Source organism: Sebastes umbrosus, chromosome 1 (genome assembly GCF_015220745.1).
Source record: "Sebastes umbrosus isolate fSebUmb1 chromosome 1, fSebUmb1.pri, whole genome shotgun sequence".
Taxonomy (NCBI): domain Eukaryota; kingdom Metazoa; phylum Chordata; class Actinopteri; order Perciformes; family Sebastidae; genus Sebastes; species Sebastes umbrosus.
The window spans coordinates 3,372,973-3,445,061 of NC_051269.1; the positions used below are offsets into that span (position 1 = coordinate 3,372,973).

The 72,089-nt window shown below is 40.2% G+C and overlaps 1 protein-coding gene, 2 long non-coding RNA genes and 2 other non-coding genes across 6 annotated transcripts; 3 read left to right on the forward strand and 2 right to left on the reverse strand.

The window, feature by feature from the left end:
• Nucleotides 1-8,866: 8,866 nt before the first annotated feature.
• Nucleotides 8,867-9,023, reverse strand: LOC119498677. The gene has a single exon (XR_005209162.1). It is a non-coding gene; the product is annotated as a U1 spliceosomal RNA (small nuclear RNA).
• A 47-nt stretch (nucleotides 9,024-9,070) lies between these two features.
• On the forward strand, nucleotides 9,071-10,255 carry LOC119485625. 2 transcript variants are annotated; one of them, XR_005206317.1, is made up of 2 exons: nucleotides 9,071-9,112; nucleotides 10,067-10,255. It is a non-coding gene; the product is annotated as an uncharacterized LOC119485625 (long non-coding RNA). The 2 variants fall into 2 exon arrangements; XR_005206316.1 differs by having other exon boundaries at nucleotides 9,078-9,135.
• A 28,351-nt stretch (nucleotides 10,256-38,606) lies between these two features.
• LOC119481773 (P2X purinoceptor 7-like) lies at nucleotides 38,607-39,908 on the forward strand. The gene is made up of 3 exons (XM_037759027.1): nucleotides 38,607-38,621; nucleotides 39,072-39,293; nucleotides 39,398-39,908. Exons 1-3 carry the CDS (start codon nucleotides 38,607-38,609, stop codon nucleotides 39,899-39,901), a joined length of 741 nt encoding a protein of 246 aa, XP_037614955.1. The 3' UTR covers nucleotides 39,902-39,908.
• Nucleotides 39,909-40,907: 999 nt separating this feature from the next.
• On the reverse strand, nucleotides 40,908-41,565 carry LOC119485620. The gene is made up of 3 exons (XR_005206314.1): nucleotides 41,389-41,565; nucleotides 41,177-41,281; nucleotides 40,908-41,053 (listed from the first exon to the last, which is right to left on the reverse strand). It is a non-coding gene; the product is annotated as an uncharacterized LOC119485620 (long non-coding RNA).
• A 29,422-nt stretch (nucleotides 41,566-70,987) lies between these two features.
• On the forward strand, nucleotides 70,988-71,106 carry LOC119499137. The gene has a single exon (XR_005209320.1). It is a non-coding gene; the product is annotated as a 5S ribosomal RNA (ribosomal RNA).
• The last annotated feature ends 983 nt before the right edge of the window (nucleotides 71,107-72,089 follow it).

A 72,089-nucleotide genomic window follows, 5' to 3' on the forward strand; every position in this document is an offset into this window, starting at 1 on the left:
CCGCCTCATATTCCGCCCACTACACGCCCACTATCAACCATAAATGGTCAATGCAAAGCACCTCATGAATGTTTCTGCATATAAATGAACCTGCTGATCAATGGGATCTTTACGGTGAATCATGGCAACTGCTGAGAGAAAGAGCAAAAAGAGAAACTTCTGCAACACCGAGATCGAGGTGCTTGTGGGTGAGGTGGAAGTTAGGAAAAACCTATTGTTTGGTAGCCACAGCAGTGGTGTTACTAATAAAAAAAAAGTTAATTGAGTGGCAACATGTTACGGCTGCGGTGAACTCAGTCGGCACAATGGAGAGGACAGTCCCTGAGGTAAAGAAGAAGTGGTCCGATCTAAAGGTGGAGGCGAATAAGAATATCGTGACCAACCGTCAGAGCGTGTCTGCTACCGGTGGGGGCAAGGCCACACCTGTACTTACGCTGCTGGAAGCCCGAATGGCCTCCATACTAGGGGAACCAAGTGTGTCGGGCATAGTATCGGAGAAGGAGGGAGACACAGATATGACCACAGATGAACCAGGTAAAACACGGTTAAATCTTTTATTAAAGTGTTTTGAAAACAATTTTAAACATAAGAAAAACCACAGTGGGCTAATGTGTGGTGTGTTTTAGTCCTCTTAGAGTCGGGAGCGGATGGTGAGGAGGAGGTTCCCGGCGAGGGGGCTGCAGCCGCCGAACGTCCAGCTGTTGCCAGCACCAGTGCGTCCCGCGCACATGGCACGGCTGGAAGTGGCCGCGTCCTGACAGATGCTGTCCTAAAAACACAGAGGGATACGATCAGTGTGATCAATGCAGTTTCTGAGGAGCTCAGAGAAAGAGAGTCGTACTTTCTAATATTGCATCGTTATTAAAACAGCCTTTTGAAAAGTGAACCTTACTTGTTGTCTTTCCTACTAACGCCGCATGACATTCTCACGGGTCCTTACTCCCTGTTGAAACACCTCTTGTCGGGGAGGGGGCTGTGGGTCAGGGACCTCATGCTGGGGAGGTGGGAGGCCCGGGGGAGAGGAAGGCCAACTCTCTGACATATTGTGTAACACAGCACAGCCCTGATAATATGGCAGACTTTTTTCGGGAGGTATAAAAGTCTGCCACCTGAGGCATCCAAACACCGCCATCGGCATTTGAGGAGGCCGATGGCACGCTCCACAGCTGAACGCACACGAGTGTGGACATCATTGTAGCGCACCTCCTCTGCGCTCTGCGGGTTGGGGAATGGGGTGAGGAGCCATCGCCTGAGGGGGTAGCCACTGTCACCTGCAGGTTATAACAGAGAGTAATTACACAACAGGCTTGAATATTTAGAATTTATACAAGACTGTTTATTAACTTACCAATGAGCCAGCCATCACGCACAGCGCCTGCCTGTAGTCTGTTCCCTACACTGCTGTGCGTCAGGATGAATGAGTCATGGGTTGAGCCAGGCCATCGTGCTACCACATTTGTCAGGACCATGTTGGAGTAACATATACTTGGACATTAATGGAATGTATATGCTTGCGATTAACATGCACATATTCATTATCATATGGTGCCCTTATAGCAATATGAGTGCAGTCAATTGCACCGATTACATTTGGAAAACCGGACATTGCTGCAAATTGCCTTTTAATATTGGCCTGTTCTCCCACAGTTTAAGGAAACCTGATGTATCGAGAAGTCAAATTAATAATGCCACCCAAGACGGCAGGCATTATGGCACTCAGGGATGGCTGTGATATCCCAGACCTAAGGATATGAATTAAGAGAACTGTATTATTACCAAAATGGGCTTTAGGCAGTAAGGTAAACATTATATATTGATAATCATATCAAACACATACCTGTCAGCTAATTCCCGCTGGTAACTTCCAGTTGCCAGAAACCCCAGAGTGGTTAGTATCTGGGTGTGTACCGGGATGGCGCAGTTCCGTCTTGTCGGTTGCACTAATGCTGGACCCAGTTCAGCACATAGATCCAAGAGCATTGCTCTAGGGAATCTAAATGGGCTTATTAGCCAGTAATCATCATGGGCCAGCAAATCAGTAGGGTCCCTGAACACTCGTTCCCTCCTAATCCTCCCATTCAGGTAGTCTTCCAGCAGTGCCAGCGCATCCATCTTGCCACATTACGCACGAGTGTCACCGCAGTATTTATACGTTTTCCAGCAATCAAAATAATTGCTCCACACCTTGCCAAATTGATCGTTTCAATTAGTGGTATCCCCCACTGTGGATATCATTTGTAAAGGGAAGTTTGATATGTGAACACATGTGCGTAGAATCCATACTAAGAATGTACGTGCGCACAAAAGCCGAAAATGGCGTGTGCCAAAAAAAAATCAGACTTATAAACCGTGCGTACGCACACCTGCACGCAATGTTCCCTTTATAAATCACAGTCCACCTGGAAATGTGCCCACGTGGATCCGCCTCATATTCCGCCCACTACACGCCCACTTTCAACCATAAATGGTCGATGCAAAGCACCTCATGAATGTTTCTGCATGTGAATGAGCCTGTTGATCAGTGGATCTTTACGGTGAATCACGGCGACTACCGAGAGGAAGACAGAGAAAAGGAGTTTTTCTGACACAGAGATGGAGGAGCTTGTAGGTGAGGAGGACTCTGAACACTCGTTCCCTCCTGATTCTGTCATTCACGTCACGTAGTCCTCACAGTGACGGTATATCCACCAGCACCATGCAGCATGTTTCGAGTCTCACCGCTGTGTTTATATCTTTACAGCAATAAGACTGATCCATTCACTTAAAGCTGCAGTGCGTAGAAATCCGGAAAACGCAAAATCCTGCATCCCCTCGAGCTGCTCTCTCCTCTCTCTCCTCTCTCCGCTCTCCCCTCTCTGTCCGAAGCCCCTCCCCCCACACGAGAACGGGCATATGCATGCGCTTCATACGTGCTCGCTACATCTGAGGAGGCTACCGCAGCGAGCTACACATTACCTTCTAACGACATCAACAGTTACCATGGTAACATCATCTTCTAACGACATCAACAGTTACCATGGTAACATCATCTTCTAACGACATCAACAGTTACCATGGCTGAGTCACAGGTGAGAAAAATACTTTGTCACAGACCACATTTAGCTACCACGGACAACTTTGAACATATGAACGAACAACAGACAGTATTTATGCTTAGTGTAAAATAACGCTGGAGACCGACGTCAACAAAAGCTAAAGTATTGTAAGACTTTGCTGCATTTGAAGTGTTTCGTTTATAGACCGAATAAAAGCAATTGTTTATTTTCTAGACGAAATGACGAGCTAAACTTTAGAAACAACGTAGTCCAATGTTTTATTCAATCTATAGCATAGCTAACTGGCTAACGTTAGCCAACGGCCAGTTGCTTCTTCAAGTTTCAGTAATGCTATCTTTCTAACTTTACTGTTTTGTAGTCTGTATAGATAACTTTACACATCTGAAAATAAATAAAACCATGACCATGTTATTCATAATGGAAATAGTAATTTTACATTTGTTACATATCTATTACTGACAGAGCACCGTCGAGTCAGATCCTGACTATGTCCTGGAGCAGCCAGCTACGAATGGACGAGCAAGAGGGAGCGGAAGAGGGAGAGCTAGTGGACATGGACGTGGACGTGGCAGAGGGTCTGGCCGGGGGAGAGGACAGAGTCAGCTTGAAGACCCTCTGGCTGAAGATGACTTCAGCAGAGTACAACAACTACAAGCTCGACGGATATCAGATGAACAGGTATCTCAAAATATAACATGTCCATACTTTATGTCCACATTATGATCATTATTGTTTATTCATAAATTAAGTAATACTTTTTCCCTGATCTACTGTCTTTCTAGGCCAGAATTCAGTGTTTGAGCCTGCAGCAGTGTTGGGAGCTTCTGGGGAGATGTCTGTTGAGGGATCCCAGCCTCATATTTGATCTAATGGTCAGCGCTCCTCCACCAGGTCCTCCTGGCCAGGACCCCAATCAACCTGAGTGGTGTGTCTGCATGAGGTGCAGGGAAATGCCCACTGACGTGGAAAGAAAGTGCTGTGGCCAGCCACCACAGAACTGCATTTCCCTGCTACGTCATGTGGACCTCTACATCCTCCATGAGTGTCCTTCGCCTGGCCAGGAGGATCTGGAACGACATTAGGGCTCAGCAGGACGTACCCAATCCCGGAGAGGACAACAGACAGTTCCGGTATGCTGCTTACCAGCAGTTTGTTGTGTGGCAGTATGGAGCCTTGGGGCAGGGTAACAGAACTGTAATTCCAAGCTGTTGTGTGTGGAGGATTAGGGACAGATACTCTGACCCACACCACCAATATGTGGGCTTTATCCCACGCAGGCTCTGAAACAAACCCCCCCCCCCCCCCCCCCCCTCCACCCCACCCTGTGTGATGTGATATTTTTGTAGAGTATTTACATTTGACTTATCGTTATTCTTGCCATTTTTTTTTTTTGTAAAAATAAATCCATTGAAGGATGACCACCTGTTCTGCTGTAGACCTAAACAGTAAAAAACAAGTGTTAGATCTTTCATGTTGTCATTAGTCATTAGTTGATACATATAGTCACAATCAGTGGTGGACAGTAAAAAAATAAAAAGGACTTTGATCAAGTCACTGCATTATTTACAATCATCTGTATTTTAGAGATTTTTCAAAAAGGGACCCACTCTCTGCATGATCTTTTACCAAGATTTACTCACTTTTTTCGAGTAACGCTACTCATACAGGTTACTGTATGAGTAACGTTACTGTATGCGTAACGCTACTCACACAGGTTACTGTATCGAGTACTACTGACTGTGATGTGTCGTTATATAGCGGCAATTCTATGGGAATTACCGTCCGTTATTTCTCTTAGTAAACTTATGGGTCTATAAAGCCCTTTGAGATGACAGACTGTGATTCAAGGATCTAGCTACAGTAGATACATAAACATCAACATGGACTTGAATTAGCCGCAGCAAGCCTCGGGCTACGGTTAGCAGAAGGCTAACGTACTTTCAACCTGGCTACTCATCGCCTGCTTTCACGGTAAAGCTACCTACAAACAAATCAGTACAAAACATTGAGATATTACAGGAAAACAAAGTTAATAGCTTACCTGTCCAGGAGAAGAACGGCTAGCTCAGAGTCCAACGTGAGGCCGATGCTGTCCCGGAGATCTCTCCACCGCTGAAAGGCTTCGCCGATATTGACACGCGTTTTATTCCGCTTATTGTCGGACTCTCTTTTGGACTGTCTTTTTGAAAAGTCTGTCTTTCTTTTTTTGGGTTGTTTTGAGGTGTACGCAGTTGCTGCCAATGCTGGAATAGCAAGCTTTTCAGTAGGTTGTTCCGCCATTGACCGAGGCTTTCACTATCTGCAGAGACCAGACGTGAACGCGCATCTCCTTTTGTGGAACAGCCAATAGGAACGCTCTCTCTGAAATGACCTGTGATTGGTCAAAGTCTGCCGTCACGGGCAAGATTTTCTAAAGCCTGTAAACAGAGCCATGAGGAGGAGCAGAGGTGTAGTCTTCTCTCAGATCACTTGAATTACAATATGCTGAAAGGTTATTATGGAATTTTTGCCAAATTATGCCAAAATATTGTTGCCTACTGCCACTTTAAAATGATCAAGACAATCAGTAATATCCCCCACCTGGATATCATTAGAAAAGGGAAGTTTGACAGGTGAACACTCTTTATTTATTTATTTATTTAAGTTGATATGGCGAACTTGTCCTGCATTATGATTAGGACTGATAATGATAATGACTGATGTATCTTCTGTGGTGATGCAGTTGAAGATGTTTGAAGAGAAACTCCGCCGACACTGTCTTAGTTGTATAACAAATTTATTACAATAAGTTCAGTATTGTAAACAAGTAACAAGTTACTTGGAGAGCCTCCAGCCGAATAATGAGAGAACTCTCCCGAACGTATACAGACAGCTCCTTAAATACCGAGCTTGTTCTGGTCAAACCCTTAGTTTCCTCATATGGTTTTAGGAGAGGGGCAAATAAAAATAGAAACACCTCTCTTTTGCCGCCATATGTCTCTTCAACTCTGACCCGGGCCTCCCAGGACCCTGCTGACTTAGCATTTGGTATATCTTTACCATGACCAGTTGTCTCTTCAACTCTGACCCAGCTCTAAATCAGGAAGGCCCAAACAACAACTAACATTCCAATATACTCTCCTAATACAAACCATCTATATAAATATGCTGCATCTAACAGCAGACACCTCATGACAATATGGAGAGTAACGATTGTGTGAGAGCTGTCACTGGCTTCATTTACACTTTGTTAATTTACACAATCCATACTGGTGAAGATGTGCCGGGTGGAGGTGACTGGAGGAGGCAGAGTGGCGCACCGCGGTGGCGCACTGCAGACAGTCTGATAGTTGCATCGGATAACTGTTTTCATTTTGTCTACTTATACTGTATCTGTCCCTATCTAATAAACCATACATACAGACGTGGACAAAATTGTTGGTACCCTTCCGTTAAAGAAAGAAAAACCCACAATGGTCACTGAAATAACTTGAAACTGACAAAAGTAATAATAAATAAAAATTTACTGAAAATTAAATTATGAAAATCAGACATTGCTTTTGAATTTTGGTTCAACAGAATCATTTTAAAAAGCAAACTAATGAAACTGGCCTGGACAAAAATGATGGTACCCCTAGAAAAGATGGAAAATAATTTGACCATAGGGACATATTAAACTAAGGTGTGTCCTGTAAATAGTATCACCGGTATCTTCAAACAGGTAATCAGTCAATCTGCCTATTTAAAGGGTGAAAAGTAGTCACTGTGCTGTTTGGTATCATGGTGTGTACCACACTGAACATGGACCACAGAAAGCTAAGGAGGGAGTTGTCTCAGGAGATTAGAAAGAAAATTATAGACCTTCATGTTAAAGGTAAAGGCTATAAGACCATCTCCAAGCAGCTTGATGTTCCTGTGACTACAGCTGCACATATTATTCAGAAGTTTAAGGTCCATGGGACTGTAGCCAACCTCCCTGGACGTGGGAAAATTGATGACAAATTGAAGAGACGGATAATACGAATGGTAACCAAAGAGCCTAGAACAACTTCCAAAGAGATTAGAGGTGAACTCCAAGGTCAAGGTACATCAGTGTCAGATCGCACCATCCGTCGCTGTTTGCCTCGGAGAGGAGTACACACAAATGATTTTGTCCCATCCAAAAGACCACACCCACTTCTTGCTGCCATGGGGATCACAGGCAAATGGCATTGCTCAACACACAGCTTCACAGCGTACATCAGACACTGCTGCGCAGCAACACTGCCACTTTTCTGGACATACTGCAAAAGAATCCAAAGGCCTCAAAATGAACATTGCCACAATCACGCTGACTAGGAAGCTGGATATTAGCAGGCTGCGCAGCACATTTAAGTCCATCGCAGCCGAGGACTCCTTTCATTTAAAGGTCTCATATTATGCTCATTTCCAGGTTCATAGATGTATTTTAATGTTGCACTAGAACATGTTTACATGCTGCAATGTTCAAAAAAACCTTTATTCTTCTCATACTGTCAGCCTGAATATGTCTGCTCAGAGGCTCTGTTTGACAGACCCTGATTCAGAGCCTGTCTCCTCCCACTCTGCTCTGATTGGTCAGCGTTTCTGTCAATCAAACATCCTCAACACAGCGTCACTCTCTCCCGCTCCCTCGGAGCAGCTCTGGCTCACAGAGAGAGAGAGAGCTACCTGTAGGTCTGCAGGGGAGAGGGAAGCAGCTAGGAAGAGTTTATAAACCAATTTAAAGTTTATAAACCAGAAACTTCACCCAGCGCACGTTACCGGAGGAATCTGATCAGAAATCGGCGACAAATGAACAACATCTGCGGTCCAGATTCAGGTTTTCCTGACGGTTTCTCTCCAGTAAATAATGCTATTTATATCTCTGTTAGTTAGCTCAGTGTTTACCTTCTGCATCAACTCTGTAAACCGTAAACATAGACTCTGTTTTACGTCTGTCTTTACAGGTCCATCTGTGAGAAATGACCGACAGAATCATCCCAGAGGAGAGCAGATAGCTGAGAGCAGATAGTTCTGTTTACAAGGAGATACAGAGCTAACCCGGTAGCATGTAGCTACATGCTACCGGGTTAGCTACATGCCACTGCTATGAGACGGTGTGTAAACACAGCGAACATCAGGGTGGAAAATAGAAGATGTGAAACAGTAGACAGTTCATTATTTCTGGTAAAAGACACCTGATAAACGTATGGAAGTAATCAGAGTAATGGTGTATTAGTTACTGTAGGAGCTGTCTCTGTGTTACCATGACTACAGACCACCGGAGCTTAGTTTACCGGAGCTTAGCTTACCGGAGCTGAAAGACTTTCTCCTGTACCTGGTCAACATAACTGCAACTGTTGTGTTGCTTGCAGTCACTATTTACTACCTGTACTCTCCTACATGCATGACATCAAATATATATAATATATAAATATCACCTGTTTAAACAGTGTAATTACATAAAGCCTTTGTGAAAGAACATGTTATATTTAGATGATGGGAGTACAGGAGCAGACTTTGCTCATATTTACGAGGTGGACTGAGAGTCAGGCTGTGGGCGGGGTCACCTCGTTGGAGGTTCTCTCTGGTTCCACCAGGAAACCCTTACATGGCTTGCAATTCTCTAATGACGTCAAAAGAGAAGGAAAAGCTGCACAGTGATTTTCCACACCCATTTCCGGACAAACGGAGCAGGAGAAAAAGAGAGAGGATGGTCTTTTATGATACCTCGGTGACCTGTAGACACACTGGGGACAGATATTGATGTTTAAAAGACATGGAAAAGTGCATTTTGCATAACAGGTGACCTTTAACTTGGACATAATGATCATGGGAGAGCGTGAACGCAGTCCCCCACTACCAGAAATTATGAAGTTGAGATTCCCACATTTGGGGAATTCACAGGGTCAGCACAACTGGAGTGCAATGGCTGAGCCTCGCCCTGGGTGAACAACATAATTTTTAAAACAATTTTAAATTTAGTTTTCCATACATTATTTCGAATATTCATACATATCCTTTTACGTATTACAGTGATGTCATCGTCCTTTGATGTGATGTCATCGTCCTTTGATGTGAAGTCATCGTCCTTTGATGTGTTCAAACATTCTGGAACATTAGGCTAGTTTTGGTAGACACTTAAAGCGTTCTGCTACAATACACTCACAGTTGACAATCTCTACTCAGTTGGATATTTGTAACATAGATATTTTTTTTTTCAAAATAAAGCTTCTTTTCAAGAATATGGTTGGTATTAATCTGTATTTTCCATAGGTCATTTCGAATAATCATAAATATCCTTTTATGTATTACAGTGATGTCATCGTCCTTTGATGTGATGTCATCGTCCTTTAATGTTTTCACACATTCTTGAACATTAGGCTAGTTTGGGTAGACACTTGAAGCGTGCTGCTACAATACACTCACAGTTGACAATCTCTACTCAGTTGGATATTTGTAACATACATATTTATTTCTTCAAAATAATGCTTCTTTTCAAGAATATGGTTGGTATCAATCTGTATTTGTTTTTAACTTTAAAAAAAATGATTGTCACAACATACTTGATCATTGTATCTCCCATGCCATGTAAATATGTGTTGGATGCAACTCGCATTGCTCAACACACAGCTTCACAACGTACACCAGACACTGCTGCACAGCAACACTGCCACTTTTCTGGACATTTAAATTTAGTTTTCCATATGTCATTTAGAATATTCATACATATCCTTTTATGTATTACAGTGATGTCATCGTCCTTTGATGTGATGTCATCGTCCTTTGATGTGAAGTCATCGTCCTTTGATGTGTTCAAACATTCTGGAACATTAGGCTAGTTTTGGTAGACACTTGAAGCGTTCTGCTACAATACACTCACAGTTGACAATTTCTACTCAGTTGGATATTTGTAACATACATATTTTTTTCTTCAAAATAAAGCTTCTTTTCAAGAATATGGTTGGTATTAATCTGTATTTTCCATAGATCATTTCGAATAATCATAAATATCCTTTTATGTATTACAGTGATGTCATCGTCCTTTGATGTGATGTCATCGTCCTTTGATGTTTTCACACATCCTGGAACATTAGGCCAGTTTGGATAGACACATTGAAGCGTGCTGCCACAATACACTCACAGTTGACAATCTCTACTCAGTTGGATATTTGTAACATACATATCTTTTTATTCAAAATAATGCTTATTTTCAAGAATAGGGATGGTATTAATCTGTATTTGTTTTTAACTTTAAAAAAAAATGATTGTCATAAAATACTTAATCATTGTATCTCCCATGCCAGGTAAATATGAGTTGGATGCAACTGGCATTGCTCAACACACAGCTTCACAACGTACACCAGACACTGCTGCACAGCAACACTGCCACTTTTCTGGACATTTAAATTTAGTTTTCCATACGTCATTTCGAATATTCATACATATCCTTTTATGTATTACAGTGATGTCATCGTCCTTTGATGTGATGTCATCGTCCTTTGATGTTTTCACACATTCTGGAACATTAGGCTAGTTTGGATTGACACATTGAAGCGTGCTGCCACAATACACTCACAGTTAACAATCTTTACTCAGTTGGATATTTGTAACATACATATTTTTTTCTTCAAAATAATGGTTCTTTTCAAGAATATTGTTGGTATTAATCTGTATTTGTTTATAACTTAAAAAAAAAATGATTGTCATAAAATACTTGATCATTGTATCTCCCATGCCAGGTAAATATGTGTTGGATGCAACTCGCATTGCTCAACACACAGCTTCACAACGTACACCAGACACTGCTGCACAGAAACACTGCCAATTTTCTGGACATTTAAATTTAGTTTTCCATACGTCATTTCGAATATTCATACATATCCTTTTATGTATTACAGTGATGTCATCGTTTTTTGATGTGATGTCATCATCCTTTGATGTTTTCACACATTCTGGAACATTAGGCTAGTTTGGATTGACACATTGAAGCGTGCTGCCACAATACACTCACAGTTAACAATCTCTACTCAGTTGGATATTTGTAACATACATATTTTTTTCTTCAAAATAATGCTTCTTTTCAAGAATATTGTTGGTATTAATCTGTATTTGTTTATAACTTAAAAAAAAAATTATTGTCATAAAATACTTGATCATTGTATCTCCCATGCCAGGTAAATATGAGTTGGATGCAACTCGCATTGCTCAACACACAGCTTCACAACGTACACCAGACACTGCTGCACAGCAACACTGCCAATTTTCTGGACATTTAAATTTCCTTTTCCAAACGTCATTTTGAATATTCATACATATCCTTTTATGTATTACAGTGATGTCATTGTCCTTTGATGTGATGTCATCGTCCTTTTATGTGTTCACACATTCTGGAACATTTGGCTAGTTTGGATAGACACATTGAAGCGTGCTGCCACAATACACTCACAGTTAACAATCTCTACTCAGTTGGATATTTGTAACATACATATTTTTTTCTTCAAAATAATGCTTCTTTTCAAGAATATTGTTGGTATTAATCTGTATTTGTTTATAACTTAAAAAAAAAATGATTGTCATAAAATACTTGATCATTGTATCTCCCATGCCAGGTAAATATGAGTTGGATGCAACTCGCATTGCTCAACACACAGCTTCACAACGTACACCAGACACTGCTGCACAGCAACACTGCCAATTTTCTGGACATTTAAATTTCCTTTTCCAAACGTCATTTTGAATATTCATACATATCCTTTCATGTATTACAGTGATGTCATCGTCCTTTGATGTGATGTCATCGTCCTTTTATGTGTTCACACATTCTGGAACATTTGGCTAGTTTGGATAGACACATTGAAGCGTGCTGCCACAATACACTCACAGTTGACAATCTCTACTCAGTTGGATATTTGTAACATACATATTTTTTCTACAAAATAATACTTCTTTTCAAGAATATGGCTGGTATTATTCTGTATTTGTTTATAACTTTAAAAAAAAATTATTGTCATAAAATACTTGATCATTGTATCTCCCATGCCAGGTAAATATGAGTTGGATGCAACTCGCATTGCTCAACAAACAGCTTCACAACGTACACCAGACTCTGCTGCACAGCAACACTGCCAATTTTCTGGACATTTAAATTTAGTTTTCCATCCGTCATTTCGAATATTCATACATATCCTTTTATGTATTTCGGTGATGTCATCGTCCTTTGATGTGATGTCATCGTCCTTTGATGTTTTCACACATTCTGGAACATTAGGCTAGTTTGGATTGACACATTGAAGCGTGCTGCCACAATACACTCACAGTTGACAAACTCTACTCAGTTGGATATTTGTAACATACATATTTTTTTCTTCAAAATAATGCTTCTTTCAAGAATATGGCTGGTATTAATCTGTATTTGTTTGTTACTTTAAAAAAAAATGATTGTCATAAAATACTTGATCATTGTATCTCCCATGGCATGTAAATATGTGTTGGATGCAACTCGCATTGCTCAACACACAGCTTCACAACGAACACCAGACACTGCTGCACAGCAACACTGACACTTTTCTGGACATTTAAATTTAGTTTTCCATATGTCATTTAGAATATTCATACATATCCTTTAATGTATTAAATTGATGTCATCGTCCTTTGATGTGATGTCATCGACCTTTGATGTGATGTCATCGTCCTTTGATGTTTTCACACATTCTGAAACATTTGGATAGTTTGGGTAGACACTTGAAGCGTGCTGCTACAATACACTCACAGTTGACAATCTCTACTCAGGTGGATATTTGTAACATACATATTTTTTTCTTCAAAATAATGCTTCTTTTCAAGAACATGGTTTGTATTAATCTGTATTTTTTTTTACTTTAAAAAAAAAAAAATGATTTTCATAACATACTTGATCATTGTATCTCCCATGCCAGGTAAATATGAGTTGGATGCAACTCGCATTGCTCAACACACAACTTCACAACGAACACCAGACACTGCTGCACAGCTACACTGCCACTTTTCTGGACATTTAAATTTAGTTTTCCATACGTCATTTAGAATAATCATAAATATCGTTTTATGTATTACAGTGATGTCATCGTCCTTTGATGTGATGTCATCGTCCTTTGATGTTTTCACACATTCTGGAACATTAGGCTAGTTTGGATAGACACTTGAAGCGTGCTGCTACAATACACTCACAGTTGACAGTCTCTACTCAGTTGGATATTTGTAACATACATATTTTTTTCTTCAAAATAATGCTTCTTTTAAGAATATGGTTGGTATTAATCTGTATTTGTTTTTAATTAAAAAAAAAAATTATTGTCATAACATACTTGATCATTGTATCTCCCATGCCAGGTAAATATGAGTTGGATGCAACTTGCATTGCTCAACACACAGCTTCACAACGTAGACCAGACACTGCTGCACAGCAACACTGACACTTTTCTGGACATTTAAATTTAGTTTTCCATATGTCATTTAGAATATTCATACATATCCTTTAATGTATTAAATTGATGTCATCGTCCTTTGATGTGATGTCATCGACCTTTGATGTGATGTCATCGTCCTTTGATGTTTTCACACATTCTGGAACATTAAGCTAGTTTGGGTAGACACTTGAAGCGTGCTGCTACAATACACTCACAGTTGACAATCTCTACTCAGTTGGATATTTGTAACATACATATTTTTTTCTTCAAAATAATGCTTCTTTCAAGAATATGGTTGGTATTAATCTGTATTTGTTTTTAACTTTAAAAAAAAATTATTGTCATAAAATACTTGATCATTTTATCTCCCATGCCATGTAAATATTCAATTCAATTCAATTTATTTTTGTATAGCGTCAAATCACAACAGAAGTTATCTCAAGACGCTTTATATACTGAGCAGGTCTATGACCGTACACCATAGTTTAGAGACCCAACAGTATCCACCAAGCGCACTGTGGCCAGGAAAAACTCCCCGATTACTGGGAAAAAACCTGGAGCAGAACCGGGCGCAGGGCGGGCGGCCATCTGCCGAGACCGGATGGGGGGATAGATAGATAGATAGATAGAGAGAGAGAGAGAGAGAGAGAGAGAGAGAGAGAGAGAGAGAGAGAGAGAGAAGCAGCCAAAATAGTAGCCTAGCAGCTGTAATAGCTAATACAAGTAGGACTGATAACACAAAACCAATAGTGGTGGATGGAAAGAGTGATAATACAACTATCAGAATTTATGTCATTGGGTCGTCCCCAGACGGGCTTTCAAGTGGAGCTTCCAGCTGTCTCAGTCCACCATACATCTGGCTAGCTCGCCAGCACTGTCCAGCATCTCTCCTCAGTACGTCCATGTGTGTTGGTGTGGGACGTCCCTGTGATCGATGGCCATGCGTTGGTTCCCGCAGCATCAGCATGCTTGCTGGGAGTTCTTGATGTCTTTGGCATTGACCGAGAAGTGTTATTCTCCAGGCTGCCACATTGTCACTAAGTGTTGGTAATCCCTCGTTAGCCTTGGTAGTCCCTCGTACAGACGTAGTTAATTGATGATGGTGCCAGTTGGTGTAAAGCAGGCACCGGACATGGTAGCAGATGCAGCCACAATACCGGAGACATCCAGATCCAGGTGAAACCCCGCTCCAAGTGTACCCCTGCTCCAGGTAAAACCTCGCTCCCGGTGTGATCCCGCTCCAGGTATGACCTCGCTCCAGGTGTGACCCCGCTCCACGGTTAGCTGCGAGACAAGGAGGCACAAGGACTCCCGGGGAGGAATGAAGTTAGTAACAACATGGACATGGGACATGAGTATATACAGAAGGAGAGGGGAGCTCAGTGTGTCATAGGAAGTCCCTCGGCAGTCTAGGCCTATAGCAGCTTAAGTATAAGCGTGATCAAAGAGGAAAGTCTTTAGCCTACTCTTAAATGTAGAGACGGTGTCTGCCTCCCGGACTGAAACTGGGAGCTGGTTCCAGAGAAGAGGAGCTTGATAGCTGAAGGCTCTCGCTCCCATTCTACTTTTGGAGACTCTAGGAACCTCAAGTAACCCTGCATTCTGTGAGCGCAGTGCTCTAGTGGGGTAGTAGGGTACTATGAGCTCTTTAAGATATGATGGGGCCTGACCATTTAGCGCTTTGTAGGTGAGGAGGACGATTTTAAAATCTATTCTGGATTTAACAGGCAGCCAGTGTAGAGAAGCTAATACAGGAGTGATATGATCTCTTTTTCTAGTTTTTGTCAGTACACGTGCTGCAGCATTCTGGATCAACTGGAGAGTCTTAAGAGACTTATTGGAGCAGCCTGATAATAAGGAATTGCAGTAATCAAGTCTAGAGGTAACAAATGCATGGACTAATTTTTCTGCATCATTTTGACACAGGATGTGTCTGATCTTTGCAATGTTACGTAGATGAAAGAAGGCTGTCCTTGAGGCTTGTTTTATGTGAGAGTTAAAGGACATTTCCTGATCGAAGATAACTCCCAGATTCCTTACGGTGGTGCTGGAGGCTAGGGCAATGCCATCTAGAGTAACTATATCATTAGATAATTTGTTTCGGAGGTGCTCAGGGCCAAGTGCAATAACTTCAGTTTTGTCTGAGTTTAACATCAGGAAATTGCAGGTCATCCAGGTTTTTATGTCCTTAAGGTATGCTTGAAGTTTAGTTAACTGGTTTGTTTCGTCTGGCTTGATCGATAGATATAATTGGATATCATCTGCATAACAATGAAAGTTTATGGAGTGTTTTCTAATAAGATTGCCTAAGGGAAGCATATATAAGGTAAATAGAATTGGTCCAAGCAAAGAACGCTGTGGAACTCCGTGACTAACTTTGGCGTGCATGGAGAACTCATCGTTAACATGTACAAACTGAGATCGATCTGATAAATAGGACTTAAACCAACTTAGTGCAGTTCCTTTAATGCCAATTAAATGTTCCAGTCTCTGTAATAGGATGTGATGGTCAATGGTGTCGAAAGCAGCACTGAGATCTAGCAAAACAAGTACAGAGACAAGTCCTTTGTCCGATGCCATTAGAAGGTCATTTTTAATTTTCACTAGTGCTGTCTCTGTGCTATGGTGCACTCTAAATCCTGACTGATTATCTTCGAATAAATGATTGTTCTGCAGAAAGTCACACAGCTGACTGGCGACTGCTTTCTCGAGGATTTTGGAGGTAAAGGGAAGGTTAGATATAGGTCTATAGTCGGCTAGGACCTCTGGATCAAGAGTGGTCTTTTTAAGAAGAGGTTTAATTACAGCTACTTTAAAGGACTGTGGTACATAGCCTGTTAGTAAAGACACATTGATCATATCCAGTAAAGAGGTGCTAACTAAGGGTAAAACTTCTTTAAGCAGTCTAGTTGGGATAGGCTCTAGGAGACTGGTAGATGATTTAGATGAAGAGATCAGTGAAGTCAGTTTGTGGAGGTTGATGGGAGAAAAGCAGTCTAAATATATTTCAGGTTGTACAGCTGTTTCTAAGGTTCCTAAGTTGAGGATACATTGGTACCAGTTGACGGTAGGAGGTGATTAATTTTGTCTCTAATAGTTATGATTTTATCATTAAAGAAACTCATGAAGTCACTACTACTGAGGGTTGTAGGAATACATGGCTCAATAGAGCTGTGGCTCTCCGTCAGCCTGGCTACAGTGCTGAATAGAAACCTGGGGTTGTTCTGATTTGTCTCTATTAATGATGAGTAATGGGCTGCTCTGGCATCACAGAGAGCCTTTCTATATGTTTTAAGACTATCTTGCCAGACTAAATGAGATTCTTCCTGTTTGGTGGAACGCCATATCCTTTCCAGTTTCCTCGATGCTTGCTTTAATTTGCGTGTTTGAGGTTATACCATGGAGCTGACTTCCTTTGTTTTATTAACTTCTTTTTTAGAGGGGCAACAGAATCAAGTGTGACTCGCAGTGAGTCTGTAGCACTATCTACAAGATGATCAATTTGGGTAGGGCTAAAGTTAGCATACGAGTCCTCTGTTATATTGAGACATGGTATTGAATTTAATGCTGATGGAATCGCTTCCTTAAATTTAGCTACAACACTATCGGATAGACATCTAGTGTACACACTTCTGTCTGATGGTGTATAGTCTAGTAATAAGAATCCAAAAGTGATTAAATAATGGTCTGATAAAAGAGAGTTCTGTGGAAAAACAATTAAATGTTCAATTTCAACACCATATGACATAACAAGAGTGGGTTTATGCACATTCTGAGAGAAACCAATTGAATCTAATAAAGAGATAAACACAGTACTGAGGCTATCATTATCAACGTCCACATGAATATTAAAATCACCTACTATAATGACTTTATCTGTTTTCAGGACTAAGTTTGATAGAAACTCTGAGAATTCAGATAGAAATTCAGAATATGGGCCTGGAGCGCGGTACACTATAACAAAGAGAACTGTCTGTAGTGTTTTCCAGGTTGGGTGTGAAAGACTAAGAACAAGGCTTTCAAATGAGTTATAATTTAGTTTAGGGTTTATTAATAGGCTTGAGTCAAAGATGGCAGCAACTCCACTTCCTCGGCCGGTGTCTCGAGGAATGTGAATATTAATATGACTCGGGGGAGTGGATTCATTTAGGCTGACATATTTTTCATGACACAGCCAGGTTTCAGTAAGACAAAATAAATCAATGTGATTATCTGATATTAAATCATTTACTAGTAGAGCTTTAGATGACAGAGGTCTGATATTTAAGAGTCCACATTTAATTCTCCTGTTTTGTTGCTTTATTGAAGTGGTGGTGTTAGATTTGATTAGATTATTATGTTTAACTCCTCTTCTGTTTACTTTTGATTTAATTAATTTAGGTGGCCGTGGGGCAGACACAGTCTCAGTTAGGTTTTGGGTTAAGTTATGGGTGGGTAACTGCTCTAATGGAAGCACAGAGAAGTGTGTAAGACTACAGCAATGCTTCCTGGTCTGACCTCTGGTTTGAAGCACTGTTTTAAAAAAGTAAGTATGTTGCAAATATCCAACTGAGTAGAGATTGTCAACTGTGAATGTAATGTAGCAGCACGCTTCAGGTGTCTACCCAAACTAGCCTAATGTTCCAGAATGTGACAACATTAAAGGATGATGACATCACTGTAATACATAAAAGAATATTTATGAACATTCTAAATGACATATGGAAAACTACATTTAAAATTGTTTTTAAAATTCTTCATCCAATAGTAAAGATTTTCTCAGTCCAGTTTTATTAAAATTATATGACAATTTTTCTTTTTTTTAAGTTAAAAACATATACAGATTAATACCAACCAGGGCTGGAATGGGACAAAAAATCAGCCCTGCTATTTTTGCCCTGACTTCCCCCATCACCGGTCATCTGTGCTGTGTGTACCACGTTTTGTTGAAGGCTCTGTTCGACGAAATCCCTTCAAATGTGGTTGTTTTGCATACTTGCCAAACTTGAGACCTCAATAATAGGGAGGATTTCAAAACCAAATTCTCCCCCAGACAAATTTGAGTTTTAGAGACTTTGTTTCCTGAATTCTGGTGACTTTAAAACAATGAAAATAACAAAATAATAAGTATACTGCAACAGCATGTTTATGTTAAACTTCTAATTTTACCTTTAAATCTCAGGAAAGAAAACTGAATAATTCACCCCTCTGGCATAAACTTTGCATGTGAATATCTAGCATAAACTAATATTCATCTGTTATAATAATTTTTTTGCCTCTGCTGTCCCTTTTTTAGGTTTATACATGCTGTACAGGGCCAGAAACAGGTTAAAAAGTAAATTTGACATAAATTGGGAGAAATATGAATTGTGACCCAGGGAGGAAACCGGGAGAGGGCAATGAAAAACTGGAGTGTCCGGGAAAATCGTGAGGCTTGGTTAGTATGCTGTTTAGGCCCATCTGCCAGATACTGGCATATGTCTGGGAGGGAAACAGGATTCAGTTATAAATCTATGATGGTTGTTAATTTATAACTTACCGTGCATTAAATCACAATATCAATGATGCTGAATTCCTTATTAAAACATGTTGTGAACTTCAGATGGGTCTCATACAGTATATCAGTAATACATTAGATCATCATTAATGTTTGTTGAGTCTTATCGGACATCACATTCAGGCTCTGATGGGGGGGCGGGGTTAGGCAGTGCCAGCCCCCACTCTGGCCCCTGCCTGGCAGACAGACAGACACAGGGGGTCTTTCCCATTAGTGCTTTTATACGGCTTGACTCCTCTCCTCGCGCCTTAGTCCCGCCCACGGGAGATGCGAGCGGAGGAGGCGAGGAAAAGACTCGAGGAGAGAGGAAACGAGGAAATATGTTTTTAGAGACATGAGACGTCCTTTCCTCTGAAGCGTCACATGAAGCGACGTCCGTTTCTGATGACAGCAGCAGCTGATCACATCTGGATCAGCTGTCAGTCGGCTCTAACAGCTGTTTATGTCTGAACTGATCTAATACTAATGAAGAAACAGAGTTATCAGAGCAGCAGTGTTTCCTCTCTGTAGTCTGTTACCTGTTGAACAAACACCTGCACATGAATAACAGCTGCAGTCTGTATTTCTACTGTGGACTGAGTCCTGCTTAGAGGACCAGGAACCATCTCTACTGGATCAATACCTTTATATTATTTATTCATTATTAGCGTCTGTATTTATTGATATTCTGACAGTAGAAGTTATGTATTAGGCTGAATGTTTCTGGGAAAAGTGAAATGGTAACTCATATCAAACCCGACGCTCAGGAATTATCAGCCTCATGTGACTGAATGCAAACTGATGTAAAAGGTGTAAAAGACAAACTCTCCTTCTCTCTCTGACTTTAACTGGATACTTAATAAAAGTGAATGGGGGAAATAAAAGATGATCAAAAGAAAACTCTTTCTCATAAATGAAGAAAGTTGTTTGAAGTCTGTTCATTGTCAGGTTTTATAAACCCTCTCAGTGTCAGACTCCTTCAGTGACGGTGTGTGAAGCAGAGATCCAGCAGGTCCTTCTGCTGCTGGAACACTTCACCATCAACATGATCCCTCTGTTGTTCACACCTACAGTTAAAGGGACTATTTGTAACTTTTTAAGCGTATAAATGTAGCGGGTCGCCACACATGCGCGCTCGCATATGCGCGTTCGCGTGTGGCCGCTGCCTTTCCTCCTCTGCCTGCCTGCCTTCACTCAGAGAGCGCGCGCGTTCTCAGCTCGCTCCACCTCTAGACGTGAACGCGTGCACACTCCACACTGCAGAAGAGTTAGTTTAGCTCTGAGAATATCTAGTGAATGTACAGTGGACGTTTTTGCAGAAATAACTGCTGCAGCTCCTCCAGACCAACAGAGGTTTCCCGTGTCTTGTGAAGTGACGGAGCTCCTCAGCTAGTAACGTTATCGTCTCGTTACCGACCGGGTGCCGGTGTCTCCCTGCTCTCTCCGCCCGCAGCCGGAGAGAGCAGGGAGACACGCTGCAGAGCCCCGCTGCTTCAGCCTGCGCTTAGGCAGGAAAAGCCAACACTAAGATCAGATCTAAATCATGTTCGTGGAGAGACTTTCGTCTGGTCAGCTAACATTACTGCCAAGCAGCTGAAATATAGAGTGATATTGTGGTTTTAGCTGACGTGTGTCGCCTCACTGTTTTGAGCGATGCACGTTCAGGTATATTTAGAGCGAGCAAGCGCGGGCCCGACGCTGACTTTCGTTGATTTCACGGCCACAGGTGTCGCTGTTAAGAAGCATTTCTGAAAGTTACAAATAGTCCCTTTAACACTGATTTTAACTAGATGGTGAATCAGAAGACAACTAAACTATAAAACGTTTAATCTGTGATCTGTCTTCACTCCGGTATAAAACTCCAGTGATGTTGAGATGTATCAGATCAGTCTGATCGGCGCAGTTTCCAATCAATAACTGATATCCAATAAGGGGCGTGTCGGTCGGTGATAAACTTCCGTGGAGGAAACACTGAAGGATACACTGGTGTATCCTCGCTCATGGCTCCTCCAGCAAGCCTCCTCGCTCCTCGCTCCTCGATGCGCATTTTATGAATTGGGACGTCCTTCAAGATGGAGGACTGAGATCGATTTCCGGGTCACAGCCGGAGGATCGAGGAGCGAGGAGACGAGGAGGCGAAAAATGATGAAATGAGAAGCACCTACAGAGACACAGAGAGAGAGATGGATAGTAAACAGCAGAGGATCAGAAGAAGCAGAGAGATGCTCTTCTGATGTGAACAGCCAGGCTTCTGCTCGTGCAGAAATTAATAGCGCGGCGCTTCCGTTCACTACTGGAACCCACGAGGCGCAAATCCGCTGGCTCTGCTCCGTTATGCATCATCATTATGAATCTCCCAGAGAAGCTGATATGGAGAGGGCAGAGGAGATCCGGCAGCTTGTGAGAAGCTCCAGTACGCATGAGAAAGTCACGGAAGGCCATAAGGAGTAAAATGAGTAAAATACTACATACCGCTACGAACCGGCCCACTTCTACCTCTGCTCACCTCTCATGACATGTTGAGCCAGACAGTCCATAATGCTTATCTCTACACTTTCTCCCTCATCTCTCTCCCTCTCCTCCTCACTGTGGACAACCGGCACAGAGCGATTGGGCCAGCTCAGTGTCAATTAAGGAAAACATACGTCGGCCCAAAAGGACGTCAGCCCACCGGGGAAATGCCCGGTATGCCAGATGGCCAGTCCAGCCCTGATACCAACCATATTCTTTAAATGAAGCACTGTTTTAAAAAGTAAGTATGTTACAAATATCCAACTGAGTAGAGATTGCGAACTGTGAGTGTATTGTAGCAGCACGTTTCAGGTTTCTACCTAACTAGCCTAATGTTCCAGAATGTGACATCATTAAAGGATGATGACATCACAAAGAATATGTATGAACATTCTAAATGACATATGGAAAATTACTTTTAAAATTGTTTTTAAAATTCTTCATCCAGTAGTAAAGATTTTTTATCATAGTTGGAAATCTGGAACTCAGTCCTGTTTCATTACAATATCATGAGGGTAATTCTTTTTTTTTTTAAGTTAAAAAAATACTGTACACAGTACAGTTGTATGGTATGGGCTTGCATTTTGCAGCGCTTTTCTAGTCTTCCGACCCCTCAAAGCGCTTTACACTACATCTCGCTAAACTGTACTACGAAGCTGGTTATCAACTCAGTAAATCAACCCAGAGTTTCTCAGTCTGGTTATGAACACGTTCACATGAACGAGAAGGTGTTTGCAGCATCTGACCGATCACAGACATGGACAAGACTACTGACAGACAGACAGAGAGACATTTATCAAAGAGTAAACTATATTAGACAAATACCAAGAAATTAAACACATAATCCAGACTAAAAGTAACACAGTTGAAGCTGCCAAATTCAGGAAGGAAAGTTGGTAAAAGAAAAAACTCCGGATGTGTGAATGCGCAAATTAACAGATTTATTAATTTAACGGAATACTTAAAAGTAAAGTATTCTTGTCTTAATATAAATAGCATTTACTACTCTAATAGTTGAATGGAATACATTTCATTTTACCATACAAATGTTGAGTGGTGTCTATGAGTATTTAAACATCCTTTCAGCTGCGTCCCCCCTCTCTAACGGTGTGAAAATGACTTAAGAGCAAGTAAAAATAATAAATATAAAATATAAATCAAAGCGGTTAAACACCCACAGCATAAATCCAGCCGTCCTTCCTGCACTTGTCAGTTTAAATTGTGTTGTTTTTAGTCTGAATATGACTTAAACGTCTTCACATGTGTGTAATATTATCATACAATCACCGCACTGAGCTCTGATTGGTCAGTAGGAGGAGTTTTTATAGGAGTTGATCTCTTATCTGGAACATAGCCTGCTCTGGGGCAGGTTAGCTGTTCAGCATAATTTACCATGGTGATCTACCCCGGTAAGAAGTGAACCAGTTTCGTAATAACTCTAACATAAGTTTGCAATACATAATAGGCTATTTGAATATGCCTGCTGCTGTAATGACATAATATTAATCAATATAAGAACATAAAAACAATGAATAAATAAAACTGAATTTATTAATCTATGACATTGTATTAATTTTCATCACAAACACCTGTTTGGATTCTTCAGACATGCAGCCCAATGCCTCAGAGGAAATAAAATAAATGTAGGGCAAGCCTCAGAACTATTTACATTTACAGCTTCATCTTTAGTTCACTCCGTTTTTTAATGGTGCCAGATAGAGGTGAACTGCTCTGGTGAGACGAGCACGACGCGACAGTTCTGAATTACGAGCTGCGTCAACCGCTCCACGACCAACGGTAGAGAGAGAGAGAGAGAGAGAGGAGAAGTGGCGAGCGGCGGCAGATGGAACCAGAGTGAAATGTGTCATGGCGGTTAACGTTACGTCCTCTAACAGAGTACAGATCCAGCAGAACACCGTGTGATTCACTCAAAAGTTAAAAAAAACGGCCCTTCGAGGCAATCGCTATTGCCTTGTTGAGATATTAAAAAAACAAAACAAAAAACAAAACATATCAGTAGACGGTTAAAAAGCCGGCAACAACTTTGGATGGTGACTAAGTGTTCTGAGGACAAACCCATTCATGTCCGGAATAAATTAGCCTTGACTCTGACCGTGTAACGTTAGCTAACTAGCTAACTAACTAGCTAGCTAACGTTACATGATGACACTTAGCTAGCTAAGGCAGCTAACGCTAAGGCAGCTAACGCTAGCTAGCGGAGCCTTTGTTAGAAAGGCAAACGGGTCTTTGTTCTGCTTCAGTAACGGACATTCTAAATATGCACAAACCAACTACAATTGGCTTTGATTTACACAATGAATTAGCAGTTAGCAAGGATACAACCGTGGTAATGCAGTTACATTCACAGAGCAGGGGCCTCATGTATAAAAGACTGCGCAGCTTTCACACTGGAAGATGGCGTACTCACAAAAGTGGAAAAGTACGTACGCACAGAAATGTTCACATGTATAAAACCGTGCGTACGCCTGTTCCTGCGCACCTTTCCTTTATACATCCCAATTGACGTGAAATTGAGCACAGCTGCACGCGCCACTTGGTCCGCCTTGTCTCCTCCCATTAATAACTATGCAAATGACTATAAACACGCGCCATGCTGTCACCTATTGTCCAAATAACAATGGCAAATCACGCTGGAAAAGGAACAAAAAAGAAGAATTTCACAGAGTGTGAAATTGAAGTGTTTGTTACTGAGGTGGAAGCTAGAAAACATATTTAATTTGATGGTCTTTCATCAGGAACAAGTAACAAACGCAATGTCTCCACAGCAGCTGACCGTGCGCTCCCAAAGGCTCCCGAAGGCTTCCGAAGGCGCACGGTCAGCTGCGCCCGAGCCTCGACTGCTGAGGGGCGCCGGTCTGGCCGCGTCCTCACTAAATATATACTATACGCTGTGCTGGAGTCACAGAGAGAGATTGTCAATACAATGAAGGATATAGATAGATATCTCTATCTATACATAGATAGAGATATCTATCTATATATATCCATATAGATAGATATATATAGATAGATATATCTATATGCAACGAATTAAAAAGAATGAATGACGTTCTTGGTGGGATAAGTCATATATTAAAAGACCTTGTTGAAAAATAAATGTTTGTCTCAACTCACCTCGTTGCTTTACATTCTGTATCTCATCTAAACGGCGCCGTATAGCTGCTGCATTTGGCTCATTGTTAGGTGTGCCAGGGTCCGGTTCATCCATCTGTAGCTCCAGGGACACAGGCTCACCACGGTGGTTTGCCACATTGTGCAGCACGCAATTTTGGTTTTGGCACGGTGGATAAGGCATCAGTCATCTCTGGGAAATTAGTTTAAATGTGTTTTTGTTGTGCGTTTGTGATGTTAAACATTATGCGCAAACTAATTAAGAAATATGTGGGTTTTTTTTTTATCCCACATCATAAATAAAACTCAGTAAGTTGAGTGGAAAAATTATTTTTACACATTGAGCAAGTTTCAGTAGTTTGTAGTTTGACACTGCCAGATGACAGAGTTTGGAGGACGGCCCGTACATTCTCACGACTGGTCTAGAGTTTGCGGCACGGTCCGCACATACTCACGTCACGTTGATTTTTATACATCCCGGCGTGAGCGTGAAACACAGCGTACGCAACATTTTAGTACCTGCACACCGTTTATACATGAGGCCCCTGGTCACCAGGCAAGAAACCTGCAGTTCTATTTAATTTTAACCACAAAAATTCAAACGCAATATTTAAAGGGACTGTTTGTAATTTTTTAAGCGTATAAATGTAGCGGGTCGGGACACATGCGCGCTCGCATATGCGCGTTCGCGTGAAGCCACTGTCTCTCCTCCTCTGCCTGCTTGCCTTCACTTAGACAGCGCGCGCGTTCTCGCTGCAGAGCCCCGCTGCCTCAGCCTGCGCTGATGCAGGAAAAGCCAACACTAGGATCAGATCTAAATCATGTTCATGGAGAGACCTTCGTCTGGTCAGCTAACATTACTGCCAAGCAGCTGAAATATAGAGTGATATTGTGCTTTTAGCTGACGTGTGTCGCCTCACTGTTTTGAGCGATGCTCGTTCAGGTATATTTAGAGCGAGTAAGCGCTAGCCCGACGCTGACTTTCGTTGATTTCACGGCCACAGGTGTCGCTGTTAAGAAGCATTTCTGAAAGTTACAAATAGTCCCTTTAAAAGAGAATATGTACTCACCTCCTCTTTGTCTTTGTGTTACTCAGCGGGAAACTTCCAGAAATGTAACTTGACGTATCACTCCGCTCTATATAGTTATAGTAGTCCGTAGTCAGGTGCGACCCTCCGCCGTTGGAAGTAGTCCACTGTTGTTTTCAGTACCACTATTTTAGCTTTCATTGGCCTTATTCTCTGTGGATAACCGGTTAGCACCACACTTCAATTATTAATTATTTAATTAATTAATTGTTGCCGTTTTATAGTAATAGTCCTGTGTTACTTTCTCACTCGTCTTTCTGTCTTACTCAAAAATGGCGGCAACGTCTCTGTATTTCCTTGGCATCCCCTCACTCCACAGTGGGCTGCCCACAGAAAAACCTCATGGGGGCCCCAAAGGGCAAAACTGCTGCGGACCCCGTACGGGTTAACCCACGGGGGGCCCATATAGGATTAGTGTGGGTTTGCCCCTGCCCATACTGCCCACAGTAAACCCACACTTTCCCACAATGGGCCCGCACGGGCATGTTTGCTGGGGATACCCTGGAGATGTTGAACTCTCTTCGTAGTACAGCCCTCTGGTTTGTCTGCTCCACACATAGAACTAGAAGTAGTAGTGATATTTGTAATAGTATAATTTACTGTGTTGTATTAGCTGCAGTAGAAATAATCCTTGAATTATCTTTTAGAAATATTAACAATGATACCAGTGATACATTTACTGCTGTGTGTGTTGTTATCCACTAGATGTCACTGTGGTTGTCATGGCGACCACCCCCAACATCACGTGGATACCCCTGCACTTCCTCCGACTAATCACAGGGTGGTGATCTTTCTCCATCATGTTTAATGTCAGCGCCAGCAGCAAACACAGAAATCCACCATGTGATCAAGTTTAGTTTGAAATGTGTCACACGGCTGAGTTGGAAGAGCTCATTTATTGGTGTGACACCTCTCTAAGACCCTAAACAGACGTGTGATGTCTCACATGTTTGTCTGCTGACATGTTGTCATTCTTCCAGCAGTTTTTCATGGTGACAATGATCAAACTGTGGCGGTGTTGATTCCCCAGATTTCAGCTGATCAGGAAGAAGAGCCAGTTCTACCCCCCCCATCACCCATATAATAAACACTGTGTCATGTTTTACACATATCCTTCACACAGTTATTCACCTTTAACACCATTTCACACCAATAAAACATGAATTCATCTTCATCACTGTGTCACTGTCCATCAAACATCATGTGACAGCTTCCCTCTCCTGAGCCTCCACCTCACCTAATTTCACACATTTCTAGGAAGAAAAAATATGTATGAAGAGTGAAAATTGTGGGATTGAGAGTTTAAAATATATATATATTTTTTTACAGAAGAATTTAAAGCTCTTCTCCACTCTAGCTTGTGATGTCACCGCTCTAGCCAGCGCAATACACACTAATGTAAAAGTCGGAGAAGGGCACTTTTACTGAGCTCCAAACAAAGTTAAACATTTCAAATAGTTTAAAAGTTGAATAAGAGCCATAATCTATGGAAGATGTGGAACATTTTAAAGTTTGAATGGTGTTTCTAGGTGAAAGTTTGAATGAGTAGTTAATGTTTAAATTCTGAACATGTCTCCTATTCATTTGAATGGGACATTTTTGATGGAATATGTTTAATAATTCTCCAAATATGACAGTTATGAATGAGAAAAGATATAGCACTAATGTCCATAAAGACCTGAATATTTTGATATTTGAATGGTTTCTGAAGATCAAAGTATGCAGAAGTAGTTAGAGTCCAAAAAACGTGCAGAAGTAATAGAAGAAGAAGAAAGATTCAAAGAACAATACTGGAAACATTCAAATACATACATACATATTCAAATACATGAATCACAGGAATATATATATATATATATATATATATATATACTGTATATGGGTGTTTCTGAAACTACAATCACTTTTATACATATATAAAATATAATTTTATAAACTATATGAAAAAAATCAACCTCTATGGATTTTAATTTTAACCATCAGAGTATTAATTAATATAAACAGGTACACACAATTCATATAAGATTTTAATCTGTAACATGTTTATTTTTTTTTATGTTTTTATCACTAAATGTCCCTATTGCAACATTTCAATAATGTTCATTCTATACTTATTGCTTTTTTTAATTTCTATAATATTTTTAAGACATTTAAATTAATTTTCATCAAGCTCTATGCATCATTGTTAATATATATATATATTTAAAACAAAGGGATTTCATGATTTTCTCTACACTCTGAAAAATGTAGACATAGATGTCGGTCTTCATACACAAAAAACATATAAAATATGTTGTTTTTTATATTGTAATTTTAATGTTTAATGTCTTTAAGGACGTGTGGTGGAAATGACATGTTTGCTAATATGTCAGATAAATGTCAGCTAGCGAGGTGTGCTACGTACGTTAGCTTTGACTGTTAGTATCTAATATACACATTTACAGTGATACCCAATTTATGTAATTCAACGCTGTTTAGGGACCCCAGCATGCAGAAATATTCAAACACACCATTTTAGAATAGAATAAACCATCATTTAAACTGCATGTGATTCTCATAAAGTGGGCATGTCTGTAAAGGGGAGACTCGTGGGTACCCATAGAACCGAATTAACATATCTGGAGGTCAGAGGTCAAGCGAACCCTTTGAAAATGGCCATGACAGTTTTTCCTCACCAAAATGTAGCGTAAGTTTGAAGCGTTATTTAACCTCATTCACTACAAGCTAGTCTGACATGGTTGGTACCGATGGATTCATCAGGGTTTATATATTACTATGATACCAGCATCAGACTTTTCTTATGCTTTACTTTTGGACATTTTCCTGACTTCATTTCAGACATTTTCAAGCTTTTTTTCTGACATTTTTGGTGAATTTGCTTTGTCATTTTTCAGACTATTTTCAGACTTTTTCTGAAGATTTTTCAAACCCTTTGTGAACATTTTTTGGACATTTTACAGACAATTTTCAATGTATTTAACGTGATTTGTAAAAGAAATCTTCATATTTTATGCTAACGTTTATAATTCATGGCTTCACATATAAAAACACATGTACAATAAAAACACTGTTGCTGTAGTATTAACTTTAATCATTCCAGAACATTAAGGAGTCAATTACTTTAGTTCAACATCAGAGTTTATTTCAGTATTCAGTATCATTTCTTTTAGTTTACTTCTCTCAGTTTGCTGCACTGTAACAAACAGAACAACTGACTCAATATTGAGCATGTTGTCAATATGCATCAATAATAATTCACTGCAAATAATGACACGACAACATATCTTCTGATTTTAAATGGTTTATATTTCACAGTTCTTTGTGCTGTGAAAATGCTCTCAGGAACAATCTAAAGCTCCTGATTTAGTTCCTGAGTTCAGCTCCTGTAGCTCCTCACTTCTACGACTATTTGATCAAAAAGCATTTAGAGCTGCTGAACCTGAACAATAATCTATTTGCATGACCACGGTCCTCCAACCAGATGGTTTAAGGGACCAAGCGGACATTAACCGTTGATGGAGGGCTCGGTGGAAAAAAGGCTTCCAGACAACAAGAGAAAAAACAAAGAGCTGCAGAGAGGAAGAGGAGTTGATGATTGTGTACAGCAGATATGAATCTGTTCTCAGTGGTTATTAGGACTCATAAAAAAACTGTTGACAGAGAATCAACACTTCCTTTCCTGCAGCAGACGGGCTGTGTGGGTTTCTGCTCTGCAGCCTTTCTAACATTAATAGCACAACAACAGTTACAACCATCCACTCTGGTGAAACAATCATTCCAGGAACTACAGCTTGATTTCAGCGCTCAGTACTCACTGTCTCAGCTTTGGGCCCTGTCTACACCTATACAGATGTTTCTAAAATAGATCCTCTCTGTTTTAAAACAATCTGTCCACATGACCTTCGTTTAACTAAATATCTCCGTCCACACTCGAACGCAAAAATGACCCCAAATGCTCTCCACAAAGTCACCACCAGTGAGATCACAAGTTAAGGGTCAAGGGATTTAGTTAGCACCCTTCTCTCTCCCTTTCCTTCAGCTTCATTACAGTCAGTGTGATAACAGTTATTGTTGGGGGGATTCCTGTCATCACTCTGCTGTCATCAACTGTCTCTTTACATGATAAATGAAGAAAGGAGGCATACTAAACCAATATCTCCCTCACAAACACAAATCATACACTTACACACCTCACGCACAGTACTTGTTTTTTTTTTATATATTTATTGTTATTGTTGTTATTATATATATCATGTTCTAATTGTTTGTCATCACTATTATGTAGTCATATTATTTCTGTATATTAATCTTGTCTCTAGGTGAAGTCTTCAGATAAACCCAGTGGGTTATCTGCCTCTTCCTTTATTGTATATTATTTATTCATTTATTTTCTCTTATGTTTGTGTTGTCTTAATTTGTGCAAAATAAATAAACAATAAACAATAAGGGAGGTCATTCAGGTTTCTGTCCATTTCCCTTCTGAGTGCTCCAAACCTCTCCTTCAATCCCCATTCAGCCTCCACATGTTTAATGTGTTCCTGCTTTGGCCTCCTGTGACTGGAACATGTTTCAAATGTAAAGTAGTAATTAGTCCGAGCAGTGCTAACAAAACATTAAGAAAAGCCGGTAGTCCACCGCTCATTACACAAAGCAACAATGGGCGCCAAATGAGGAGAGGACGCCATCGTGTCCCAAACGCTCCGTTTTACACGTCTACACAGATACGAAGTAACCGGAGTTTTTAAAAATTTAAATTTAAACAATCTGTCAACATGACCTTCATTTTACTAAATATCTCCATCAACACTCGAATGTAACAACGACTCTGAATGCTCTCCACAAAGACGCCACCAGTGAGATCACAAGTTAAGGGTCAAGGGATTTAGGCATGAACACAAGTATGTTTATAACACACAGACACTTTATTGAGAATGTTACACTGAATGAATTTGACAAATCTGACTCAGTATAATGTATTAAAAAGAAACACAAGAGCAGAAAAATACTGTAAACAATCAAATATCTACCAGACAGTTAATGATTCATCTTAATGTTCTATTATTATACAAGTCACAATTAAAAGTGGAAATAAACAGCATCAAAATAACACTACACAGAATTTGTACTGAGGAACTGCAAATATATATATGTGTGTGTGTATGTGTATTTATATTTTTAGGATGACAGTATCTAACCTGAATAAAAAGACTTTACAACGTGCGAGAGGTCCCGGGTTCAAATCCCGGACGAGCCCTCAATTTGTCACAACCTGGCTCTCAAGGCCATGACAAATAGGAAGACACACATGGTAACGATAAAATCAATTAATGTATTTACAAAAGTAAATTATGCAGAACAAAAGGATGAAAAGGTATGGAGTGTGAATATTAGTAGTATCAGTAGTGTAAGGTGTGCATTGAGAATATAAATGGTGTGTGCATGTTGTAAAATGTATAAAACAAGCAAAAGATTAACCAAGGAGAACCTAAGGCCGCCACATGCACAGCGATGGTGTCTGCAGGGAAAGAGAGAGAGAGAATGAGTCATGAGCCTAGGCTTTATAGGCTGGGAACACTGGGCCCAGGTGTTCCCACAAGGCCCTAATGGCAGGTTAACAGGAACCCAACTATATAGGCGACAGCAGGGGTCACCACAACGTCATCATTGATATTTGTGAATAGTGATCAAAGTGATGAATGAGATGAATTGATGAGATTTGATGGTGAGAAAAGGCCAGTCAGTCAGCATGTGTGCAGTTGGTGGACGGTCCCTTGTTTCTGAGGATCATCAGCAGAGAGAGTCCACAGCAGTACACCAGACTCTTCACTATCAGCACTGTGTACAGCACACAGAGCAGCTTCACCTTGCACTGAGACTGGAAGGACACTGACACACACAGACAGACACACAGAGACTTTAAATGATAGCACTGAAATAAAAGGTGAAGTGCTGAAGGAAACATGGTGGTTGAAGGAGAGGCAGCAGGTGATCTTACAGTCAGCTTGCTGCAGAGCTGGCAGGTGTGCTGGCTCTCTCTCTGGAGGACAGGAGGCTGCTGGAGCTGGAACCTCTGAAACACAAAAGGAGTGACATGTTTGGAGTTGCAGTGAGAAATGTCAGTCCTCTGCTCCTCTGCTCTCTTTGACAGCGTCTCCACATGAAGCTGAATCACTGCTGAACACAGTCAGCGAGCCTTCATTACCTTGTTCTGCTGGGGCCTCCACTGTGCCCCCCTCTAGGTGGACGTAGCAGCGGTATTTATACGTGCTGTTCTCTGGCTGACGGATCAGCAAGATGGCGGCGGTGCGTCCCGACTCTCTGAGCTCCAGCTGCTCTCCCTCAGCAGGGGACAGCTCCTCCAGAGGACCGTTGTCCTTTTGTCTTTTCCAGGAGAACTGGACCAGAGGAGGAAACATGGCTGAGGCCAGACACAGCAGGGAGCTCTTCCCCTCCAGGTGGGCTCTGGATGCTGCTGGGTACACGCTCACCACGGGCTTCACTACCGACTCATCTGAAGTTTGACAGCAGCAACGAGCAGCACAGACACACATTGACACAGTCAGCTTACAGCACCGCACTGCATTCAGTGTGATCCTGGAAACTACATGGACTGTGATCACTAAACTACTCAGAGTTCACCGGTGCCTCTCGCATCGCAGCCCATTCCACCACCAACCATTGTGTTCATACACTCACACAGAAACTACAGAGCTTCATGTTTTGACATTAAGCGATGCAGATCACACTCAAGAAAAACTGTATAGCTCAAAATGATGGGGGTGATGCTGCGGGCCACCCAGAAAATACAGCCTATTTAATAGACTATGTACTGATGATGTTGTGGGCTTTTTGTTATATTTTGAAATAATAGTATTAAAATAATATGAGTAAAAAATAGTGAAAGTTATAAATTTGGATTTTGTTTGTCTTCCTCAATCTGGGCTCCCCTCTGGATAAAAGGAGACCCAGCATTCACCTATACCACCTATGCCACGGGCCGGCTCTGATGGGCTATATGGGGACAAAAGAACATTATTTATTTAATAATTCTTTATTTCAATGTACAAACTACATTCACTATAATTTCACAATTATTTCAAATTTGATTTCCTATATTAGGGATAATATACATATAATAAATTACATATTCACATAGAATAGAGTCAAGTGCCATTTTATAGATTACAGTACGTAGATCATAAAACTGTATATATTTTACCACTGTATAGTATAGCAGCAAACCTATAAATACATCAGTAGTGCTTTTAAAATATTTTTTTAACTTTTATACAGAACTACAATGACGTGTTAAGATATGTGAAATGTGAATACAAAATGCTTTTTAAAATAAGATAAAACCTTATTGATCCCCCTGGGGAAATTTAAATATAATATAATAACTTAATACACATATTATAATAAATTACTTATTACTACCACCATATACATCACTGTAATTGTTTAAGAAATAAATCAGTACATCAATAATTTAATTACTTTCGTCAAAACAAATTTAACTGAACTTTATGAAATTTTAATATATATATATATATATTATGAAATTGGCATATAATATAATATAATATAATATAACAGGATTTGATGATATTAAAAGAAAGAATTATGAAATAAATTTTCCTTTCATTTCTCAATAACTTAATAATATATATTATAATAAATTAAACATTTATCTTCTCATAAAACACAATTATGAATTTAACTATTATAATATACAGACCATATAACATATTTACCATCATATTTCTATATTCTAATTTCTAAAGACACAAAAATAGATTAATAGATTTTAACGTTTTTCATAACAATTTTAATTTTTACACAAAACTACAATGATATTTTAGGCTATATCCAATTTTAAACAGTAATATATAATATAATGTAATTTGATATAATATAATACATAGTATTTAACACCATTTACTTTTTGCTAGGAGGTATATTTTGACATTTAAAAATTATTTATTAATTTTCTATACAACATATTTAAAGTTATTCGATTTTCTAGATACATTTCTTGACACATATTAAATAACGTGTAATATCATACACACATATACATATTTGCCTTCACACGAAATAGAGCCAATTGTCATTTTAAAGATTACAATACATAAAACATGTACAATATTTAACACTGTATAGTTTACTCTAATTGCTGAACAAAACTATAAATGCATCAATATTTTTTTTGTTTAACTTTTATACACAGCTACAATGTCGTGTTAAGATATGTGAAATGTGAATACAAACTGCTAATTAAAATACGATAAAAGCTAATAAATCCCCTGGTGAATTTTACATAATATAATATAATATAATATAATATAATATAATAGGAGATGAGAGTATTATTTTGAATAAAGAGGAACCATTTTTTGTTCCTTTCACGTTAACTTAATACACATATTATAATAAATGACATACCACCACATACATCACTGCAATTACTAAAGAAACAAATCAGTACATCAATAGTTTAATTATTACTTTTACTTACTTTTTTCATAACAATATTAACTTAACTTTTTAAATACATTTTTGATTTACTTTCAAGTAAAGTTGAGTGGTAATTTTAAGAATTACAATACAATACATATATATTTATATGTCTTATTATCTAACATCTTATTGATCCCCATGGAGAAATTGACGAGTAACATAATATAATATAAGATAATATTAGTTAATCATATTAACTCTAATAGAGAAAAACTTTTTTCCATTCCTTACCCAAAAACACATGTTATAATTAATTAAACATTTATCTTCACATAAATTACAATTGTAAATTTAACTATTATAATATATATAACATATAAAATATTTGCCATCATATACTTTACTCTAATTACTAAAGAAGCACAAATATAGTTTTTAATGTTTTTCATAACAATTGTAACTTTTATACACGACTATAGTCATATGTTAGATGAAATGTTAAACAATAATATAATATGATATAATATAATATAATATAATATAAAAGGAGACAAGAGTATTATTTTGAATGAAGAGGAACAATTTTTTTTCCCTTTCACGTTAACTTAATACACATATTATAATAAATTACATACCACCACATACATCACTGTAATTACTAAAGAAACAAATCAGTACATTAATAATTTAATTATTACTTTTTACTTATTTTTTTCACAACAATGTTAACTTAACTTTTTAAATACATTTTTTATTTACCTCTAAGTAAAATTGAGTGGTAATTTTAAAAATTACAATACGTATTACATATATATTTATATGTCTTATTATCTAATATCTTATTGATCCCCATGGGGAAATTGACAAGTTATATAATATAATATAACATAATATAATATAATATAATATAATATAATATCAGTTAATCATATTAACTCTAATAGAGAAAAACAATTTTCCATTCCATACCCAAATAAACATATTATAATTAATTAAACATTTACCTTCACATAAATTACAATTGTAAATTTAACTATTATAATATATATATAACATATAAAATATAAAATATTTACCATCATATACTTCACTCTAATTACTAAAGAAGCACAAATGTAGTTTTTAATGTTTTTCATAACAATTGTAACTTTTATACACGACTACAGTCATATGTTAGATGAAATGTTAAAGAGTACTATAATATAATATAATATAATATAATATAATACATAGTATTTACCATCATTTACTTTGTACTACAGGAGGTATATTTTGACATTTAAAGATGATTAATTAATTTTCTATACAACATATTTCAAGTTATACTCTTTTAAAGATACATTTCCTGACATATATTAAATAATGTTTAATATCATATATGATCTAGTTTTATGAAAACAAGAGATGGTGCTGAATTACTGTGAGGATCAAATACTCTATATTTGTAACATTTCCAATATCAAACTTTTTCTCTATAAATCAGTTTAATCTGCTGCAGAAATAAAGAATAACTTGAGTTGTTCAGTGAGATTTAAACATCGTTTCAGCAATTATCAACCTGTTTAATGTAACAACAGCTGCATGGCTGCAAGAATTCTCTACTAATGATGAAAAAACAAACTCATTAAAAGACATTTTCAACTTGTTCAATAAAACAACTGAAGGAAGATGAATGTTTGTTCTTACCTGTTACATAAAGTTTAGTTCCAGAGCCAAAGCTGTTGAGTACCACTAGTCGTCCTCTCACAGTGAAAAAGAGTGATACAAAAACCTGTCTGCTGTTGAGCGTGTCAGCTGAGGTGAACGAGTCCACATGATGAACCAGAATCCTATTTCAGCTCCATGATGTGTTCCTCTAATGTTCATATTAACATGACTGTCTCTTCTTTTATTGTCTTTTTAGACACACTAGCAGAGTGTCTCCGTGGATCGTTGGTTCACACGTTCATGTTCCTCAGAGGATGAATCCTACTGACTTTGGTCAGGTTTTATCCAGCACCATCATCAGGTCACATTTTAAATTGTCCATTACTTTGATTTATGACGTCTGTGCATCAAATGACAGGACGCTTGGTGACACAGCCAGTGTGTGTTGAACTGTAGTCTTGTTTTCATTTGGAGCACAAAGAGTTGGTCTGGAAGGCTTTTATTGTGAAGGAGACACAGGAAGTGTTTGCATTAAGAGCAGATGAGCATTGTGAGGAGGAATGGACTTTATTCCTGCAGCAGGTCAAAGCAGAGGATTTGAATCTTCATCATAATGATGAAGCTTGTTGTTGTCTTCATCATTTTGATCATTTTGTTTTAATGTATGTTTTTAATCAGACGCTGCTTTTCAAAAAGGACTTCTTGATGTTTTGATCCCATTTATTAGTCTGATATCTTTAAATGATTTCATCCTTGTGCCTCTGTGCCACTAGTTTGTCCTCACTTTGTGGAACAACAATAAACCTGCTGGAATATCTGATACAAATATGAATGAATATCAAATCTAATGAATCCCTCAGTTCAGTGTGTGTGTGACTGTGGCTGAGATGGAGGTGAAATATGTGAACCTGGGCTGTGGTTTACTGCTCTCTTCCTGTCACCAACACTTTTGACATCTGTTCATCTGATGGTTTTTGTTCAGGCTGCAGGCATCATTTATCACTGTGGAGAGGTGTCATACAGGAGCAGTAGTAGGAGGCTGAATGATTGAGTTTAACCTTCTGGATCTCCAACTCACAGCCGTTCTGTTTTCTCACAGCTGAGAAATCATCTTTCTGAGGATGATTGTAACCTGAATATATTTCACAATTTCTCCTATTAATATCAAGAATCAATGTGAATGTTTCTGTGTCTCTCTTCTGGTACCAGAGTACATAACTAGTGCCACACTGTTCAGTTCCTCGACAGCTGAAGGAAACATTTCCACCAACTCTCCTGGTCCATGTTAAATCATCTTGAATCAGCTCTGCTGCCATGGCAACCAGCGCTGTAGAGAGACAGACAGGTAGATGAAGGTGAGTGTGACAGTGTTTGTTACAGGTGGACTTTGTTGGCTCCTGATTGGCTGGAAACACTCACCTGAACACAGACAGCACAGAGCAGCAGCTGGGAGGAAAAGCATTGTGTGCAGTGGTGTTTCCTCTGATGAACCTGGGGAGAAGTGGCGCTCTGATGCAGCTGAGGCCAAACAAGGACGAGCTGTGAGATCAGACGAGGGCCACGTGGTTCCTGACGGCTCCTCACACCTCCCATCAGTCCCTGCGGCGGACAGATAACGCTGCTGTCTGACAACTGTAGACATGTTGACTCGTCGTAGAAGGAAAAGCACAGTTTCTACTAACGTACTAAAAATAAAGATTAGAACAGTTACAGGAGTTTATTGTGGAATAGTTTTGAAAAGGAAACATATTTTTTTAGTTTCTTTCTTTCATTTTCAGTGTATAAGAGTAATAAGCTAAAGTCACTCGCCTATAAACCTGCTTTGGTTTGTCTGTATTCTAAAGTACTGACTAATTGTTTTATTTTTATTAGGGCTGTCAATCGATTCAAATATTTAATCGTGATTAATCGCAATTTAATCACAATTTTTTTTTATCTGTTCTAAATGTACCTTTAAGGGAGATTTATCAAGTATTTAATCCTCTTATCAACATGGGAGTGGACAAATATGCTGCTTTATGCAAATGTATGAATATATTTATTATTGGAAATCAATTAACAACACAAAACAATGACAGATATTGTCCAGAAACCCTCACAGTATGGATGTGTAATGTATATGTATATGCAGTATATGTACTTACCTATGTATGATAAAATATATATAAATACATAAATAAATAAATACATATTAACAAATAAATAAACAGATAAATAAATAACTATAATAAATAAAGATTGAAAGGAATAATGAATAAATAAATAAATATAAAAAGATGGAAAATAAAAACTAAATATAAAAAATAAGAATGGAAAATAAAAAAAGATAAATAAATGAAAGAAAATGAAAATGGAATAGATACAAAATAAATAATAGATAGATAGATAGATAAATAAATACATATTAAAAATGGAGATCAATTAACAACACAAAACAATGACAAAAATTGTCCCGAAACCCTCACAGGTACCGCATTTATCATAAAAAATATCGAAAATAAAATGTAATTTTTGATTAAAGCTGCAGTGCGTAGAAATCCGGAAAACGCAAAATCCTGCATCCCCTCGAGCTGCTCTCTCCTCTCTCTCCTCTCTCCGCTCTCCCCTCTCTGTCCGAAGCCCCTCCCCCCACACTAGAACGGGCATATGCACGCGCTTCATACGTGCTCGCTACATCTGAGGAGGCTACTGCAGCGAGCTACACATTACCTTCTAACGACATCAACAGTTACCATGGTAACATCATCTTCTAACGACATCAACAGTTACCATGGCTGAGTCACAGGTGAGAAAAATACTTTGTCACAGACCACATTTAGCTACCACGGACAACTTTGAACATATGAACGAACAACAAACAGTATTTATGCTTAGTTTAAAATAACGCTGGAGACCGACGTCAACAAAAGCTAAAGTATTGTAAGACTTTGCTGCATTTGAAGTGTTTCGTTTATAGACCGAATAAAAGCAATTGTTTATTTTCTAGACGAAATGACGAGCTAAACTTTAGAAACAACGTAGCCCAATGTTTTATTCAATCTATAGCATAGCTAGCTGGCTAACGTTAGCCAACGGCCAGTTGCTTCTTCAAGTTTCAGTAACGCTATCTTTCTAACTTTAGTGTTTTTTAGTCTGTATAGATAACTTTACACATCTGAAAATAAATAAAACCATGACCATGTTATTCATAATGGAAATGGTAATTTTACATCTGTTACATATCTATTACTAACAGAGCACCGTCGAGTCAGATCCTGACTATGTCCTGGAGCAGTCGGCTACGAATGGACGAGGAAGAGGGAGAGGAAGAGGGAGAGGAAGAGGGCGAGCTAGTGGACGTGGACGTGGCAGAGGGTCTGGCCGGGGGAGAGGACAGAGTCAGCTTGAAGACCCTCTGGCTGAAGATGACTTCAGCAGAGTACAACTACTACAAGCTCGACGGATATCAGATGAACAGGTATCTCAAAATATAACATGTCCATACTTTATGTCCACATTATGATCATTATTGTTTATTCATAAATAAAGTAATACTTTTTCCCTGATCTACTGTCTTTCTAGGCCAGAATTCAGAGTTTGAGCCTGCAGCAGTGTCGGGAGCTTCTGGGGAGATGTCTGTTGAGGGATCCCAGCCTCATTTTTGATCTAATGGTCAGCGCTCCTCCACCAGGTCCTCCTGGCCAGGACCCCAATCAACCTGAGTGGTGTGTCTGCATGAGGTGCAGGGAAATGCCCACTGACGTGGAAAGGAAGTGCTGTGGCCAGCCACCACAGAACTGCATTTCCCTGCTACCTCATGTGGACCTTTACATCCTCCATGAGGGTGTCCTTCGCCTGGCCAGGAGGATCTGGAACGACATTAGGGCTCAGCAGGACGTACCCAATCCCGGAGAGGACAACAGACAGTTCCGGTATGCTGCTTACCGGCAGTTTGTCGTGTGGCAGTATGGAGCCTTGGGGCAGGGTAACAGAACAGTAATTCCCAGCTGTTGTGTGTGGAGGATTAGGGACAAATACCCTGACCCCCACCACCAATATGTGGGCTTTATCCCACGCAGGCTCTGAAACAACCCCCCCCCCGCCCCCACCCCCACCCACACCCACACCCAACCCCCCCTGTGTGATGTGATATTTTTGTAGAGTATTTACATTTTACTTATTGTTATTCTTGCCATTGTTTTTGTACAAATAAATCCATTGAAGGATGACCACCTGCTTTTTTTGTTCACGACTGCCAGTGTCAATACCATGCAGTAAAAAAATTCAGCTCACTTGGGTAACACTTTTATTACATTAAAAAATATAGATGACAATCCCAAACATTCATAACACACCACAAAAAAAGTTTAGAAAAAGGTAAATTAAAAAATAAGTGCACCATCTTTCAGTGGGGCTAGGCCTATAGAACATGTCTGACCCCTGGTCAGTATTTTTGAGTGGTGGCCATAGTAGGGGTGTAGGTGGGGTCGACTCAGGTGAGGTGTCGCAGGGGTCACATCTTCTCCTATGGGCGGCTGCTCACTTAGGTAGTCCTTGGCCTTGCGAATGAACAAAGAATAGCGTGTTAGAATTTTGAAATCAGTTGTTTAGTTTTGACTATAACGTCACACATATAGGCCATATATATAGGCTATAATATTTTTTAAAAGGCTGCTGTTATGCATATATAATAACTTATTTAGCATGCAACTCTATGCTGGTCTTTTGTTGGTTGAGAAGATTCTTACTCTGCCTCTCATGCTATAGTACCATATTATTTCAATGACAACATGTCAATACGTCTCTTTTTGTGTGCTGAAAAAAAAAAATAAAAAGGACTTTGATCAAGTCACTGCATGATTTATAATCATCTGTATTTTAGAGATTTTTCAAAAAGGGACCCACTCTCTGCATGATCTTTCCCAAGATTTACTCACTTTTTTCTTCCCTATGTGGGTTTGTAGGGAGTAAGCCAGGAGCTTCCTTTGTTTGAGTTAAATACTTTTGAACATAAACATTACATGTAAAACCCATGCCCAAATACCTAAATCCCAGGTACTTCACTACTTGACCCAGCCAGCGTGCATTTAGCACTATCTCAGTGAGTGCTCTGTGTGCCACAGATCCCTTCTCTATCCATTCCTTGTCCCTGTTGTCCGACAAGGGTCCATGGTGACAGGCGCCAAGAGCCCACTCGTGTTCTCCTGTGACGTGATGGAGTAGGCCAGCCCACATGTCCTAAGAGAACAATAACGCATCAGCAATGATCCGACACATTACGCTGAAATGATGTCTGCAGCTGTGAAATATTTCTGGCTCCACAAGTGTAACAATATAAATAACAGTTCATATAGTACTTACAAAGAAGTCGTCATAGGTTGCCGACATTTTGGCACAAAACCAAAAGTGGTTACACACATCCTTGCTCCAAATGAGTAAAATGGAGCACCCCTTCTGCTGGCTCGCCTGACCACAGAATGAAATGCAAAAACAATCAAAGAAAATTATTGGTGTAAGCAAGTTTTGTGACGAAGTGACAATGAGTTCAAATGAAATACATTCCATAATATTACCTGGTGGATCTTCTTTCCAAGGTTTTTCGATCCGTGCCACATGTCAAGGGTATGGCGAACTCCCCATGACTTATATATGCCCTTGGCTGTATGAACAGTGAACAAAAGACATTTGTAAGTACAGACATCTACACGACTCCTGCACAAGTCAACACACATATTAAAAATGAATAACAAACTAAAAACCTATATACGTACTAAAGAGTGCAGCTATCTGGCTATGAGCATCAGTACATATTTCGCTCAAATTTCCTATTTCCTGACGAAGTGTGTCAAAAGTCCGGATGAAGGCTTCCTTCTCCATGATGACACTGTTCCGCGCCGTTTCACATTTGTCCACTGTCACCATGGAGATGATGTCTTTAGAGTCATTCTCCATCACACTATATGTGCAGTACTGTGCACAGAATCCAGGGCTGTCCATCCGACCATCTCCTTTTAAAACAAAACATAAATAATCATTTCAGAAATTGGAACACACTTTTTTTATGATTCACTCTAGTGGATATGATACTGACCACTTCCGGTTGTACAACAACCGGTATTTGTCAGTATCATATCCACAAATCTATGTCAAAACAGAACTTACCCAGGGCCACGACACTGGCTTTGGGCTTTAGCTGGGAAATAACTAATCCTCGCTTTTCTTCCCAGAACTGTTTTATGGTGTCCACACAGTAGGTGTCCTGTATTTTGAAAAATGTGGACCTTCCCACCATCCCCATGTTCATAAATTTGAACAGTAATGCCACTTTCGCATAATTGTTTCCAGAGAGGAGGATATTGACAGCCAACATGAAGTCCCCTATCAGCATTCCATACTTGAGAGCGGACTGTGAACTCCAACGCCACACAATATGACCAAAGGGACACGTCTAGAAAAAAAAGAAGAGTGACAGAAAGCAAAATGGGTTTTATTGTGCATATCAAAGCTTAGTGCGGTGCTGCATATATTTTGCACTATACAACACATAATATGGGCAAAAAGTACCACACACTCCAAAGTCATGAAGTACATATATTTTCCAAAAATGGCTGTTCCTGGCTGGTGTCAGCTCAATGTACAAGATTCTTCACAGCCTTGCCCAATTCCCACCAAGGCAGTTTGTAACAGTTTGTGATGCAGCAATTACAATTTGCTGCTTACATTGTTAAAATATTTTAAAAAACAACATAATATCAATACTGTAAAATAAATACTCACCCACTCAATGATGGCAGCTGTGGCCCTGGATTTGACTGTCACCTGAAAGGGTCCATGGGCCTGGCACGCTGCATTGGTAACAGGGTCCTTGGCGGTACACATAGGGATGGGCAGCAGAAGGTACTCAGCCAGCAGCTTCAAGTTTAGATGATAGGCAATAGAAGCTGGCTGGCCAATGACCTCGTCTTCTCTCTGGGGCTGGAGCTTTTCTGGCATCTCAGGTGCATCTGTGAGAGTCGGACCGACGTCTGAAGAGTCATGCACAGTGTCAAAACAAAGTATAAATAAGAAATGATGACATTCTAGGCTGAGATTACTAAGAAATGACTGTACAGGTTGTGAATGAGGGTGAAACCTAACTCCATTGCTGGTGGGGTTTAGTGTTGTGGGGGGGAGATGAAGCTTAGCTTGCTTATTGTTGAAAAACAAATAAAATGGGAAAATATGAATCACAAAATGGAATGTAATTTGGAAATCAGGACTCAATAACATATAAAAAATAGTAATAGTAATAGTTTAGTTTGCTAAATAATAATTGCTGTAAGCCCTGTTCACATTATGACTGTAAACACAAATAACTATCCAGGGGGTGGATGTTGCTGGGATGGGGGATGAGGGATGGGCATGGGGTAGTTTGAAGGCTGTTTGTTTTGTGCAAACCACGAAGACTAAAGAAACTGGTTTATAACAATATGAAGGCTAGATTATGTCGGTGGAAAACGCGCTTCCCCCATGGGACAATAAACAATACTGAACGGGGAATTATGAGTAGTGTTACTCATACAGGTATAAGTAGCGTTACTGTATGAGTAACACTACTGTATGAGTAGCGTTACTGTATGAGTAACACTACTCATACAGGTTACTGTATGAGTAACACTACTGTATGAGTAAGGTTACTGTATGAGTAACGTTACCGTATGAGTAACGCTACTCATACAGGTTACTGTATCGAGTACTACTGACTGTGATGTGTCGTTATATAGCGGCAATTCTATGGGAATTACCGTCCGTTATTTCTCTTAGTAAACTTATGGGTCTATAAAGCCCTTTGAGATGACAGACTGTGATTCAAGGATCTAGCTACAGTAGCTACATAAACATAAACATGGACTTGAATTAGCCGCAGCAAGCCTCGGGCTACGGTTAGCAGAAGGCTAACGTACTTTCAACCTGGCTACTCATCGCCTGCTATCACGGTAAAGCTACCTACAAACAAATCAGTACAAAACATTTAGATATTACAGGAAAACGAAGTTAGTAGCTTACCTGTCCAGGAGAAGAACTGCAAGCTCGGAGTCCAACGTGAGGCCGATGCTGTCCCGGAGATCTCTCCACCGCTGAAACGCTTCGCCGATATTGACACGCGTTTTATTCCGCTTATTGTCGGACTCTCTTTTGGACTGTCTTCTTGAAAAGTCTGTCTTTCTTTTTTTGGGTTGTTTTGAGGTGTAGGCAGTTGCTGCAAATGCTGGAATAGCAAGCTTTCCAGTAGGTTGTTCCGCCATTGACCGAGTCTTTCACTATCTGCAGAGACCAGACGTGAACGCGCATCTCCTTTTGTGGAACAGCCAATAGGAACGCTCTCTCTGAAATGCCCTGTGATTGGTCAAAGTCTGCCGTCACGGGCAAGATTTTCTAAAGCCTGTAAACAGAGCCATGAGGAGGTGCAGAGGTGTAGTTTTCTCTCAGATCACTTGAATTACAATATGCTGAAAGGTTATTATGGATTTTTTGCCAAATTATGCCAAAATATTGTTGCCTACTGCCACTTTAATTGTGAATAACTATTTCGATCGATTGACAGCCCTAGTAAAATTAAATATATTTATATTTTTGGACAATCTGAATAATTTAGTCTTGGTATAATCTGAATCTATTAAAGAAGCTATTTTTTTAAATGAATAAAATCTACCATCTCCCCTGTTATTATTATTATTATTATTATTAGTAGTAGTAGTAGTAGTATTATTATTAGTATATAAAGTATAGTTTTCTTCATTCAAAATAAAAAGACAAACACAAGTTTTTTTGTTTTTGCTAATTTAATGTTTTCTGAGTTATTTTTTTTATTTTTGTTCTATAACTCTGAACAGTTTGAAGACAGACAACATCTTGCAGCTTCATCAGCAGACTAACATGTGTGACATCATCCACATGATGCTGATGATGCTGATGATGATCGCCATGAGAACCACAGTGACATCTCGTGGATAAAAACACACATAGCAGCCTAAAACCTTCTGTCTGTTCCTCAAAGAACTTTTATCTTGTGACAGAAGTTTCTGTTTGTATCTCCTTCTGTTCAGTGATCTCATTTGTGTTCAGATTCATGCATTTTATTTTCTCCTTTTTTACCAAAGTTTTCATGCTAACATGTAGTGAAGGAGGTTAAATAACGCTCCAAACTTACACTAAATCTTAGCGAGGAAAAACTGTCATGGCCATTTTCAAAGGGGTCCCTTGACCTCTGACCTCCAGATATGTGAATGTGTGAGGGTTTTGATCCGAAAAAAAAAAAAGTCTGAAAAATGTTCAAAGAAATGTCTGAAAATTGTTGGGAAAATGTCAGAAAAAAAGATAGAAAAATGTTTGAAAAATGTCCCAAAAGAAAGGCACAAGAAAAGTCTGATGCTGGTATCATAGTAAACTATAAAACCTGATGAATCCATCGGTACCAACCGATCAGACTAGCTTGTAGTGAAGGAGGTTAAATAACGCTCCAAACTTACGCTACATTTTGGTGAGGAAAAACTGCCATGTCCATTTTCAAATGGGTCCCTTGACCTCTGACCTCCAGATATGTAAATGGGTTCTATGGGTACCCACGAGTCTCCTCTTTACAGACATGCCCACTTTATGAGAATCACATGCAGTATAAATGATGGTTTATTCTATTCTAAAATGTTGTTTTTGAATATTTCTGCGTGCTGGGGTCCCTAAACAGCGTTGAATTACATAAATTGGGTATCACTGTAAATGTGTATATTAGATACTAACAGTCAAAGCTAACGTACGTAGCACGCCCCGCTAGCTGACATTTATCTGACATATCAGCAAACATGTCATTTCCACAACACGTCCTTAAAGACATTAAACATTAAAATTACAATATAAAAAACAACATATTTTATATGTTTTTGTGTATGAAGACCGACATCTATGTCTATATTTTTCAGAGTTTAGAGAAAATCATGAAATCCTTTTTTTTTTTTAAATATATATATATATTAACAATGATGCACAGAGCTTGATGTAAATTAATTTAAATGTCTTATTATTATATTATAATATTTAAAATATTATAAAAATTTAAAAAAGCAAAAAGTATAAAATGAACATTATTGTAATGTTGCAATAGGGACATTTAGTGATAAAAAACATTAGAAAAATAAAAACGTTACAGATTAAAATCTTATATGAATTTTGTGTACATGTTTATATTAATTAATACTCTGATGGTTAAAATTAAAATCCATAGAGGTTGATTTTTTTTCATATAGTTTATAAAATTATATTTCATATATTTATATATATATATATATATATATTTATAAAAGTGACTGTAGTTGCAGAACATTTTAAAATCAATTTAAAAAAAAAAATTCCATATGTCATTTAGAATGTTCATACATATTCTTTGTGATGTCATCATCCTTTAATGATGTCACATTCTGGAACATTAGGCTAGTTAGGTAGAAACCTGAAGTGTGCTGCTACAATACACTCACAGTTGACAATCTCTACTCAGTTGGACGTCCTTTTGGGCCGACGCATGTCTTTTTTTTTTTTTTTTTGGGCCATAAAACAGGTCAATCGGCCAACTTCTTTTCCTTAATTGACACTGGTGCAGAGCCGCTTCAACCAGCATCATGCCAAAGGCCCGTTCTATTGTAGAGCGGGCCTTTGGCATGATGAAAACTCGTTGGAGAATGCTGTTCTTCAGGGCTCTGGAGGTCGACCACACCTTTGTCCCCTCAGTCATCACCGCCTGTGCAGTGCTCCATAATATCTGCCTCACAGCGGGGGACATCCTGGAGCTCATCGAGGATGCTGTGGACATCGGTGTGATTCCACCACGTCCTGTGAGAGGGGAACGATGCGGACATGGCCAGCGAGACCGACTGGCAGGGCTGCTCTCCGCTCCACGTGTGCACCCTGTGGAGCTACAAGAGCATGACTACCTGTAGACTTTGTGGACATGAAGGCCTGGGACATGGGCCACCACACTGTATGATAAGCCGTGTGCCTTGAAGCTATTTTTCTTTTAGTTATGTATATTCTTAAGTTGCCTTTAAGTTTGAGTTCTGTTGTGCCATTATCTTGTAAAGGAAATAAATGAACATGTGCTTTGTGCAGTAAACAAGTTGTCATTCCAGTTTGTTCCCAACATCTCACTACCAGTTTACTTACATCTTGTATTGTCTGCTTGCTTTTATTTGTATCATTTATTTAGGTTTGCACTGAAATGTTAAAGATGATGACAGGTCTATGGTGTTTCAAGGTTATAGGAAATGCTTTCCTGTGACTACAAACTTAATGATAACACTGTTCTGCTCCTGTCCATGGACCATTAGTCTGGAAAAGGAATTTGGGAAGAGACCTTTGTTAATTAAGTAAATGTCAAACCAAGAATCTTGGAGTACAGTGAAGATGGTTTCAACAACTTCAAATGTTTAATGAAAGGACAAATTATATTAGGCAACAAATTAAATATTCCCACTTAAGATTAAATCAATAAATAATGCTTAACTTAAAGAGCTTTTATAATACAAAATAAATAAATACAAATTAGGATTTTCGGACCAACTCCTCAAACAAATCTAAAAAACGCTTGTTGCTTTGTTGTGTTGCCACAAAGCGTTCCTCCTCTTTTTTGGATTCCTCCTGAAGGAAATTAAGCAGTGCCCCCCTTGTGGCCCGCCGCTTTCTGGGTGTGGGACAGGTAGAGGTGGATGGCTCATCATCCAGCTCTGCGGTGCTGCTACTTGTGCCAGGCTGGGCAGATTCCTCTTCCTCCTCAGACGCCTGGCCACAAGTAGCGGACATAGCTCTAGATGATGAGCCAATGGGGGCCAAGTCAGCCACAGGCTAAAGGTTTTCCCCGACACATGAGTCCATCAGGACTCGGGGGCTCGATAGAGGGCCGCCTCCCGATGGACTCATGCGTCAGGGAAAACCACGGCCATGTGGCTGCCTTGGCCTCACCCCCATCTGTCCCCGTCCCCGTTGGTGGATTTTTCAGCTCCTGGAAGACATCAAACAAAGGATTTATCAGTTATATGTAGACAGACTAAAACACTACAATGTGAGGCATTATGTAAAATAACAATAGCCACAAATGCTTATTTATTTACAATTACATGTGTTGTTGTTTTACTAAAATAATGTGAATTAAAGGTGATTGACGAAGCTGTTGACAAATAGCCATTACAGTAACAGAATATGAATTCACTGTGATCATCTTTCCTGTCAACATTACAAACTCTTTCTTAACATCACAGAGCATTTCTCTGCTGCATGGGAAAAGCCAATGGACCCCAGAAGAACTAGTAACCACTTTGTGAAAACCTGTGGAAATCCTAACCATGACTACACAATAAAAGGACTCTCCTATATCTCCTATGCTTACTCCATAAACGCTTTAAAGCGTCTTCAATTTTATTATCTTATAATTATAATGACAGCTTCACTATTAACGCTTCCTATGACTTCAATAGGCAGAACCTTTTAGCCATCAGTAAGCTCATAATCGATAATAACAATCAGTATATTGTAATTCAAGTGTTCTGACCGACATCTAAACCTCTGCATCTCCTCGTAGCTCTGTTTTCAACCTTTTTTTATGTAGCTCATAACGGAACACTTGGACCAATTACTGCTCTTTTCAGGAAGATGCGTGTCTATTGAGCGTTCCTATTGGCTGTTGAAGAGCGGTGCTTTGCATTTTTGCAACTCGTGTAAACATGGCTGCTGGGTCACAAACTTTCTGCTTTTACAGCTGAACAGTACACTACAACATGATTCTGAACACACAGGCAATCAATAACCATTACAGTATCAGAGTATTTATTCATATTTGATCCGTGCAGTCTATTTTGATAGTTTGATCGGAGTTCGCGACTGATTGACAGCCGCCTGTCATAGACAGCAGCTGGATAACAAGATGGCACAGCCCACATCAGCTGTGATTGGTTGTTTTCCTCCGGTCTATTGCATGCGTCACTTCCAAGATCAATTGCCCACAATGCTGTGCAACGCACGCTATTCAAACGACGTCCTGGAACGGAGAAGACCGGAGCAACCCTGAAGCTAAGTTTAGCTAATATTACTCAACTTTTTGCGCTTTTACAAAAGCAACTCTTTCAAAAGTTGCAAAATTACACGATGACGAGGACAATGTGGTGTGCAGCTACGTTCATAATGTTAGTCCTATGAAAATTTCTTCCAAAAACACAAAGTATTTCACCTGTGTAATACAAAATGGTCATGACGAGTTTCACCGCAGAGTCGTTTTTTTCACCGGAAAAACACTAAAGCCTGGAGCAAGCCAACGTTCAGAAATCACCGGGGAAGTTGATGAATGTCCAAAAAAGTTTGGATGAGTACAATTCACTGTTTTTTGGTTAATAGCTTATCGAAGTATGTTGATGTGATAGGTAGAATTTGATTGAAGAAAGCTGATCAGCTATAAATAAACTTCTAGTAATAAAATCAGTTGTATTGACATAAAAGGTTAATTCATTGTTAAATTCATGAAGAATAAAAACATTGAAACGGTTTGAGTGTTGAAAACAAAGTCTTTTTAAAAAGATTAAAAACACTTTAAAAACGTTTTTCTTTAAAAAACCTCTCTAAATGTAAGGAGATCTTCCTGTCAGTAGCTCATCTGTGATCTACCTGTTAAATCTGTTGTGAGATTGATTAGTTATACCTGCCGAGGCCTGAAGGGGAAGCTCGCGACTACGATGCCTCATTCTCATGAGACTGCCAGAGAGTAGGCATCGTGTCGAGAGTTTCATTACAAATATTCCCCTTCTTCAGGTAAAGAAATAAGTATTTCATACTCAAACTTTCAGATGTGTTAGCTAAGTTGTTTCGTTCTGTTTTATTAATATGCTAACCTAATGTCCAGTGTTTTGTAAGTTTTATTGACATTTTACGAGCCTGAAGTGAAACACAAGTTCAAGCTAGTTAGCTCTGTTTGATCTGCCGCTTTAAGAGCGCCACACGATGGCAGTGCAGCGCGACTCATCACGTGTGTATGTAGACTGTGTGAAGACATAGTATGAGCCAGAAGGGTTGTGTGTGTTTAAACGTAAACCTGATGCATTTGTGTGATTGTTTAAGACAAGGAATCTAAAGACAAAGGAAATTCAAAGTAATTTGTGTCTTATAGGATATTTTTGTTTAATTCTTTTGCTTAGATATTTAATGTTTATTGATTTATAGACTTGTTTGCAGTAATATTTAACCTGTTATATTGAATTGATCCTGTTTGATAGAAAGTGACAGATGTGAATTTGTGAATTTGTTTGTTTACCTAAAGAAATGTTAAATGATAGAAGAAAAGAATATTGTTAAAATGAAAATGCACATAAATGCAAAGCATTATAAATTAAAACAATTTATATCACTGTAAATGTTGTTTAAGTGAATTAAAGATTGTCATGAGACTGCCAGAGAGTAGGCATTGTGTCGAGAGTTTCACTACAAATATTCCCCTTCTTCAGGGCACAACATTGACACTACAGCCCTGTAATACATGTTGCTCATATGGCTCTTTGACTTGCCTAGCCCGCCATGCTAACTTGTAGTGCAGACCTAACGTAAACCGGACCACTTTATGTTCACCGTTGACATCTACTACAAATATCGTCCCGCTAGTCAACTTGAAAATAGCGTTACTTTAGCTCCTCAAATGTTTCACACACACATACGAGCATGTAGAAGCGGCAGCTACGTCCGCGGGGCCAGGTAGTTGGACGTGCAAACATCAGAAGCTCAAGTCAATGAATGTCACGTTACCGTACAGCGGCTGTGGCTCAGCGTCTGACCAAGCTTTGCAATAATCAAACCAGTAAGCTTTCTGCAAGCTATACAACTATTAATACGTGAATACACATTTCTAAAAGACTGTGCACTGGATTTTTTATTCTTCTTCTATATAATAACGGAGCATACTCTAAGCGTTCACTATATTATTACTCATCATGACTTGTTGCCTGTTTGTATATGACATGCAATATAATTTATTCAAACCAAAACGTTACCACTTTTAATGATTTTATATGCTTGCTACTGATTAGCTAAAGGCTGTTTTACTCTGCTGTTATTGCAGCTAATAAAACACAGATTGCTACATATATTTGTCAATCGCAGATAATAATCCAGCCATACATTTCATTTCACTGCTTTGGCCAAATAAAACATTGCTTTCCACGTGTCTTTCATTAGGTTTCAATCTCTGACCTAAATACATTTCTTAAATATAATGTTTACTATGTATAATGTGCTGTATCATGTTTACAGTGTTTGAACTGTACAATGTGCTACTGTAATGTTACAAATACACACTAGACATTGAGAGTGCATTGACGACTACAATAAACATATTCACTCAGGAATTAACACCTTCCTTACTTTTAGATTATCTGTAATTATACCCCTTTTCTTCTTCAAGTCCAAATGACTCGTTTCACACGTTCAAAGCCTGTAGACTGGTGTTGAAGCATGCCTTACCTATTATTAAGTATGGAGGACATATTCCCATGTAAACATGACGTGGCAGTAGAGCACACTTCTGCTACCTCCTCTTTACAATGTTCCACAGTGTCTGATTGTTCTATGTATTCATGAAACTGGCAGCCTGCTTTGCTCATTTTGTTTAAATTGCTATACTAAAAGTCACCATTGTTTATTTCTGTTTTGCAGACCACAATGGATCACGACCTGGACATGACAAGTACCTGGGGCCTCATGTATAAAAGACTGCGCAGCTTTCACACTGGAAGATGGTGTACTCACAAAAAGTACGTACGCACAGAAACTGCTACATGTATAAAACCGTGCGTACGCTTGTTCCTGCGCACCTTTCCTTTATACATCCCAATTGACGTGAAATTGAGCGCAGCTGCACGCGCCGCTTGATCCGCCTTGTCTCCTCCCATTAATAAATATGCAAATTACTATAAATACGCGCCATGCTGTCACCTATTGTCCAACTAACAATGGCAAAACGTGCGGAAAAAAATAAAAAAAATAAAAATTTCACAGAGTGTGAAATAGAAGTGCTTGTCACTGAGGTGGAGGCTCGACAAAATATTTTATTTGGTGGTCTTTCTTCGGGAATAAGCAACAAATGCAAAATGACTGAGCTGAACTGAGTTAATGCAGCAGGATCGGAGACAAGGACAACAGCTGAATTAAAAAAAAAGTGGTCTGACATCAAAGTAGATGTAAAGCAAAGGGTAGCTGCACATCGGCAGAGTGTAACAGCCACAGGTGGGGGCCCAGGAAAGCCGGAGCTGACGCCACAAGAAGAACGAGTGGCTGCCATCGTGGGAGAAACCACACTTTCTGGCATCCTGCCAGCAAATGAGGGAGATTCTGACATGTGGGTTACTCTTGGTAAGTACATAAAATACAGCATGACTCAAACCTTGCTGCTGAATTCACACACCACGTACAACATCACATCTGTTATGTTACATTCCACTTTAATAAGCAGGCTGGAGACACTGAATTACAGAAAGTAATGTCCTTTATTGTTACAGATAATGTGGAAACTGGGGAATGCAGCGTCAGGAGCGCATCTGCATCCGCCATCCTGAGCCAGGCAGAGCCAGGAGGAGGAGAAGGAAGCCATGGATCTGAGGCCGGCGTCTCCACAGCAGCTGACCGTGCGCTCCCGGAGGCGCACGGATCCGCTGCGCCCCGGGCCTCGACTGCTGAAGGGCGTCAGTCTGGCCGCGTCCTCACCAACGCTGTGCTGGAGTCACAGACAGAAATTGTCAATACAATGAAAGATATATGCAAGGAATTAAAAACAATGAATGGCTTCCTTGATGAGATAAGCCAAACATTAAAAGACCTTGTTATAAAATAAAATGATTGTTTAAACTTACCTCGTTGCTTCACATTGTGTGTATCACATCCAAACGGTGCTGTACAGCTGCTGCATTTGGCTCATTAGGTGGGCCAGGGTCAGGTTCATCCATTTGTAGTTCCTGGGGCACAGGCACACCATGGTGGTTTGCCACATTGTGCAGCACGCTACACGCTTGCACAATGCGACAGACCTTCTGTGGTGTGTATAGCAGGACACCACCAGTGCTATCCAAGCAGCGCCAACAGCCTTTCAGCTGCCCTATGGGCCGTTCAACAACTGACCATGCCCGAGCGTGGACGTCATTGTAACGCCGCTCTTGCGCTGTCTGGGGGTTGGTGAGCGGTGGTCATGCTTCCTGTTAACGTAAGCAAATTCATTCTCCGATGGTGCCCTTATAGCAATGTCAGTGCAGTCGATCGCTCCAATTACATTTGGAAATCGGCTCATCGCTGCAAATTGCACTTTAATGTTTGCCTGTTCAGCCACAGTGTAGGGGAATTTTATGTATCTTGGTGACATACCGATGAGGCCGTCCCGTACGGCTGGCATGGCGCGGCTCAGCGATGACTGGGAGATACCCGACCGATCAGCCAGCTCCCTCTGAAAAGCTCCTGTTGCCAGGAACCCGAGCGTGGTGAGGACTTTTGGATCGGCACTGGCAAGGCGTGATTTCTCGCAGTCTCCCTCTCCAAAGCTGGACGCAGTTCAGTACAGAGCTGTAAAATGATCGCTCTTGGCAATCTAAATCGGCTCATAAGCCAGTCATCATCTTGGGCCAACAGGTCAGTGTGATCTCTAAATACACGCTCCTTCCGAACTCTGCCATTGGCGATGTCCTCCAGCAGTGCCAAAGCAGCCATGGTTTAGCAAGTATGCGCCATCATGTTTACACAGCCTTTTATATGCCACATCTAATTGTCTACAGCTTGTCAACTTCATAACGCATCACACGTGACTTATTCCTTTTCTTCCCAGGGGAGATGGGTCTGTGCGCCTCGCTCCCCGTGCGTCATGGATGTCAGTGCGCCTCGGCAAGTGTGCAGTCCCTGACGTGTGTTAACATCTCCGTGTAACAGAAACAGAGACAACTTTCCAGTTTACTTGCAATGTTGTTTTTGGCACAGTGGTTAAGGCATGTCATCTCTGGGAACTTAGTTTAAATATGTTTTTGTTGTGCCTTTCTGATGTTAAACAATATGCTCAAACTAGTTAAGAAATATATATTTTTTTTAATCTCACTTCATAAACAAAGCCGGAAAAATTATTTTTACACATTTAGCGAGTTTCAGCACTTTGTAGTTTGACGCTGCCAAATGACAGAGTTTGGAGGACGGCCCGCACATTCTCACGACTGGTCTAGAGTTTGCGGCACGGTCCGCACATTCTCACGTCACGTTGATTTTTATACATCCCGGCGTGAGCGTGAAACACAGCGTACGCAACATTTTAGTACGTGCGCACCGTTTATACATGAGGCCCCTGGGGTCTCATTTATAACCGTTGCGTACGCACAAAACGGGGCCTGAAATGTGCGTACGCCACTTCCCACGCAACAGTTGTGATCTATAAAAACAAACTTGACGGGAGAATGTGCGCACCGGTACGGAAACTTTGACCTGTGCGTACGCACATTATGGAGGCACCGAGGTAGAGGAAACTGGAGACGCAGACGGTGAGGTGGTGAATTGAAGCCGGACTGTAGACATTAAATCTCATTATACGTATAATGATGCCTCTCACACATTTAACTTAACTTCATACTTATATCCACTGTATCATAAATATTTAAAACAGCAGTGTTTTTTGTGCTAGTGAGCCATAACTATTCCATAAGCACCTTACAAATGTAAAATATATCAGCCAACTCAAATCTCAAATCAAATTCCGCTCAATATCTCATCAGCGCTGTGTCACCATCACGTTCCCTCCACCTCCAGAGCGCAGAGGAGAGGACCGGACTACCGACAATCGCAGTCAGCTGTGGAGCAGCTGTTGAAATCATCATCATCGGTTGTAGAAATCCAAGATTATATCAATTAGCATTAAAGAATGGCAAAACAGAGCGCCAATAGTTTTAATAATATCTTCTAATAGTGTGCAGATATCACCAAGTACCATATTAGTTTTCATAAAGTTGTTGTGTAAAATCGCTGCAGTGATGACATGACTTATAAATAAATATAAATAGTGTACACCTGTCAAACTTCCTTTTAACTTCCTTCTAATTATATACAGGTGGGGGATATTACTGATTGTCTTGATCATTTTAAGTGAATGGATCAGTCTGATTGCTGTAAACATATAAACACAGCGGTGAGACTCGTAACATGCTGCATGGTGCTGGTGGATATACCGTCACTGTGAGGACTACGTGACGTGAATGACAGAATCAGGAGGGAACGAGTGTTCAGAGTCCTCTTCACCTACAAGCTCCTCCATCTCTGTGTCAGAAAAACTCCTTTTCTCTGTCTTCCTCTCGGGAGTCGCCGTGATTCACCGTAAAGATCCACTGATCAACAGTCTCATTCACATGCAGAAACATTCATGAGGTGCTTTGCATTGACCATTTATGGTTGAATGTGGGCGTGTAGTGGACGGAATATGAGGCGGATTCACGTGCGCACATTTCCAGGTGGAGTGTGATTTATAAAGGGAACATTGCGTGAAGGTGTGCGTACGCACAGTTTTATAAGTCTGATTTTGTTTTGGCGCACGCCATTTTCGACATGACAAGTACCTGGGGTCTCATTTATAAAACAGTGCCTAGGATCCATACTAAAAATGTACGTGCGCACAAAAGCCGAAAACCGTGTGTACGCACACCTGCAGGCAATGTTCCCTTTATAAATCACAGTCCACCTGGAAATGTGTGCACGTGGATCCGCCTCAGTTCCCGCCCTCTACACGCCCACATTCAACCATAAATGGCCAATGCAAAGCACCTCATGAATGTTTCTGCATATAAATGAACCTGCTGATCAATGGGATCTTTACGGTGAATCATGGCAACTGCTGAGAGAAAGAGCAAAAAGAGAAACTTCTCCGACACCAAGATCGAGGTGCTTGTGGGTGAGGTGGAGGTTAGGAAGAATGTATTGTTTGCTGACCACAGCAGTGGTGTAACAAATTTAAAAAAATTAATTGAGTGGCAACATGTTACTGCTGCGGTGAACTCAAACATTATATATTGATAATCATATCAAACACATATCAGTCAGCTAATTCCCGCTGGTAACTTCCAGTTGTCAGAAACCCCAGAGTGGTCAGTACTTGGATGTTAACCGGGATGGCGCGGTTCCGTCTGGTCGGTCGCACTAATGCCGGACCCAATTCAGCACATAGATCCAAGAGCACTGCTCTAAATGAGACCCCAGGTCTCGGTGAACAGACAAACGACCATCATTGTCACTCAACTGGATTTCTGTCATGGTCTGGCTGTGCCAGAACATTGAACTTTTTCTGTTTGTTATGAGTTAAGATTGTCTTATGTTCCTCCTTTGGGTTTATTAGTTCTGTTAATGTGATTTTGGTTTGTGTTGGATTTGGTTTCTTTTATATTCTTTCATTCCAGTGTTTCCTGTTTTATTTTGTAATTCACTCCTCCTGTGTCTTGTCTGGTTTTACTTCCTACCTTTGTTTGTTTTCCCGCCTTTGTTGATTGTCTGCCCCGCCCTGATTTGTTCCACCTGTGTTTAATCACCGTCTTGTTTTTAAGCCTGTGTGTTCCCCTCTGTCTTTGTCAGTTTGTTTGTCGCTCCAGCCTTGTCTTCCTTGTCGCCCATTTTGCTCGTCACTCCTGCCCTGATCCTAGTGTTCCTCGTGTCCTCTGGTTGGTAATTTTGGTTTTGTTCTCAGTTTGGTGTTTGTTGGATTTATTCTATGGTACTTTGTTTCCCTCCCTGCATTTGTTTTTTTCATGCCTGTTGGTTTTTGTTTGGATACTTCAGCTTCATTTATTAAAGCTTGCTTTTATTTAAATCTACCTTTCTGCCTGGTAACTCTGCGTTTAGGTCCACCCTTTAAACTCACATCCCTGACAATTTCCCTCACAAGAAGCCCCACGACAGCCAGATGATGACACTAAAACAAGTATTTGACCTCCAGCCTTATCATTGTGTAAGTTCACTTATTGTTAATATTACTATCCTGTCAACCAACATTTTCTATAAGGCAACTACAGTGAGTATCTTATCATTACATTTGGTATTACTTTACCTGCATACAACTACAGACTTTTACAAACGTGTACACTACACCCATTTACCTACTACAGTCATCTGCTAGACACTTTTACCACATATTCTAAACCACTGTAAGAAATGACAGGCCAGGGGTCTCATTTATAACCGTTGCGTACGCACAAAACGGGGCCTGAAATGTGCGTACGCCACTTCCCACGCAATAGTTGTGATCTATAAAAACAAACTTGACGGGAGAATGTGCGCACCGGTACGGAAACTTTGACCCGTGCGTACGCACATTATGGAGGCACCGAGGCAGGGGAAACTGGAGACGCAAATGGTGAGGTGGTGAATTGAAGCCAGACTGTAGACATTAAATGTCATTATACGTATAATGATGCCTCTCACACATTTAACTTCTCTTCATACTTATATCCACTTTATCATAAACATTTAAAAGCAGTGTTATTTGTGCTATTGAGCCGTAACTATTCTACAAGCACCTTACAAATGTAAAATATATCAGCCAACTCAAATCAAATTCTGCTCAATATCTCATCAGCGCTGTCTCACCATCACAGTCCCTCCACCTCCGGAGCTCAGAGGAGAGGGCCGGACTACCGACACTCGCAGTCAGCTGTGGAGCAGCTGTTGAAATCCTCATCATCGGTTGTAGAAATCCAAGATTATATCAAATAGCATTAAAGAATGGCAGAGCAGAGCGCCAATAGTTTTAATAATATCTTCTAATAGTGTGCAGATATCACCAAGTACCATATTCGTTTTCATAAAGTTGTTGTGTAAAATCGCTGCAGTGAACATGACGTGACTTATTAATTTATTTATGGTTTATTAGATTGGATTTTACTGATTGTCTTGATCATTTTGGCAAGTTGTGAATTGATGAAATCGATTGCTGTAAAGATATAGACACTGCAGTGACACTGGTAACATGGTGCTGGTGGATATACCGGCACTGAGGACTAAATGACGTGTATAACAGAATTAAGAGGGAACGAGTGTTCAGAGACCTCCTCAACTACAAGCACCCTTGATCTGTGTCAGAAAAACTCCTTTTCTCGGTCTTCCTCTTGGTAGTTGCCGTGATTTACCGTAAAGATCAAACAGGCTCATTCACATGCAGAAACATTAATTAGGTGTTTTGCATTGACCATTTATGGTTGAATGTGGGCGTGTAGAGGGCGGAATATGAGGCGGATCCACGTGCGCACATTTCCAGGTGGAGTGTGATTTATAAAGGGAACATTGCGTGCAGATGTGCGTACGCACGGTTTATAAATCTGATTTTTTTTTGGCGTACGCCATTTTCGGCTTTTGTGCGCACGTACATTTTTAGTATGGATCTTACGCACTGTTTTATAAATGAGACCCCTGGTCATCAGTGTGAAGTCAAATGCAGGATGTTGTAACGCGCTACACTTATTAAGCCACTTACCTGTCAAATACCTTTCACATTTTATGTCCACAACACTTGCTTTTTAACATAAAAGTGCACATCACGTCTCAACTGAAGTACTTGTCAAACTGTATCTAAAAGACATTTAGTCAGTATTAAGCATTTATAACAATAATGATTCTCATCAAAACTGTCAGGTTGTTGTTTGCAGGTTGGAGAAATTCACGTGCAGGTTGTTCACACAAACCCAAGCACCAACATGAGAATGGTCTACGGAACGGAAATGGAAGTGCGCGATTGCTATGTTGCAGATGGCACTTCCAAAATGAAACTTGTGCTGTACGACAGCCAGGTAAAAGCTGTAAAGACTGGTAATTCATATCGTATCACCAACCTTTCCACACGCAAACTGTCTGCACCCTACATCACGTGCACCAACGCCACAGCTTTTGAGGAGATCAGCCATGTCACCTTGCCAGCTAGCGGAGCTGCTACCCATGTCAAGGAAGACCAACAACATCTCCGAACCATTACAGGGGACATCACAGCTGTCAAGCTGGATGAACACAGACAGTGTGTTAGGTGCAACAGGAAACAATCTAGCTTTGACAATAAACAGAAGTACCACCGTTGTCGCAAATGCCAACGTCTACAAAAAACTGCTGCCTATAAGTCATCCATCAGCGGCAATGTCATTCTAAAATCACACTTAGGGATAGAAAACACTGTTAATATACCACCATCTGTTCTAAATTCATACAGCACCGTGATCAACTGCAGGATGCTGAAGATGTAGAACAGCACCTCTGACACCAGTGCTTTCACGATACAACTCACCAACTCTGATGTCGCAACTAGCCTCACCAGCCACCATGAACCAACCACTGACAATGACACAAATGCACCTTTCACTGGATTCTCTTCACTTTCATATGAACAAACCAGTGCAGCTCTTCCACACAAAACAATGTGATGTATGACGAAGAGTCTTTGGCTGACTTGGATGCACTGTTTCCATTAGATGAATAGACACAGCATACATATCTCCAAACCTGCGTAAAACATGTTCACACAATTCTGCACACTCCACTTTTTCTTTGTACATAGTTCCCTTGAAAAGGAATATGTCTTCTGTTTATATTTGTCTTTTATTACATTATGTTGAAATAAACATAATTTTTAGAACCATTTCATGACTTTATTTTCTGAACAACAAACACTACTACACATTGTGCAGTACCACTGGGTTTTAAGACAGGCTGGATGTTGCTGTAGTCTCATACTGGACACCTCCCCAAATTCCTACCATGTTAACAGTTAATAACCTGAAAGCCACAGTGCTACCATTTATGTGCATATATTATTGCACGGCTGCATGTCATTAATGCGCAGCCTTGTCTTGATGATGTTTTGCCACAGCATTATAACCTGTTGTATACTCATAACAGCAGGCCAGCTTTGTACAAATATCATTCGGAAATAAATGTCATTCCATTTTAAAACATGACATAGGAGTAGATGGCATTTTTCTGTCATTTTCTATGCAATTTGTGAACTGCTAATCTACACAGTAAAGCTGACAGTGGACGTCCTTGTCTAATGGATCTTTTGATCCTGAAAGCATCGGTTAAAAAGCCAATGCATTTTCATTTCGCTATTTGCATTTTTATACAATCTAGATATCCAGTTCACAAATGTATCTCCAAATCTTGCCAAATTTTGCTTTATTAAGGTCAATTCCTAACAGAATACCTTCCCTTTCATTCATATCTCTGGCTATTCCTTGACGGAGATGATTGAATCTGTCATATCTCTTTTGGGAATACTGTATGCTTATGCCTTGATTATCAATTATTGATCTCAGTCTGTTTGCCAGTGCTTTTGCTAGGATTTTATAGTCTGTATTGAGTAGGCTTATGGGTCTGTAATTGTCCAGATTAGTTGTACATCCTTTGCTTTTATAGAAAATAGTTATTATTCCTTCTGTTAACGTTTTGGGTGTATCATTTAATTCTTCCATTTTCTTGTATATCTTTGTCAATATTGGGATTAGTTGATCTTTGAATGGTTCATAAAATTCAGCTGTTAAACCATCACTTTCTGGGCTTTGATTTTGGTTTAGACCTTCTATTCCTAATTTCAATTCTGCCTCCTGTTATGACCAGTTTTAAGGCGGACCCCGATGAAAATTGAACATTGAGGCTTTATTGCCAAAAAGGTGAATGGTGAATGAGCGAGGGGAATGACGAGGCTGGGGAGTAAGGCAGCACAGGCAGGCAGGCAGGAAACCTCGGCACAGAGAGGTACACGTTGGTGAAGGAAAAAAACACAATCAAAACTCGGAACAAGAGATAACTCATAAAATGAGCGGCCGAGGCGAAGCTACCACTTGGGTCGAGTCAACAATGTGAAGAAGAGTGAATGAGGAGCCCGGGTATAAGTAGAGTGGCTGATGACCCGATTACTGGCAGCTGCTGGTTAGTCAGGTGAGCTGATTACATCAGTGAGCGTGGGAACCTGCAGGTGGGAGGAGAACACCCACACACCCACTACCAGTCACACCCACACAAGACAGACAGGAGAACTGGACCAAACAGGGAAAAGGGACAGAGACACACTAGGATGCTGGAGTTATAGCTGGGACCGAAACACCTCCGTAATTTTGTTGTCACACCATTTCTTGTCTTCCTGTTTTAATTGTTTTGTTATTACAGATAATGCTCTATTTATTGAAACGCTATCACACTGTTGGTTTGTGAATAGGTTTTCATAATACAAAAATACTTCTTTTTAAATGTCTTCAATTTCCGTTGCTGTTTTCCCTTCTTAAGTCTTCAATTCATTTACATTTGCCTTTTCTTGTTTTTGTTTTTCTAGACCTAAGAAGAAAGCTGTGCATCTTTCCCCTCATACATGTGCTTCATTTTACTCCTCATGGCTGCACCTCTATATCTTAAACGGAAATACAAGGTGTGGTTTAAAGTGTATTTGTAGGATAAATGTTCAGTGATGTGTGACATGTTCTCTTGCATTCACGTTTGTCTGTGAATCCCATTTTAATGTCCGGTCAGTATACTATTGGATAACTTTCACTCTTGCTTGTGTTTCTGTAGGAGTTGAGATGCCCCGCTATACTGGGACAGGGACCGACAGGGGAGAGGCCACAGCAGCCACATGGCCATATTTTTCGGCAATGCATGAGGCCATCGGTGGGAGGCCATCTGTAGATCCTCCCACCCTGATGGACTCTGCATGTGTGGATGCTGTGGCCTCTGGTAGTGGCTCAACATCCACTGAGGCTGAACCAGAGCCCGGACACAGTGGAGGATGACGAGGCCACGGAGTCTAGCTCGGACAGCCATGTGGAGGATGTTGAGCCCTCCACCTCTGCCGGTCCCCCCCCCGTAAAAAGAAGAAAAAGTCTGTGCTGGAGTTTTTAGAGGAGGAGGCAGCCAAGGAGGAGGAGAGATTTGAGAGGCAACACCTGGAAATGCAGGACAACTCTAAACGATTTCTAGACCTCTTTGAAAAGTTAGTCAATAAGAAAGATTGATGTTTTTTGTTCTTGGAATTTTTATTTGAGAGAAGAAAATAGATTTGGTTTTACAGTTTAGCAGTCTGGTGTGTTTTGGTTTGCTTAGAAGCAGAATATAACACTTCTTTTCTATGTACATGGGTTTCAACTTTTCAGATTTGTTTGCATAGTTTTGTGTGTAAACAATTGAGAAAAACTATTTTTCTGGCAATGTCATCACAGACACCAATTTTATACTGCAAATATACTTTCTTTGTTTTTTAAATTAAAATAAGCATGTTGCAAGCAAATCAAGCACGTTTCCTTTTTTTGGAATTCAAATCAAGACGATCAGTTTGAAGAGATATAACAAGGAGATCTTTAGTAAATACAAAGCTGTGACACGACAAAAAAGCCAAGGTTTTTAAACATGTCTCCTTTAAATGTGTTGTTTTTAGATATGTCTTGTTCTGTTAAGGTGACGTTAAAGTCACCAACCATAATTGTTGTTATTGCACCTTTTTGTTTAATTTTGTTAAACATATTTTTCCTGCTTATATCATTATTAGGAGCAAATAAGTTGATTATTCTTAAGCATTTATTAATATTCTTAAACATTTATTCATATATTTGCAGTCAATTACTAATGATCGCCCTTCAGGATCTCTATATACAAGATTAACTTGATTCAAACAATTATTGTTTAACATAATCGCTACGCCACATGATTTAATTGTACCATTTGCTATATATATATCTATATATCTATATATATAGATATATAGATATATATCGCCCCCTTTAATTCTTTTTTGAGGATTTCTTCTAACTCGTTGTCCCACCTGGTTTTCTGTACACATATGTTTTCTTTTACATTATTTAGAAAATTATTGTATTTTTCTTTATTTCTACATCCATTGATGTTAAGTGACAGAAGTGCAGCATGAAGACCACAAGAGATGCATTTTAATTGCTTTAAGTTTCAATGACACATTCTTCTTTTTCAATTTCTTAGCCTTTTTTCCAGCCACTTTAAGGCTTAGCCTTTTTTGTGCAGGTATAAGTAGTGCCAAATCCATTTCTTCTTCTGAATCATTATTATTGGATGTGAATAGCGAGACTGAGGACTGGGAAGAATTATTTTCTGGAGCTTATAGCTGCAATAGAGTCTCTCATCCCAGGAGACATGGGGGCTCGTCTAGCCCTCCTCTACCTCCTTAGCTGTCACTGACCCATTCAGCAGCATGCTCTCATTGACTTCATCTAGGCTTGAACTTAGTTCTTGCCTCTCTCTTTCATCCATCATTTTGTCAATGTCCTCCACAGTGTTATCCTCGTCTTCTTCAGCAGTTTCATGTTCCCCTTCACCTTCCTTATCCTCTCCCAGTTCCTCATCCACCATCTCATCATTCTGCACATTATCAGCTATTTCATTATCAGTCTCATTCATTTCGCTTTCCTGATTTACATTACCAAATGCACTCTTTATTTGAGTTCTTGCATATTTTGCATCTCCAGGTGTCCGCGCTGGTCACGCTGTCATGAGGTGCTTCTCATTTCATCATTTTTCGCCTCCTCGTCTCCTCGCTCCTCGGACTGTGACCCGGAAATCGATCTCAGTCCTCCATCTTGAAGGACGTCCCGATTCTTAAAATGCGCATCGAGGAGCGAGGATCGAGGAGTGAGGAGGCTTGCCGGAGGAGCTATGAGCGAGGATACACCAGTGTATCCTCCAGTCTATCCTCCACGGATGTTATTTACCGACCGACACGCCCCCTTATTGGATATCAGTTATTGATTGGACGCTGCGCCGATCAGACTGATCTGATACATCAACATCACTGCAGTTTTATACCAGAGTGAAGACAGATCACAGATTAAACGTTTTATAGTTTAGTTGTCTTCTGATTCACCATCTAGTTATAATCTGAGTTAACTGTAGGTGTGAACAACAAACGGACCATGTTGATGGTGAAGTGATCCAGCAGCAGGAGGACCAAAAAACTGACAACAGACCTCAAACAACTTTCTTCATTTATTAGAAAGAGTTTTCTTTTGATGATCTGTTATTTCCACCGTTAACTTTTATTAAGGATACAGTTAAAGTCAGAGAGAGAAGGAGGGTTTGTCTTTTACACCTTTTACATCATTTATCATCATTTCCATTCAGTGGAGCGTCGGGTTTGATATGAGTTACATCATTTAAATTTTCCCTCAAACATTCAGACTAATACATAACTTCTACTGTCAGAATATAAATTAATACTGACAGTAATAATGAATAAATAATATAAAGTCATTGATCCAGTAGAGATTGTTCCTGGTCCTCTAAGCAGGACTCAGTCCACAGTAGAAATACAAACTGCAGCTGTTATTCATTTGCAGGTGTTTGTTCAACAGGTAACGGACTACAGAGAGAAAACACTGCTGCTCTGATAACTCTGTTTCTTCATTAGTATTAGATCAGTTCAGACATAAACAGCTGTTAAAGCCGACTGACAGCTGATCCAGCTGTGATCAGCTGCTGCTGTCATCAGAAACGGACGTCGCTTCACGTGACGCTTCAGAGGAAAGGACGTCTCATGTCTCTAAAACATATTTTCTTGTTTCCTCTCTCCTCGAGTCTTTCCTCGCCTCCTCCGCTCGCATCTCCCGTGGGCGGGACTAAGACGCGAGGAGAGGAGTCACACCCCTATACAGATAGAGCAAAAACAGGACAGTGCTCTCACTACCTCTGACAAAGAGACAGTGAGTCAGCACCTGAGCACTGAAACCAGGGGTAGATATAGGCTTCAACCACCGGATCCTCATCAGGGACAATTAGGCTCCCCAGCTGCCTCTGCTCAGAGATAATTAACCTAACCAGCCTGCTGAGTGAGTGACCCACACAGTTTCTCATGGATTACTCTGAAGTATTCAGAACCTAAAGCGATGTCAAACTTGGTCAAGTACTGTAAGGATTGTATATTGTCACTGAATTTAACTCTTACAAAGTGCGTGCCATCTGCGATCTTTGTTCCCGGCCATATCCTCCTCTTGACAGGCGAAGTCGGTCTCACTCCCCAGCCCAGCAGCTTGTCATTGATTTCTTTGTCAGTGAAATATAAGCGGGCAGATTTAGGAAAGAAACTACCAGCTCGTCGTAACACAGCTCTTTCACGATAAAGCTTGTTTCCCCGATTTTAAATCCATCCAGCAGCCTTTGTTTCCTTTTTTCGTTCAACATTGTGACTTCATACTTGCCCGGTCCCGTGCCTCGGCATGCCAATAACACTCCACATAACATTCTCACGCTAGTAATAGTGTCAACAATCTGTATTTTGGCCTCACCAATCATTTCAACGTTTATCGTCAGTTCCTTCTCATGAGAGATCTCATCCCTCTTAGCTTTTTGTTCGGTATCCATCTCTTTATCTTTATCTCCATGCCGATGTCCGTCTTCCGTGTTGGTCCATCCTAGTTTGTTGTTGCCGTTCGTCATTATAAAACTATTAACTTAAAGCGGTGTACCCCCAAACAGTCAACGACTGCTGAGGGACACGATAGAAAGACTAAAAACAAACTCAGGAAAAAAAAAATACCTTGGGAAATGACATTGTGAAACGTTTCCAAATGTAGAGTACGTATTATTATGCATATAAGGTACTGTACATTATTAGTGAAAAAACAAGCTGCTCTGATTTTCAAAGACTCCACCGGAGAAGCAGCTCCGCCCTCGGCTGTTAGTAAAGAGTAGTGAAAAAGCTTACAGCACCTGGTATTCCCAGGCGGTCTCCCATCCAGGTACTGACCAGGCTTGACCCGGCTTAGCTTCCGGGATCAGACGAGATCGGGCGGGCGGGTTCTTTTTTTTATCTTTTTATTATAAATTATGACATTTACAACAAACTGCATTCGGTTAATGCATTCCGGTTAACAATTAACCAAGAAAAAACATAACAAATCAGGCAGGTAAACTATCAGCATATACAACAAAACTAAAGACCAGCAATAGTATAACTATGCCAGCTAAAAATGAAAACATAAATCCCCTTTTTTACCCATGCTAATCAAAGGGCTACCTCCAACAAAAAAGTTCTCCGCCTCTACATCACCATACTAATAAATCAAATTGACATCCCTTTTAACAATCATTTCAAATATGGCTTTAATATTCACCTTTTTCTTCTCAAAATAGGCATAGTTTCTTCTTAAAACGACTGCACGCCGAGCGTGGCTCAAAATAAAATACAGTAAAGCCAGATTTGCCCCATTCATTTTATATATAGCCTTAAACTCCTACCAATATCAAGATGGCATATATGTTTTTAACAGTCACCTCTCTTACAGTGTGTTTCAATCCACGTAATTCCAGAAGTGCACTTCAATGTAGTGCACTGTGTGCACTCTGTACTTACTTGAGTAGTCGGTGAATTTCAACGTGGTAGGGTCGTCTCAAATCGAAAACTCTGCGGTGCGCTTACCGGAAATGATGATCACAACATTTCACCGTGGCTTGCTACCTGCCAAAATATCGTCTTCTTCGGGGTTTTACGGCAGCTGGCATCCTTTGTGTTGCATTACTGCCTTCTTCAGATTTTACCTGTCCACTACCTGCCAAAATATCTGCCTGTTTTGTTGATCAGGAATATACAGAAAATGAAAGCAAAGTGGAAATTACGTTTCCAACGTCGTCGCCTACGCCTACGATGCGTCCTACTGTTGGCTGAAAATGCACCGGTATTTTTACGTATTGTTTTATTCTGTTATCTACGTAGCCCATGGATATCTGTAAGGTATGTTGTTCAGCACCGCAAAAGCTCCTGCATCTTCATTTGCCGCCATTTTCACATGTTTGAATAGTGGTCGTGGTCCCGCCCCTTCCGCTATGTAGCCAAGATGGCGTCAATTGAGTGTGAAAAGTGTCCAGCGTTACACACTCAACGATTTGATTGTTTGAGTACAACATCTGGGTACTTCGAGTGCACTGCATTTTGCCATACTTCAGTGTGAACGCACTTATGCACTCAAAATAGTAAGTGTTAGTATGGAAGTACGCAGTTTAGAACATACTGAAAGTCTCTTCTTCCAGCTCTCCCTCACTACATATAATTCTGACATTTCAATTGTTTTTGTGTTTACAATTTCTGTGTCTATTACTATCCTCCATCTCTCTGGTATACTCACTTTAACTCTGCTGTAAAAACAATTGATTTCTGCCCTGCTTACTTCTTCCTTCACCTCACACACACTGTCATAATAACATTCATTCCTCAAAAAGCCTGGTATTACCTCATACATTACATCCTTAACCTGTTGAATACCAGCATCCCAAAACAACTTGTTAGGCAATACATTATTATTATACCTTATTTTATTGTTCAGGAATATAGGGTGGTGTTACAACCCAGAGTTGGTGTAGGGGCAAAGGAAGTAACATATAGCCGGTGTTATCAGGCAATCACTTGTTTATTAGTCGTGATTGAAATTAAAGCAAAATAAAGCACACAATAGTTTAAATTATAATAACTAAAAACGAGGGTTTCGGGTGGCTGAAAAGGAGAAAACAAAGGCACACACCCTAGCCCTGAATAATCCCTAACAAACAGACAAACTAAACAACTACTCTATTCACAACGATGCACGCCTAGGGTGTTCACACTGGACGCGAGTTAGCTGCCTGTCGGGAGCGTGTCTGCTACCTGTCAGCTGTGTTTCTGCTGCTGCTGACAGCCCTTTCTTTCTACATATAGTTTGCCTTTTAATGGCCATTTAACTTCATGATAAATTTAATTTATATTTATTTTAGACAGAGAAAGGTTCAGAAACGTGTGGTAATTAGTAAATAATAGTAATAATCCACAATTAAAACTCCGTACTGTATTCATTTATGATGCTTTCCAAGTCGCTGCTTGTTCCACATCACTGTCCGGCACATATTTCAGAATAAAAGCCTTGTGTTAACAAATGAAGGAATTCTGTGCAAAGAAAACCCGCTTTAGGGCTTTTATTTCGAAATGAAAGCAGGAAGTGTTGATTTCAAAACAAGTTTACTTAACTTTACTTTTTTTTTTATCTCCGTAACATATTCTACAGACAAACCTCGAAACTGTAGTAAAGTCTTGCTGATATGATGTCCATATACTGTCAATAGATCACCTTCACTGTCTGTTGCTGCTGGGACACGCAGCTGAGACGCGAGGGGCTCGCGTGTAAAATAGGCAACCCTTCTATAAAATAGACTCGCGTCTCATGCGGGCAGTGTGTCCACTCTAACCTGTTAACATGGACGCCGAAATAAAAAACAACACGCCACGCGATACTCACGCGAGCCTCATGCGGGCAGTGTGTCCACCACTTTATACACAACTTTCTGGTTAACAATTCTTCAACAATCGAGAGGCACGGGGACAGATCAATAGTAATCACTGCCCCCCCTAGTTTAGTCACAGCTGGCTCTTAAATCTTTACACAGCCGGCTGGTGATTGGATAATCAGGTGTGACGTATCAGAGGCAGGATCACAAATGGCGGGAAACTAAGGGCATCCACCTGAGGGCGTTCCGGAGGCGTGGCTCTGAAGGGGATCCCCTAGACGTGACCTCATCTCAGATCGGAGGGACAGCGGAGCACACCAAAAGAAAAGAGCAAAGGGAGAGCGCAGCCCAGCAACATACAACAATATAAACAATAACGAACAGTCACTCTGATACCGTAGACCGTAACACCCCCCACCCCAATAAATACAAACCTACAGGATTTGTCACAATACTACCTATACTCTGGACAAGGCGTCGGCTACAACATTTTCTGAACACTTTTTGTGTTTAATCACAAGGTTGCGTTCCTGTATCAGCAGGGCCCAGCGCATGAGCCGCTGGTTGTGATTATACATCCGCGACAAGAACACGAGCGGATTGTGATCGGTGTAAACCACGAGGGGCAGAGTACAGGAACCGAGGTATACATCAAAGTTCCTATTGTTATTCATAACGAAAAAATCCTGCAGGTATTTTCATATAAATATTTGGGAGTAATGATTGATCATCTGTTATCTTGGAAAGACCACATTGAATTTGTCTGTAAAAAGACAAAACAAAGAATTTACTTTCTCCGCCGCCTCAGGGGCCTCACGTATAAAAGACTGCGCAGCTTTCACACTGGAAGATGGTGTACTCACAAAATTGGAAAAGTACCTACGCACAGAAATTTTCACATGTATAAAACCGTGCGTACGCCTGTTCCTGCGCACCTTTCCTTTATACATCCCAATTGATGTGAAATTGAGCGCAGCTGCACGTGCCACTTGGTCCGCCTTGTCTCCTCCCATTAATAACTATGCAAATGACTATAAACACGCGCCATGCTGTCACTTATTGTCCAAATAACAACGGCAAATCACGCTGGAAAAGGAACAAAAAAGAAGAATTTCACAGAGTGTGAAATTGAAGTGTTTGTTACTGAGGTGGAAGCTAGAAAACATATTTTATTTGATGGTCTTTCATCAGGAACCAGTAACAAACGCAACGTCTCCACAGCAGCTGACCGTGCGCTCCCGAAGGCTTCCGAAGGCGCACGGTCAGCTGCGCCCCGTGCCCGAACTGCTGAGGGGCGCCGGTCTGGCCGCGTCCTCACTAAATATATACTATACGCTGTGCTGGAGTCACAGAGAGAGATTGTCAATACAATGAAGGATATATATATATATATATATATGCAACAAATTAAAAAGAATGAATGACGTTCTTGGTGAGATAAGTCATATATTAAAAGACCTTGTTGAAAAATAAATGTTTGTCTCAACTCACCTCGTTGCTTTACATTCTGTGTATCTCATCTAAACGGCGCCGTATAGCTGCTGCATTTGGCTCATTGTTAGGTGTGCCAGGGTCCGGTTCATCCATCTGTAGCTCCAGGGGACACAGGCTCACCACGGAGGTTTGCCACATTGTGTAGCACGCGATTTTGGTTTTGGCACGGTGGTTAAGGCAAGTCATCTCTGGGAAATTAGTTTAAATGTGTTTTTGTTGTGCCTTTGTGATGTTAAACATTATGCGCAAGCTAGTTAAGAAATATGTGTTGTTGTTTTTTTTATCCCACATCATAAATAAAACTCAGTAAGTTGAGTTGAGCGGCACTGCTTCAGGGAACTGAGTGGAGGCGCACATAATGGTAAGTAGATACTGATTACCTGACTGTGACCTCGGTAGTGGCCCAACACAGTCTACTATGACTCTCTCAAATGGTTCACCGATAGCAGGTATTGGGCGCAGCGGTGCCGGCGGGATGGTCTGGTTTGGTTTACCTGCTAATTGACAAACATGACAGGTGCGACAACGGTTAATGACATCAGATTTGAACCCTGGCCAGAAGAAGTGTTTCAGAATGAGGTTGTAGGTTTTATTAACTCCCAAATGCCCAACCCACGGGCTTTCGTGTTCCAGAGTTAACACATGCTCACCATAACTAACAGGAACAACAATTTGGTGGATGACATTCCACTCAACTCCAGCAGTTATCGTGGAGACCATTTACGCACGAGAATGACATCTTCCACAAAATACTGGGCTTCAGGGTTTTTGTCGGCTTTTTGAGCAGCAATGAGCCGCTCCCGAGTTACAGGCAGCCGGAGCTCAGGCGGTGGTAATATTTACCTGTTCTTTTAACTCCTTAGGAGGAGAATTGGGCGTCACGATGGCGTCTAGTTTAGTCTTACCTCTAAGGACTTTCAACAGCACACTGTCGGTTAGATCAACAGGCTATGTTAGAAAACTATTATTGGATTATTGTCACTGATGCATCACTGTGTAAGTAGCAATTTCAAGTATCATTCTGCGCCATATCTTATTAAACAATCAAGTTTTAAATGTAAAATCTGAATGTCCAAAGTGGCAATAACAATCACAAATGTAGTGGAGTAAAAAGTACAATATTTCCCTCTACAATGAAGTATAAAGTGACATAAAAGTGAAAATGCACGTCAAGCCTGCACTCAAGCAGCTTAGTTACATTCTCAACTCTGTAATTGACAGTGTTTATCATTCATGTGGGGGGAACTGTATCACTTGTAATCAGAGCTCCTTGCCCATAACTCTTACAAATATGTTAATGTACCTACGGACAGAAATGCACACAGGCGTTAACGGTGGCGATGATCGACATTTACAAAGGGCCGTTTTGTAACGGTTCCCGTGGCTTACGGCCGTACCACTCTGAACACGCCCGATCTCGTCTGATCTCGGAAGCTAAGCCGGGTCGGGCCTGGTCAGTACTTGGATGGGAGACCGCCTGGGAATCCCAGGTGCTGTAAGCTTTTTCACTTCTCTTTACAAACAGCCGTGGCCGGCGATGCTTCGCAGGTGGAGACTTTGAAAATCAGAGCAGCTTGTCTCTGGATGTTGTATTTGATCATTTTTCACTAATAATGTACAGTACCTTATATGCATAATAATACGTACTCTACATTTGTCAACTTTTCACAATGTCATTTTGCAAGGTATTTTTGGTTTTGTAAGCACATCATCATTTAAAAGGATGAAGTGATACCATAGCTAATTTCATTGCAATATCGTGTTAAACATTCATGTGGGGGGAACTGTATCACTTGTAATCAGAGCTCCTTGCCCATAACTCTTACAAATATGCTAATGTCCCTATGGACAGAAATGCACACAGGCATTAACGGTGGCGATGATCGACATTTACAAAGGGCCGTTTTGTAACAGTTCCCGTGGCTTACGGCCATACCCCACAGAACACGTGTGAGAAGGGTTGTGTGCAGCTTTGCTGAGAGAGAAGAGGAGACAGAGTGCTGGAGTTACACTTTTACATTGAACATTTTAGCTAAGTTTGAGTCCTTTTTCTGTTCTTTTTTTTTGGAGGCATTTGTTTGCACCCTCCACCCCCTAGCATCTGTTGGTGTTAGGGGAGGATTGTATGGTTGTTTTGTTTGTTTGTTTGTTCAGGAGTTTGACAGTGATGGTGGTGGTGGAAGGTGAGGATGAAGTCACAACGATGGAAATATTAAGATCAATAAAGAAGAGTGTGGAGTGGTGCTGGGATGCAGTGCACGAGGAACTGGCAAGTTGGAGATAACAATGGAGTCGGCGGAGGGGAAGAGGAACATCATGGACGGGATAAAGTTGAGGAATTCCACGATCATGGGACGTGAAATGAACAGTAACCAGATGGTTGTCTCGTTGTTGCATCTGCCCGTCTACATCACAGACGCTCAGATCGATGGCCGGCTGCAGGAGTGGGGAGTTGGAGCTGCGTCGGAGAGAAGGAGGAGAAAGT

What these genes read in the sequence shown, in the direction of transcription:
- LOC119481773 (XM_037759027.1), top strand. An exon ending in GACGGATATCAGATGAACAG is followed by an intron (nt 39,294 to 39,397) that starts GTATCTCAAAAT and finishes CTGTCTTTCTAG; the next exon opens with GCCAGAATTCAGAGTTTGAG.